The 68579-nt window shown below is 43.1% G+C and overlaps 3 protein-coding genes and 1 long non-coding RNA gene across 4 annotated transcripts; 1 reads left to right on the top strand and 3 right to left on the bottom strand.

Moving 5' to 3' along the window:
* Positions 1–8378: 8378 nt before the first annotated feature.
* Positions 8379–13106, bottom strand: LOC115150646 (Krueppel-like factor 15). The gene is made up of 3 exons (XM_029694138.1): positions 12991–13106; positions 10831–11959; positions 8379–9615 (listed from the first exon to the last, which is right to left on the bottom strand). Exons 1-3 carry the CDS (start codon positions 13001–13003, stop codon positions 9447–9449), a joined length of 1311 nt encoding a protein of 436 aa, XP_029549998.1. The 5' UTR covers positions 13004–13106; the 3' UTR covers positions 8379–9446.
* Positions 13107–29712: 16606 nt separating this feature from the next.
* LOC115150645 (solute carrier family 45 member 3-like) lies at positions 29713–36856 on the bottom strand. Its single transcript, XM_029694137.1, has 8 exons — positions 36686–36856; positions 33178–33898; positions 32787–33028; positions 32307–32419; positions 31646–32115; positions 31195–31460; positions 30773–31045; positions 29713–30658 (listed from the first exon to the last, which is right to left on the bottom strand). The coding sequence occupies exons 2-8, from the start codon at positions 33317–33319 to the stop codon at positions 30467–30469; spliced, it is 1698 nt and encodes a 565-aa protein (XP_029549997.1). The 5' UTR covers positions 33320–33898; positions 36686–36856; the 3' UTR covers positions 29713–30466.
* A 5303-nt stretch (positions 36857–42159) lies between these two features.
* LOC115150643 (nuclear ubiquitous casein and cyclin-dependent kinase substrate 1) lies at positions 42160–52175 on the bottom strand. Its single transcript, XM_029694135.1, has 8 exons — positions 51891–52175; positions 46295–46344; positions 46101–46197; positions 45849–45895; positions 45520–45669; positions 45288–45434; positions 44820–44978; positions 42160–44661 (listed from the first exon to the last, which is right to left on the bottom strand). The coding sequence occupies exons 1-8, from the start codon at positions 51905–51907 to the stop codon at positions 44372–44374; spliced, it is 957 nt and encodes a 318-aa protein (XP_029549995.1). The 5' UTR covers positions 51908–52175; the 3' UTR covers positions 42160–44371.
* Positions 52176–52300: 125 nt separating this feature from the next.
* On the top strand, positions 52301–53652 carry LOC115150644 (uncharacterized). Its single transcript, XR_003867135.1, has 2 exons — positions 52301–52586; positions 52993–53652. It is a non-coding gene; the product is annotated as an uncharacterized LOC115150644 (long non-coding RNA).
* Positions 53653–68579: the final 14927 nt, after the last annotated feature.

Genomic DNA, 68579 nt, shown 5'->3' with positions numbered 1-68579 from the left:
CCCCTCAAAGATCATAGGTATATTGACAAGATACTTGTCTCTCCACCCTAACAATGGGAGCCGTTGTCCACAAAGCAGCACGGTGGGCTGTCAAGCTCCTACCTATTTCTCTCTTTGGAATGGTGGATAGGCTACCTCTAATTATTGTAATACAATTTCAAATATTTGATGTGGTTGTTGACGTCAACCACCTGCGTTCGATGGAGAGAGATGCTTACTACTAGCCTCATGTCATAAATATGCATAGTCATCTCAAGACAACTCTGATATAAAGTGCTTTTTCACAAAGCTGCCATGTGCAGGGGCACAACTTTCACTGGGGACAAGGGGGACATGACCCCACCACATTCTGAAATTGTATTTTGTTCCACCACCCAGTTTTATAATTTCACTGTGATTAAAAAAAAAGCGGCATCTGTGTGCTTTATGACCATGTGCCACCTCAGAGCAGTCGGGTAGGCTGTTTGGTGGTATCAGCCGGCTGGATCTTGGACCACACGGACAGAGGCAGCTATTGTCTGTATGTGTTGTGCTTTTCTCTGATTTGTAAAAGCAAGCAGTGAAAAAACTGGCTACTCATTATTTGACTGATGTATCTGGCAAGATGACTGCTGTTTGATTTAACAGAAAAAAAAGTATTTATTCAAATCAAAATCAAATCAAATTTTATTGGTAACATACACATGGTTAGCAGATGTTATTGCGAGTGTAGTGAAATGCTTGTGCTTCTAGTTCCGACAGTGCAGCAATATCTAACAAGTAATATCTAACAATTCCACAACAAATACCTAATGGAATAAGGAATGGAATGGAATAAGAATATATAAATATAAATATATGGATGAGCAATGACAGAGCGGCATAAGCTAAGATGCAATAGATAGTATAGAATACAGTATATACGTATGAGATGAGTAATGCAAGACATGTAAACATTATTAAAGTGTCATTATTAAAGTGACTAGTGTTCCATTTATTCTGCCCTACCAAGCAAAAAGGCAGTAACTGCTCATAGTGTGGAACTGAGAAAAATGTATTTTATTTACCTTAGTTTCACACTAACTTTATGCAGTTACTGCTAACATGACCCCCTTTTTCTCCAAAACACAATACAATAGAGGCAGGATACTTGTCCACATGATCAAGCATGTATTAATTTTTGACCAAAGTGGCCAATGATTTCAAGTTTGTATGTAGACAGCAGCCTCTCTGTGCTAGTGTAACAGTGTAGGTTCCGTCCCTCTCTTCGCCCCAACCTGGGCTCGAACCAGGGACCCTTGCACACATCAACAACTGACACCCACGAAGCATCGTTACCCATCGCGCCACAAAAGCTGCGGCCCTTGCGACGCAAGGGGAAACCCTACTTCAAGCCTCAGAGCGAGTGACGTCACCGATTGAAATGCTACTAGCACGCACCACCGCTAACTAACTAGCCATTTCACATCGGTTACACTCACCCCCCCTTTGACCTCCTCCTTTTCCGCAGCAACCAATGATCCGGGTCAACAGCATCAATGTAAAAAAATATTTATTCCCAGTGCTGAGTTAGTAGTGTAACTGACATGTAGCATTAGCTAATGCGTTACATGTTTTACACCCTCTCGACTGAAGTTCTGTCTGAAGTGAATGAACTAGTTTGCTAGCTAGTAGCTACCACAGCCAGTTCAGCTCTAGCCTCTAGCTATATGTCAGGTAGCAGTATCTAACAACTGTGTGTATGGAAATGTTTTGTCCTGTTTCAACAGAAGTAAATGAACTTGACTAATTTTAGCCTGTTGATGTACCATTAGAGCTAGCCAAAAGTTGGATAACGTTAGCTAGTATAAATGTACACCAAGGAAATTATTTGTCATGCCTCATCTGAGCAGGATCAAATGGTGATAGAGATCACAGCAGGGCCAGGCAACCAGGAAAGACCAGTCTGTGATGACGCTGAGGTGAACTTTTGCAGGTGCACCACTTTATTCTCTCTGTGCAGAAAACACTGGACAAGCCAGAAGCTTCAAAGATTGTTTTAAGGCAGTCTGACAAAAGTTGATTTCCAAACTGTATCAAGGGTTGATAGAGGCTTTTCCCAATGACACAAAACATGTAAAACAAAAATGTGATGAAGACCTGGGAGATTATTGATGATAATGAATGGATACAGATATGTTTGAATGCCCAGTTATGTTCATATAATCTCAGACATAAATTACTGCAGTTTAAGACCATCCGTAGAAGATATGAATATTATGGACTCAGAAATGTAATTCCTCTGCTGGAGGTGTAAAACACAAAAGGGGACATATTTGCATATGTTATGCTCTTGTGAAGGCTGGCTGAATTCTGGTAGAGTATGTTACACATGTTATATGTTATTTTATCGCAGCATGTCTACAGATTCTCCCTTCTTCCTATTTGTGTTTGCTTGGAAATGTTGATGCTGGAGACTTATCAGAAAAAACTGTGTAACCTAGCATTTACAGGAGGTTGGTGGCACTTTATTTGGGGAGGATGGGCTCTTGGTAATGGCTGGAGTGAAATAGGTGGAACAGTATTAAATACATGGTTTCCATGTGCTTGATGCCATTCCATTTACTCCATTCCAGGCATTATTATGAGCCGTTCTCCCCTCAGCAGCCTCCACTGGTCTGGATGCCTTATATGGAATACTGTACAACAAAAGGAGTCTGTTTTGAAAACATGCCCACGTCAGGGGTGATACCTATTTAGGCAATCCCTAGCTGCTGGGCTACTCGGTCCTGGCCTTGGGGGTCTGCCATACTGTTTGTTGTCACTCTGGCCTTGGCCTAATACACCTGAATCCAGTAATGAATATTTCACTAAGATCCTAAAGCTGAGTGGAGTGTGCTGAGTTGGGGTGCTGCAGGGTGGTGGATCCCTAGGGGCAGGACAAGGCAATCCAGCTATAGTGTGCGCAAGTAAAAACAGCTCTACAGACCTATTAGGCCTATTTGAATTACAGTGCCCTCCATAATTATTGGGACACTGAAGGATTTTTAAAATTATTTTGGCTCGATAGTCCAAGTTTGGATTTGAAATCAAACAATGACAATGAAGTGTAAGTGTAGACTGTCAGCTTTAATTTGAGGGAGTATTTTTATCCATATTGGGTGAACTGTTTAGAAATTAGAGCACTTTTTGTAAATAGTCCCCCGCCCATTTTAGGGGATCAAAAGTATTGGGCCAAATTCACTTGTATGTGTATTAAAGGTAGTAAAAAATTAAGTATTTGGTCCCACATTCATAGCACACAATGACTACATCAAGGTTGCAACTCAACACATTTGTTGGATGCATTTGCTGTTTGTTTTTGGTTGTTTCAGATTATTTTGTGCCCAGTAGAAATGAATGCTAAATAATATATTGTCATTTTGGAGTCACATTTATTGTAAATAAGAATATCATATTTTTCTAAACACTTCTACATTAATGAATAAGGCTGTAACGTAACAAAATGTGGAAAAAGTAAAGTTGTCTGAATACTTTCCGAAGGCACTGTAATCATGGTAGCATCCACATTTATGTATAAATTACAACAAAAATGACCCAAAAAGGGTCATATTAGGTTGTGTAGAAATGCAGGAAATTAGCTTTAGATGCCCAAGGAAAGTCTGAGCGAGGACCCCCCAAACTCCCCGCCAGGTTATGCCCCCCCCTCCCCAACTTTTAAAACCAAAGTTTTGCCCCTGGCCACATGTTCTACTTATATCAGTACACTCCTAACAACCTAAGCATTACGAAACTTATATTCGAGCAAATAAGCCATTACATTTCTTGTTGACCAAATTCGACACTTATTGACCGCTATACAAAAACTCCTCGCTTGGTCAGCAAAAGAAAAGGTACCTGCTGGAAAATACAGACTTTTGGCAGAGTTGGGACTCTCGCTTCACCTCTTCCTCTCTGACCCAGTTTTCAATCAACTATTGTTCTCTCGAAGTAGAAAAACATGCTAACATTTAAAAATGATATGCTACTTATCCTAATATCAAAACAAAATTTCACAATTAGCTGCATTTGTTTTGATAACCATCAATTTGGGATTCCACCCTGTAAACATCATTTGGCTAATGACATGCGGTTGGAGGAGTCTCATTTCATTCAAGCGCATTTTCACATACTTTCCCTCTCCTTGACTTTTTGACCTTTTTCCAAAAAGAGGCCAGAGAGGATGGAGGAGAGAGGACGCATGAGTTAAGCAAAACCAATTGAGAAAAGCCCTAGGGTGAGTGATGGAGGCTTACAGCTACCCAGATATCTCAGGTTTGTAAAGGGGAATGAAAAAGGGCAGGGGATGCTATTTCAATTAAAAAAATGAAATGCAACCCAGACTTCTAGACATTCCCAGAACAACTCAGCTCCACACAGAGCCAGACATTCCAGTTTTACAGGCAGGCTGGCTTCTGAAGCGCCCAGGGAGAATTACTCTCTCTCTCTCTCTCTCTCGCATTGAACACATCACATTCCTTCACCCTGTAACAGCGGAATCAATGGTAGAAATATGCCATCATTCACAGTACTGGAGCCTACGGCATTCTCTTCCCAGGCAGAGTCTTGTAGGAACGGCCTACCGCTGTGGTTGCTGTGCCACCACCTACCCACTGCCACAATCCTTACCATTGTTTGGAGAAAAGAAAAAGAAACACTTTTACAATCTTTGGATCTTTCCAATGAAAGCATGGATCATTTTGTGTCTTGAAATCCACAAAACATAAGCCATGATGACTCAAATAACGACGAGGATGATGCTTCAATTTTCTTATCCTTTATTATCATACATAGGAAAATAGCTTTTCTGGTATTTGCAAAAATAGAACCTGTATTTCAGCAAACATACAGTACAGTTGAGTGTGTGTATACTTTGGATGATATAGTTATTGGGAGAGAGAAACCCATGGTTAAAGGTAAGGCAGGAAGGGGAACACACAACAGGACTGAATCAGAGGGACTAGACCAGCCATGGACACACAGTTGGGTCAGACTTCTGAGTGGGATTGTGTGGTTGTGATCTATTTGAACTAGTCATACTCAAAGAACAACAAACTGTTTAAGAGGCCATGTGATGGTGATGATTACCAGTGATGCTGTTGATGAAGGGCGGTGGTATGTCGGAGTGCTCAATTCTGAGTTGACCCATCCAAAGGCAACACAGGCAACACAACGTGCGTTTTAACCAGAAGTTCTGAACCACTGTGATGGGTGGCAAATGTGAGTACAGTTCACTCAAGGGATGTTGGCCAAGACTGCCACCCTGAAAAGTCCATAGTTCTCTATATGATTTCCTAAATGCAGTAGCCTGTTGAAAAAGCACCTTTTACAATTTTAAACTCAAACCCATAGATACAGCTTACATACCCATAACAGAGCCCTCCAGTCCTTGGCATAGCATTTCTCCACGCTAAACCCCCTCTTGCTGCACCTCCTGCTAACATACAGTAAGTGCACTTGAGAACAAAGGGCTCCTCTTGATGGGATGTGATAACGCATTAATGTTAGTGGGTCTCATAATTAATTATTGTCTGGCTGACCTGATAACCCCTCAATAACATTCTACAGGTTCACCAAGATACGCTACATGAGAGAATCAAGCACAGACACCCCTGGATAGCTTAATATACTGACTGGGGGGGGGGGGGGGGGGGGGGTTGTCTCAGGATAGGAGCTCCTACATGTTCTGTACATGTAAATGTGATATTTGACGGATACAGATTGGACAAAGATCAGCTGCTCTTTTCAGGTACAGTAGGCTACTATACTGTAAGTGATTAGCTTTGCTTGCTGGCCTAACATACTAACCTCTACTACTGTAAATGACTAAGCAGTTCCTTACAAAATTGGTTACTTTGCATTGTAAAGCCAATGTACAGATACAGTATACACAATTAGCTTTCGCCGAGTCACTTTTGTCATTTCAACATTGATTTTAAAGACATAGAAATAAAGTAAAATAGCTTATAGGTTCTACATCATACAATGTGTGAGCAGTTAGCACAAAAAGGTGACTGAAAAGTCAAATAGGACTTTTGGTTTGGCAATATATATATTTTTTAACTCATTCCAGTCGTTTAAGAGCATGGACCAGGAGGGCTGTGATTTCTGCTGGTTTTCACTCAGTCACTCTTACCCTTCAATCAGCATCTGATGCAAACCTGGGAAACCAGGTGGGTGTGAGTGGACTCTTAACAAACCAGTTATTACATAATGGAACAGTGAAGTACCATGGTGAAAACCAACAGACACCAGTCTGCAGCCCCGAGGTCTTTTGTGGAGTGGGAGGAGGCACGAGGTCATGGAAGCGGTGGTAAAAGTACTCTATTGGCCCTTGTAGGGTCAGGTAGTGATGTGATTGGGACAGAGGTTCAGCACCGTGGGGAGCAAGAGGGGATATGTAAGAGATTTAGACTCATCACCTGTTCTCTGGGAGAATCTCTAAACTCACATATCAACACAGTACTTTCATCTGGGCTAATAGCACAGATTACAGGCTAGAATGAGCTGGGTTATTTACGGTGCATTGTCCTCTAAAACTGTTTTGAAGAGAGAGTAAGCAGATTCACAGAACAATAAAATATGTAGAATAGAATGTGTGACAGAATAGGGTTTTAAACACAATTAAATTACATTTAAAACACAGTGTTATACAGTGAGCAACTGCCTGTCACAAATGTGTCATTTGCTCAGGGTAACGAGGTGTGTGTATATGTATGGCGGGGGGGCTGAGCAGGATGCGATTTAGCCTAAAGGCCTGAAATCCGCTTTAAAGGAGAAGTTCACTTTATTTTAACCAAATCTGTATGTACACTACCATTCAAAAGTTTGGGGTCACTTGTTTTAAAGAAAAACACATTTTTTTGTCCATTAAAATAACATCAAATTGATCAGAAATACAGCGTAGACATTGTTAATGTTGTAAATTACTATTGTAGCTGGAAACGGCAGATTTTTTATGGAATATCTACATAGGCATACAGAGGCCCATTATCAGCAACCATCACTCCTGTGTTCCAATGGCACATTGTGTTAGCTTATCCAAGTTTATTATTTTAAAATGCTAATTGATCATTAGAAAACCCTTTTGCAATTATGTTAGCACAGCTGAAAACTGTTGTTACGATTAAAGAAGCAATAAAACTGGCCTTCTTTAGACTAGTTGAGTATCTGGAGCATCAACATTTGTGGATTCGATTACAGGCTCAAAAAGGCCAGAAACAAGGCACTTTCTTCTGAAACGCGTCAGTCTATTCTTGCTCTGAGAAATGAAGGCTATTCCATGTGAGAAGTTGCCAAGAAACTGAAGAGCTCGTACAACGCTGTGTACTACTCCTTTCACAGAACAGCGCAAACTGGCTCTAACCAGAATAGAAAGAGTGGGAGGCCCCGGTGCACAACTGAGCAAGAGGATAAGTGCATTAGTGTCTAGTTTGAGAAACAGACGCCTCACAAGTCCTCAACTGGCAGCTTCATTAAATAGTACCCGCAAAACACCAGTCTCAACATCAACAGTGAAGAGGCGACTCCAGGATGCTGGCCTTGTAGGCAGAGTTCCTCTGTCCAGTGTCTGTGTTCTTTTTCCCCATCTTAATCTTTTATTTTTATTGGCAAGTCTGAGATATGGCTTTTTCTTTGCAACTCTGCCTAGAAGACCAGCATCCCAGAGTCGCCTCTTCACGGTTGATGCTGAGACTGGTGTTTTGCGGGTACTATTTAATGATGCTGACAGTTGAGGACTCCCACTCCTCTTTCTATTCTGGTTAGAGCCAGTTTGCGTTGTTCTGTGAGGGGAGTAGTACACAGCGTTGTACGAGATCTTCAGTTTCTTGGCAATTTCACACAGGGAATAGCCTTCCTTTCTTAGAACAAGAATAGACTGATGAGTTTCAGAAGAAAGTGCTTTGTTTCTAGCCTTTTGAGCAAGTAACCGAACCCACAAATGCTGATGCTCCAGATACTCAACTAGTCTAAAGGCCAGGTTTATTGCTTCTTTAAATCAGAACAACAGTTTTCAGCTGTGCTAACATAATTGCAAAATGATTTTCTAATGATCAATTAGCCTTTTAAAATGATAAACTTGGATTAGCTAACACAACGTGCCATTGGAACACAGGAGTGATGGTTGCTGATAATGGGCCTCTGTACACCTATGTAGATATTCCATTAAAAAAAAAAATCTGCCGTTTCCAGCTACAATAGTCGTTTACAACATTAACAATGTCTACACTGTATTTCGGGTCAATTTGATGTTATTTTAAAATGGACAAAAACTGTGCTTGTCTTTCTATAACAAGGAGATTTAAGTGACCCCAAACTTCTGAACTGTAGTGTAAATAGCATGTAATAGAAGTACCCAGACACTTTTTTACAATCAATTGTTTTTGAGAAACTTACACCACCAGCGATATACTTCCTCATGTTCGTTCTGCAGTTGCAGGGGCGCAAATGAAACATGAACAAAGGCTCCAAAAACATCCAAATACGTCATTTTAGAAACGGCAACGCTCTCAGTATAGTGATGCCGGTCTTTAGATGTTTCAGACATGAAATTGTGTCATTGAGAACTTTATCCGCACGTTGTATTCCATTTTGTGTGCGACTCGAGCGATAATTGTGTAGCCCATAATACTTTTCCACACAGAGAAGCAGCACATCTGCAGAGGGGAAACCGCTTCAGTCGCACAAAATTGAATATAACTTTGCGGATAAAGTTTAGAATGACACAGTATCATGTGTCTGGGCACTTTTACAACATACCATTTACATTCAAAATACAGATTTGGTTCAAATAAATTGAACTTCTTCTTGAAGCTGAACAATCACATCCCTGAGATGGCCGTTACCTGTTAGTTCACTGTGTAGCACCAGGACAAGCCCTCATCTGCTCCGGTTGCAGGAGGGAGGGGAGGTGGCAGAGGCCGGTTAGGGTCTGAATCAGATTCAGAGCCCTATTCCAGGGTCCTGGGGGCCCCTCTGGTTGAACATTTTAGTTATTGCCCTATTACTACACAGTTGATTAAACTAACCAACTCATCATCAAGCTTTGATTATTTTAATCAGCTGTGTAGTGCTTGGGCAAAAACCAAAACGGGCGACCTAGGAAGGGCCCTAGAACCAAGTTTGGGAAACCCTGCACTACGTTCTGGCCCAGGACTGCTTCTATAGCACCAGAGTCCTGATGAGGACCCAGACTCTCTGGCAAGGCCTCCCCGGGGAAGGGCTGGGTGGATGAGTCTCATGAGTCTGTCAGCCCGTGGTGGGGTTGAGATTGTACTGAGCTGGGTTGGGCTGGGCAGGCACAGCCAGGGTAAAGGTAGGGGACCAGGCTGCTCTGAATTCTGGATGCAGGTTCTTATAATTCTGCCATCCTGGTCAAGTGCTGTAACAGGGTTAAGGGTGAGTGAGGGTGGGTGGGTGGCATCAGGATCCAGACTGGGCTGGCTGGGTCAGACGGTAGTTCTGATGTTTTTGCCAGGCCGGGGGCTGCGGTGCACCTTGGTGTGTTTGGAGAGGTGGTCGCTGCGGGCAAACTTCTTCTCACACAGAGAGCACTCGTAAGGCTTGACCCCGGAGTGGGAGCGCCGGTGACGAGACAGCTCATCAGAACGAGAGAACCTACAGAGACAGAGGAGCACAGGTCAACACCCAAAGCCCTGCGATAAAACAAGTTGGTGTTTTGATCATTTCTCTGAATTGGAAATGTTTGAGTTAAACATTCAGTCGGTTACAGCTAAGTGTGTCAGGAGGCCGGTTATTCCCACTGTTTGATAGCCACCAGACTAGTGCTCAGGCTCAACTCTGAGGGAAATAGGAACACTAAATGGTGGGTCAAACAGTATTTACAATATACACTGAGTGTACAAAACATTAGGAACACCTTCCTAATATTGAGTTGCACCCCTTATGTCCTGAGAACAGCCTTAGTTCATTGGGGGCATGGACTCCACAAGGTGTTGAAAGCGTTCCATAGGGATGCTGGCCGATGTTGACTCCAATGCTTCCCACAGTTGTGTCAAGTTGGCTGGATGTACTTTGGGTGGTGGACCATTCTTGATACACACGGGAAACTGTTGAGTGTGAAAAATCCAGCAGTGTTGCAGTTCTTGACACACTCAAACTGGTGCGCCTGGCAGCTACTAAAATACCATGTTCAAAGGTACATAAATCTTTTGTATTGCCCATTCACCCCAAATGGCACACATACACAATCCATGTCTCAAGGCTTGAAAATCCTTCTTTAACCCGTCTCCTCCCCTTCATCTACACTGATTGAAGTGGATTTAACAATTGACATAAATAAGGGATCATAGCTTTCACCTAGATTAACCTGGTCAGTCTATGTCATGGTAAGATCAGGTGTCTCTAATGTTTTGTACACTCAGTGTAAAAACAACATTATAAGCATATCCTTTCACATCCTCTAACTACCTCAATAACCCTAACCCGTTCCTTAGGAAGCTCACTGCAGTTGCTTATAGGGATATTAGAAACTGTTCGTGTGTTGTAATATCTCATATTTGCAGAGCCTCTATATTGTCTTATAAAAGCTCTTCTCCCTACCTCCACAGACAGATATTATTTTTCTTTATGCTAAGCTTTGCAAAATAATTACAGCGGAATACTGTGTCAACATCCTAACAAGGGGTATAGAGCATTTTTTCTACTGTCATCATTATACACACTTCATTTTGAACCAGTCATTACAGGCTTTCTTCTCTCTGTTTTATTATCCTATCACATGTTAATAACTAGCCTATATGATAATGAGCTAAACAAACCTAAGCTTCCTGTTTCCTGCATGTTGACTAGCATTGTTATGATATAACCCACCTCCAGCCACAGTCAGGCCAGCTGCAGGTGTAGGGCTTCTCTCCGGTGTGTCTGCGGAAGTGGGCCTTCAGATGGCTGCTCTTGGTGTACATCTTCTCACAGCCTGGATGAGAACACTTGTGCACCCTCAGCGTCTCTGTAGGAGGGGGTCTGTTCACCTTATGTGGGGCCACGGCTTTCACCACGGCCCCTCCACTGTGACCCCCAACCACCGTTGCCCCAGCAAGCCCCCCGGCAATCCTCACAGTGATCGGTAGAGGGGCAATCTTCACGTACTTCTGGTCTGGAACTCCGGCGTCCATGCTGGCTACGTTGAGAAGGGTGGCTGGGGCAGAGGGCACCTGTGAGGCAAGCAAGGTAAAGTTCTGCCCTCCGTGGAGCCCCAAGACCAGGTGGGCCAATCTCAGCCCACTGGACGCCCCAGGAGGAGAGCCTGTCTGGGGGAGAGGCTGGGCCAGCGGCAGCGACTGGACCTGGAGTACCAAGGGTGCTCCCAGGAGCATTGAGGGGGTGGAAGGGGATGGGGAGGGGCACGGGGCTGCTGGGCTGTGGGTGTGAGGGATGTTGGGGGTTTGTGGGGTGGGGGGTGACAGGGCAGCGCTGGTCCCTGGGTCACTATGTCCCCCTGGGGAGGAGAGAGGTTGTTCCATGGAGCTGGAAGGGGAGGGAGCGGGCTCCTCCATGGGTTCACTAGAGAAGAGAACCCCCTCTCTCACCAGCTCCATCTTCTCCCTGAGGAACTCCTCGATGTCCTCAAGGGTGGGAGAGAAGGGCGAGGGCAGGCGGGGGCTGAAGTCAGGCAGCCTGGGGTCCTGCAGCATGCCTTCTTCTCGCTTCTCCCTATCCCGCTCTATGGGGGTAAAATCATCCTCCTCCTCTTCCTCCTCTCCAGGGCTGAAGCTGAGCCGAGCACCCATGTCCCCGGCATCTGGGCTGTAACCGGAGGCAAAGCTATCCCCCTCGCTCCTCCCCTCACTGCCCTCTCCCTCCTCAAGCTCCAGGGACACCAGACTAACACTTTCCCTAAAGAGGTCATTATCAGAGACCAGCGCTCTGCTGCTTAACGACACCATTGATACAGTCCAGATACACAGGAGAGATGAGCAGAGAACCACGCTTCTCACTACACCTGCACAGAAAATGTGAGGGATAGCGCAGTTAAAAATGTGAACGGTTAAATATGAATAAGAATGCAATATTTAATACTGATATGCTGTTTAGGAAAGTTGCACCTAGCTGTATTTGAAGGAACAGTGGACATGTGGAATGGTCCAATGGAAATGCGAGTGCAAGGTGAGAGCCAAGGTGGTGTGTGAAAACAGCATAAAAGTGTATCTTTTGGATTTGAAAGATTCTTTCTAGCTTATACTAACGTTAAATTCCAAAGGTTTCCAAAACCATACTGCAAGTGAAGCGTATATGAGTTTAGACAGTGTTGGAATTGTAGTTCACATGGAGCCAGCTGTGGTTCCAATTTGTAAGTCGCTCTGGATAAGAGCGTCTGCTAAATGACTTAAATGTAAATGTAAATGGTCCATACCATCAGCTGAGAACCCAAAAGTGGGGCCGGCTGTAAAATGTGTATACCCCCATTGGGTTCTCCAGAGCTAGGTAATAATAGGCTGAAAGCTAACAATCAACAAATGATTAGGCCAAACATCTAATCCGAATGGGATTAAGGCCTAAACACATGTGCTAAAACAGAGCAAATATACCTATCATCAAATTAAACATAATAAACCTAATGTGTCATTTGATTTCATTAATTCGACGATCATAACAATAAAGCTACACGCGGGATAATTAAATGGATACATTGTGCACAATGACGCATCCAGCGTAAACACTTCCCACATGACGCCCATATGTGTCTCGGGCGCTAAACAACATGGTGCAGGACTGTAATAAATGCGTAATTACACCAAAGTGAATCATGTTATACAATCGAGAAACGTTATTCGACGTCAGCAAACAGTATTATTTAAAACTTCAACTGTGTTTAAACTCAGCGCATGGGCAGGCGAGGCGCATGGCAAGCCACCTGACTGCAACAGCCAGACAGGAATTCACGAGTCTCAAGTTCGGAGGGTTCTATAAATACAAATCTAAGCATCCAGCGCAAACGAAAAGAACAACTAACATTAGTAATGGCGAACTTACCGTCTATAATCATGAAATATATTAAGAGCTTTCGAAATACACCGTCCTCGAAGTTTTTGTCTGTCGTGTTATTGTTGCAGAGAGGGATCCCGTCATTGCCAAGGCTCCATGTTGGCATTCTTTATGAGCCCATCACATGACTGCATTTCTGTACGCTCGGAGGCAAGGATCCAATTCCGGCTGTTTGGTTGGCTAAGGTTACGGAGGCTCGCCCTAAAACAAGAGATTTAATTGGTTTCCGCTTGATGGACGCTGTTTTTCCCCCAATATTTTGGAAACGTCATTGATCTAGGCCTACTGTCCCTATGCCACCGGGAAAATTAGAATTAACGCCACCACAGTTATGTATCCAGTGTTCTCAAAATGATATCGTACATACAACGTGGCTCATTCAGAAACCATGTGGAACTGACAAGATGGCAGAGTTTTGAACTGCAGCAGGTGGTACGATGGACATTTTGTTAAATTATAGCCTATGCATTGCTTAATTAGGATTAAGAATTATAGCCGTTTTCATGGTTAACCAAATGTTGGCGTGTCGGTCAGCCCTGTGGAGAGCACATGTATAAACACTAGACTCAGACTGGTCTCATAGACTAGACATAACATAGTTAATGTAAATCCGGGATACTCAAATTATTATATGTCACGTTTGGTATGGTTACATAAGTTAGAAGGTTACTTAAGTAAAAACGAAAGGAGCGTGGTTGGTCGGGGTGGGTGGGTGTATGAAGCAAACATCTAGCTACCCTTGGGGTGGGTGGGGGCGTATAAAGCAAATTACTAGCAAGCCAAAGGTTGTCTCTTGACAACAAGGTAGACGAAATTCGAGCAAGGGTTGCCTTCCAGAGAGACATCAGAGATTGTAACATTCTCTGTTTCACGGAAACATGGCTCACTCGACATCACTCTGGTAAGAAGAAGGGCGGGGATGTATGCCTTATGATTAACGAGACGTAGTGTGATAATAACAACATACAGGAACTCAAGTCCTTCTGTTCACCTGACCTAGAATTCCTTACAATCAAATGCCGACTGCATTATCTACCATGAGAATTTTCTTTGATTATAATCACAGCCGTGTATATCCCCCCCAAGCAGACACCTCGATGGCCCTGAAAGAACTTCATTGGACTCTATGTAAACTGGAAACCACATATCCTGAGGCTGCATTTATTGTAGCTGGGGATTTTAACCAGGCTAATCTGAAAACAAGGCTCCCTAAATTTTATCAGCATATCGAATGTGCGATCTGGATCATTGCTACTCTAACTTCCGCGACGCATACAAAGCCCTCTCTCGCCATCCTTTTGGCAAATCTGACCAAGACTCCATGTTGTTGCTCCCAGACTATAGACAGAAACTATAACAGGAAACCCTGTGCTCAGGTCTGTTCAACGCTGGTCCGACCAATATGATTCCACGCTTCAAGACTGCTTTGATCACGTGAACTGGGATATGTTCCGGATAGCCCCAGACAACAACATTGATGTATACGCTGATTCGGTGAGTGAGTTTATTAGCAAGTGCATTGGGGATATTGTACCCACGGTGACAATTAAAACTTTCCCCAACCAGAAACCGTGGATTGATGGCAGCATTTACGCAAAACTGAAAGCGCGAACCACTGCTTTTAATCAGGGCAAGGCGACTGGAAACATGACCGAATACAAACAGTGTAGCTATTCCCTCCGCAAGGCAATCAAACAAGCTAAGCGTCAGTATAGAGACAAAGTAGAGTTGCAATTCAACGGCTCAGACACGAGACATATGTGGCAGGGTCTACAGTCAATCATGGATTACAAAAAGAAAACCAGCCCTGTCGTGAACACCGACGTCTTGCTCCCAGACAACCTAAACAACTTCTTTGCTCGCTTTGAGGACAATACAGTGCCACTGACACGGCCCGCTACCAAAACCTGTGGGCTCTCCTTCACTGCAGCCAACGTGAGTAAAACATTTAAATGTGTTAACCCTCTCAAGGCTGCCAGCCCAGACGGCATCCATAGCCGCGTCCTCAGAGCATGCGCAGACCAGCTGGCTGGTGTGTTTACGGACATATTCAATCCATCCCTATCCCAGTCTGCTGTTCCCACATACTTCAAGAGGTCCACCATTGTTCCTGTTCCCAAGAAAGCTAAGGTAACTGAGCTAAATGACTATCGCCCCACTTTCGTCATCATGAAGTGCTTTGAGAGACTAGTCAAGTGTCATATCACCTCCACCCTACCTGACACCCTAGACCCACTCCAATTTGCTTACTGCCCCAATAGGTCCACATACGACGCAATCGCAATCACACTGTACACTGCCCTAACCCATCTGGACAAGAGGAATACCTATGTAAGAATGCTGTTCATCGATTACAGCTCAGCATTTAACACCATAGTACCCTCCAAACTCATCATTAAGCTCGAGACCCTGGGTCTGAACCCTGCCCTGTGCAACTGGGTCCTGGACTTTCTAGGACTGGGCCGCCCCTAGGTGGTGAGGGTAGGTAACAACATCTCCACCCGCGAATCCTCAACACTGAGACCCCACAAGGGTGCGTTCTCAGTCCTCTCCTGTACTCCCTGTTCACCCATGACTGCGTGGCCATGCACACCTCCAACTCAATCATCAAGTTTGCAGATGACACTACAGTGGTAGGCTTCATTACCAACAACGACGAGACGGCCTACAGGGAGGAGGTGAGGGCCCCTGGAGTGTGGTGTCAACAAAACAAAGGAGATGATCGTGGACTTCAGGAAACAGCAGAGGGAGCACCCCTCTATCCACATTGACGGGGCAGTAGTGGAGAATGTGGAACGTTTTAAGTTCCTCAGCATACACATCACAGACAAACTGAAATGGTCCACCCACACAGACAGCGTGGTGAAGAAGGCGCAACAGCGCCTCTTCAACCTCAGGAGGCTGAAGCAATTTGGCATGCCCCCGAAAACACTCACAACTTTTACAGATGCACAATCGAGAGCATCCTGTCGGGCTGTATCACCGCCTGGTACGGCAGCTGCTCCGCCCACAACCGTAAGGCTCTCCAGAGGGTAGTGAGGTCTACACAACGCATCACCGGGGGCAAAATACCTGCCCTCCAGGACACCTACACCACCCGATGTCACAGGAAGGCCAAAAAGATCATCAAAGACAACAACCACCCGAGCCACTGCCTGTTCACCCCGCTAACATCCAGAAGGCAAGGTCAGTGCAGGTGCTTCAAAGCTGGGACCGAGAGAGTGAAAAAGAGCTTCTATCTCAAGGCCATCAGACTGTTAAACAGCCATCACTAACATTGAGTGGCTGCTGCCAACATACTGACTCAAATCTCTAGCCACTTTAATGATTAAAAATTGGATGTAATAAATGTATCACTAGTCACTTTAAACAATGCCACTTTAATAATGTTTACATACCCTAGATTACTCATCTCATGTATATACTGTACTCTATACCATCTACTGCATCTTGCCTATGCCGCACAGCCATCGCTCATCCATATATTTATATGTACATATTCTTATTCATTCCTTTACACTTGTGTGTATAAGGTAGTTGTGAAATTGTTAGAGTACATGTTAGATATTACTGCACGGCCAGAACTAGAAGCACAAGCATTTCGCTACACTCGCATTAACATCTGCTAACCATGTATGTGACCAATAAATTTGATTTGATTAGATTAGCGCTAGCTAATGTTAGCGTTAGTCACCTAGCTAACGTTAGCCACAACAAATTGGAATTCATAACGTATCATAATTTTTTCCTATTCGTAACATAGTTTACTTTTTCAAATCCCTAACAAATTGTACGAATTACAATTCAAACATATACGAATTGTAATTCATAACATATCATACGAAATGGATGATGGACATCCACAAATTAATACATACCATACCAAACATAACAGATCATAGTAAATAGATCATACTAATGGCTTTACGTACAGAATAATATGAAATGACCTGAGACCACATTGCAAGACCAGAGAGCCTTCCTCCATTATCATGTTTGGGAGTGTTTTAGCGATACAACGGGGACCTCTGCTGGAGATTCAGGATATTGGCCACAATGATCCAGTCTGCTGTGTTTTTAATCCCTTCATTGTGTTGGTGTGGATTTGGGTGGTGTAATCTGATTCCAGCCCAGTCCTTATGAATAACTTCTGTATCAAACATAACGGACAGTCAAATTCAAATTATTTAGTTTACATATGAAAAAGAATGTTTGATGTTTAAAATATTTTATTCACAAGATAAAAGGAAGGAGAAAGAAGCTTGCAAATAAAAATGAAATTATGTAAGGCACTACTACCTGCTATTACCTTGTGTAACAACTTAACCTTTCCCTTGATACAATTACAAATGGTTTAAAACCATAAAAGTATATAAAACAATCCAATATATTATCAAAAGAGTTTGAGCATTAGGTAAAATTCAATTTATTGGACATGATTTGGAAAGGCACACACCTGTCTATATAAGGTCCCACAGTTGACAGTGCATGTCAGAGCAAAAACCAAGCCATGAGGTCAAAGGAATTGTCCGTAGAGCACTGAGACAGGATTGTGTCGAGGCACAGATCTGGGGAAGAGTACCAAAACATTTCTGCAACATTGAACTTCCCCAAGAACACAATGGCCTCCATCATTCTTAAATGGAAGAAGTTTGGAACCACCAAGACTCTTCCTAGAGTTGGCAGCCCGGCCAAACTGAGCAATCGGGGGAGAAGGGCCTTGGTCAGGGAGGTGACCAAGAACCCGATGGTCACTCTGACAGAGCTCTAGAGTTCCTCTGTGGAGATGGGAGAACCTTCCAGAAGGACAATCATCTCTGCAGCACTCCACCAATTGGGCCTTTATGGTAGAGTGGCCAGACTGAAGCCACGCCTCAGTAAAAGGCACATGACAGCCCACTTTTCCAAAAGGCACCAAAAGACTCTCAGACCATGAGAAACAAGATTATTTTTGGCCTGAATGCCAAGCACCATGTCTGGAGGAAACCTGGCACCATCCCTACAGTGAAGCATCATGGTAGCAGCGTCATGCAGTGGGGATGTTTTTCAGCTGCAGGGACTGTGAGACTAGTCAGGATTGAGGCAAAGATGAACGTAGCAAAGTACAGAGATATCCTTGATGAAAAACTGCTCCAGAGCACACAGGACCTCAGACTGAGGCAAAGGTTCACCTTCCAACAGGACAACGACCCTAAGCACACAGCCAAGAAAACGCAGGAGTGGCTTTGGGACAAGTCTCTGAAATCCTTGAATGGCCCAGCCAGAGCCCGGACTTGAACCCGATCGAACATCTCTGGAGAGACGTGAAAATAGCTGTGCAGCAACACTCCCCGTCCAACCTGACAGAGCTTGAGGGGATCTGCAGAGAAGAACGTGAGAACTCCCCAAATACAGGTGTGCCAAGCTTGTAGCGTCATACCCAAGAAGACTCAAGGCTGTAATTGCTGCCAAAGGTGCTTCAACAAAGTACTTAAAGGGTCTGAATCCTGTGATATTTCAGTGTTTTATTGATATCACTCGAATCAGTGTAGATGAAGGGGAGGAGATGGGTTAAAGAAGGATGTTTAAGCCTTGAGACATGGATTGTGTACGTGTGCCATTCAGAGGGTGAATGGGCAAGACAAAAAATGTAAGTGTCTTTGAACAGGGTATGGTAGTAGATGCTAGGTACACCGGTTTGTGTCAGGAACTGCAACGCTGGGTTTTTCCACGCTCAACAGTTTCCTGTTTGTATCAAGAATAGTCCCCCACCCAAAGGACATCGAGCCAATGTGATACAACTGTGGGAAAGAAGCATTGGAGTCAACATGGACCAGCATCCCTGTGGAAAGATGGACCAGAATCTATGTGGATAGCTTTCGACGCCTTGTAGAGTTCATGCCCTGATGGATTGAGGCTGTCCTGAGGGCAAAAGGGGTTGGGGGGGAGGGTTCAGCTTAATATTAGGGAGGTGTTCTTAATGTTTTGTACACTCAGTTTAGGTTAGTATTGAATCTACTGGTTATTAACCCGCCAATCACCAGGTCCTGTGAAAAAAAACGCTTCTCTCTCCTTTCTCTCAAGCTGTAGTGTTTGAGGACGTCATTGGTAGGAAATTTGTAGAGGACCTTGCCCACGATGGTGTTGAGGTCCCTTCCCACCAGGGAATGGAAGTAATGGATCTAAAATGACAGACAAAATTGAGAGGCAGTTATCCCATCATCCTGAATACTGTGATTTACAACAGATTGCTGTGGGAAGTTCTTGGAACATTTTCAAAGATTAAGATATATACCATCTCTTTATGTCTTGTGGTGGCCTCCTCCAGACTCTTGCAAGGTCCCTTAACTTCTCCTTGGTCCTACAAGGTCTATGCAGGACTCCATTTTGCAGGTCTTGCGCTCCAGCGGCTAGCAGCTGTCGCTGAATTGCCAGTAGTTCCACTTGGTTCTCGATTATTGTTTCCAGCTTCATCAGCATGGTTGTTTGAAGTACTGTAATAACTTTAAGTCGAGTACAAAGGGTATAGTTAATAGTAAAATTCATTTAAATGTTCTCTATTCTTAGTGAATAATAATCTCACCATAACATCACCAAAATACACTACGAAATTTGGCTGTGATCTGGGATTTTCCAAGTTAAATAGTGTCCATGATACTTTTATGCAGTAGGTCTTAACCTAAAAACATATCGGGTACTCATACGAATAAAGGTAGAATATTGGGCATCCCAAGTGGCGCAGCGGACTCAGGCACTGCATCGCAGTCTTGCGGTGTCACTAAAGCCTGGGGTTCAATCCCAGATTGTGTCACAACCGGCTGTGACCAGGAGTCTCATAGGGAGGCGCACAATTGGTTGTCCGAGTTAGGGGAGGGTTTGGCCGGGGGTGCTTTACTTGGCTCATCGCGCTCTAGCGACTCCTTGTGGCGGGCCGGGCGCCTGCAGTTTGACTTCGGTCTTCAGTTGAGCAGTGTTTCCTTTGACACATTGGTGCAGCTGGCTTCTGGGTTAAGCGAGAGGGTGTTAAGAAGTGTGGCTTGGCGGGTCATGTTTCGGAGGACGGATGACTTGATCTTTGCCTCTCCCGAGCCCGTTGGGGAGTTGCAGCGATGAGACAAGATCATGAAAAAGGGGGTAAAATTACACCATTTAAAAAAAAAACTCTCAATCCTCTGGAGAGAACTGCGGTTGCGGGTGGTGCAGTTGCTGTACCAGGTGGTGATACAGCCCGACAGGATGCTCTCAATTGTACATCTGTAAAAGTTCGTAAGGGTACCCAAGGCCCCAAACTTAATGATGAGCTTGGAGGGTTGAGCTTGGTGTTGAAGGCTGAGCTATAATCAATGAACAGCATTCTTACATAGGTATTCCTCTTGTCCAGATGGGATAGGGCAGTATGCAGTGCAATGGCGATTGCATCATCTGTGGATCTATTGGGGCGGTATGCAAATTGAAGTGGGTCTAGGGCAGGCCTGGGAAACTCCAGTCCTCGGGGGCCTGATTGGTGTCACACTTTTGCCCTAGCCCCAGCTAACACACCTGACTCCAATAATCAACTAATCATGATATTCAGTTTAGAATGCAATTAGTTTAAATCAGCTGGGTTTGCTAGTGATGGGGGGAAAGCATGACACCAATCAGGCCCCTGAGGACTGGAATTACCCAGGCCTGGTCTAGGCTGTCAGGTAAGGTGGAGGTGTTATGATCCTTAACTAGCCTCTCAAAGCACTTCATGATGACACAAGTGGGTGCTACAGAGCGATAGTCATTTAGTTCAGTTATCTTTTCCTTCTTGGATATAGGAACAATGGTGGACATCTTGAAGCAAGTGGGGACAGCAGACTGGGATAGGGAGAGATTGAATATGTCCGTAAACACTCCAGCCCGCTGGTCTGCGGATGCTCTGAGGACGTGGCTAAGGATGCCGTCTGGACCTGCAGCCTTGCGAGGGTTAACACGCTTAAATGTCTTACTCACATTGGCCATGGGAGCGGACCGTGTCAGTGGCACTGTGCTATCCTCAAAGCGGGCAAAGGTGTAATCCGTGATTGTCTGTAGACCCTGCCACATACGTCTCTTGTCTGAGCCGTTGAATTGCAACTCCACTTTGTCTCTGTACTAACGTTTTGCCTGTTTGATTGCCTTACAGAGGGAAAGATTACACTGTTTGTATCTGACCATATTTCCAATCACCTTGCCGTGGTTAAATGCAGTGGTTCGCGCTTTCAGTTTTGCACGAGAGCTGCCATCTATCCACTGTTTTTGGTTTGGGTAGGTTTTAATAGTCACAGTGGACACAACATCCCCTATACATTTCCTGATGAACTCAGTCACCGTGTCTGTGTATACGTCAATGTTATTCTCTGAGGCAACCCAGAACATACCCCAGTCCACGTGATTGAAACAATCTTGAAGCATGGATTCTAAATAGAGCTTAGCAAGGGTACTTCCTGTTTGAGTTTCTTCCTATAGGAAGGGAGGAGCAGAATGGAGTTGTGATCTGATTTGCTGAAGGGAGGGCGGTGGAGGGCCTTGTAGCTGTCCCGTAAGGGAGAGTAACGATATTTGAGAGTTTTTGTAGTGCGAGTACTACAGGCAATGTGTTGATAGAACTTCGGTAGTGTTTTCCTCAAATTTGCTTTGTTAAAATCCCCAGCTACAATAAATGCGGCCTCAGGATATGTGGTTTCCAGTTTGCACAAAGTCCAGTGTAGTTCCTTGAGGGCCGTCGTGGTATCGGCTTGAGGGGGAATACACACGGCTGTGACTATAACCGAAGAGAATTCTCTTGGTAGGTAATACGGTCGACATTTGATTGTGAGATATTCTAGGTCAGGTGAACAAAAGGACTTGAATTCCTATACATTATCACAATCACACCATGAGTAGTTGATCATGAAACATACACCATCACCTTTCTTCTTCCCAGAGAGTTCTTTATTCCTGTCTGCGCGATGTACTGAGAACCCAGCTGGCTGTATGCATGGGGACAGTATATCCAGAGAGAGCCATGACTCTGTGAAATAAAACATGTTCTGGGTTAAATACTTCAGAGTTGCTTTGGAGCTAGAAACAAAGCTACCATGTCTTTTGGCACCATCTTCAGTTTGAGTGCCCATCTTTAGTTGGAGTGCTGAATGAACACTTCAGGAGAAAGTACAGATTAATGGGACAAAGGCATTTTAGAGTCGAAACAGACTCCTGACTATCAAATTAATTGATTTTTTAAAGAAAATTTAAGTGCCAGGTTTAGAATACTGTAGCTGATGTACTTTGTGATTTTGGATGTGCTGCCATTAATTATTTCTCTCTCTTGTAACTATTACCTAAGGGACAGAGATGTGCTCGAGACCACCCGGTTTGTTTTTCATTCATCAATGCCCTCCCTTCCTTTGACCTGACTTCAACTTTATCCACACAGCATCTCCTGCCCTGTCGGCACCATTGAGAGCATCTTGAAAGGCTGCATCACTGCTTGGTATGGAAACTGCTCGCATCTGACAGCAAGGCACTACAGAGGATAGTGCATACGGCTCAGTACATCACTGGGGCACGAGCTCCCTGTCATCCAGGACCTTACAGTCTGTTCTCTCTGCTACTGCACGGTAAGCAATCAATCAATGAAATTGAGTTATAAAGCCCTTCTTACATCAGCTGATGTCACAAAGTGCTGTACAGAAACCCAGCCTAAAACCCCAAACAGCAAGCAATGCAGGTGTAGAAGCACGGTGGCTAGGAAAAACTCCCTAGAAAGGCCAGAACTTAGGAAGAAACCTAGAGAGGAACCAGGCTATGAGGGGTGGCCAGTCCTCTTCTGGCTGTGCCAGGTGGAGATTATAACAGAACATGGCCAAGATGTTCAAATGTTCATAGATGACCAGCAGGGTCAAATAATAACAATCACAGTGGTTGTCGAGGGTGCAACAGGTCAGCACCTCAGGAGTGCATGTCAGTTGGCTTTTCATAGCCGATCATTCAGAGTATCTCTACCGCTCCTGCTGTCTCTAGAGAGTTGAAAACAGCAGGTCTGGGACAGGTAGCACGTCCGGTGAACAGATCAGAGTTCCATAGCCGCAGGCAGAACAGTTGAAACTGGAGCAGCAGCACAGACAGGTGAACTGGGGACAGCAAGGAGTCATCAGGCCAGGTAGTCCTGAGGCATGGTCCTAGGACAGGTCCTCTGAGAGAGAGAAAGAAAGAAGGTCAGGAAGGTCACGTCAGTGACTCAACCTACTCAAGTGACGCACCCCTCCTAGGGACAACATGGAAGAGTACCAGTAAGCCAGTGACTCAGCCCCTGTATTAGGGTATGGCAGAGAGAGGCAGAGAATCCTAGTGGAGAGAGAGGCAGAGAATCCTAGTGGCGAGAGGGGAACTGGCCAGGCAGAGACAGCAAGGGCGGTTCGTTGCTCCAGTGCCTTTCCGTTCACCTTCACACTCCTGGGCCAGACTACACTCAATCAGCGGTATAAGCGGTACTGGTACCGGAGTACCAAATCTGGGACCTAAGTGCTTTTGAACAGATTCTACCCCAAAGCCATAAGACTGCCAAGCAGTTAATCAAACGGCTACCCAGACTTTCTGCTTTTTACCCATACCTCGATGTCCATAGTACTTCAATCACCTAACCAAACCTACATGTACATATTACCTCAATAAATCAACCCAAGTACCTCTTCAGTACACTAACTCATTACCGGTACTCCTTGTATATAGCCTGTATATAGCCTCGTTATTGTTATTTTATTGTGTAACTATTTTACTTAATATTTATTGTTAATTTTCTTACTTTTTAACTGCATTGCTGGGAATGGGCTCATAAGTAAGCATTTTACGGTACAATCTACACACTTGTTGTATTCGGCGCATGTGACAAATCCATTTGATTTGATTTGTAGTAACTTTTTAAAAGTTAAGTTGGCACTCTTCTGTAGAAAACATACATAAGGGTAGTCATAGAGACCAGATTGTAGGAACAAATTTCAGTTTTTTATTTTTTATAAATTGGCAAAAATGTATAAAACTTGTTTTTGCTTTGTCACTATGGGGTATTGTGTCTAGATTAGTAAGGGAAAAAACGATTTAATTAATTTTAGAATAAAACTGTAACGTTACTAAATGTGGAAAAAGTCAAGGGGTCTGAATACTTTCCAAATGCACTGTATTTACATGATGGGTCATGTGACTTGGTTAGCATCGTCAGGTACTAGCCAAGTAGCCTAGTCAATCAACAAATCAAATCTATCGCCATCCGTTTCAAAATACTCAAATTATAACCCAATTTATGACATAGCAAGAGGTTTATCAGACCTCAATTGTCACTCTCCATGGACATAAGTTTTTAAAATAGTTTTTATGGTCAGACTTAGCTAGCAGCCAATGCAGCTGGAGAACATGCTAGCTAAGCTAGCTAACTTATGCATAAAAAAAATCTACATACATATGATGGTTAATGGGTGTCGAATTCCCCTCCCCACCAAAACATCAATTGGCTTATTTGCTACATGAGGTTTATTTGATCGAATAGAAGTTTCATAATACTTAAGCTGTTACGAGTGTACTGATATAAGTAGGACATCCCAGCAACTTTGAGAAAAAACACTTTATATCGGAGTTGTCTCAAGATGGCTATGCATATTAATGGCATGAGGTTAGTAGCATCTCTCTCTACTGGCGGTTGACGTCAACAACCCTCATCGAATATTTAAAAAAGGATTACAATAATTAGATGCATGCACCAATCCAAAGAAAGGATAGACGGGAGCTAGACAGCCCGCCATGCCGCTTTGTGGACAATGACTTCCATTGTTAGGGTGGAGAGACATGTATCTTGTCAGTATATCCATAATCTTTGGTGACAGAGTGAGGGCATTGCATAGGCACTTTGTTGAGACTTTTGTGGGACTGGAAAAAAATGCCTGGGACTTAACAGAATATTGTTAACTAGTTCCCATGCATTTAAATTAACAGTTATGTTCCGGAACATTATAGATCACTTTCGTTTTTGGTTCGGGTTCTGTTCCTCAAATAATTTTGCTCTTTCCAGTTTATTTCCAACCCTTGCTTATGTAACCGATGTGAAATGGCTAGTTAGTTAGCGGTGGTGCGCGCTAATAGCGTTTCAATCAGTGACGTCACTCGCTCTGAGACTTGAAGTAGGGTTTCCCCTTGCGTTGCAAGGGCCGTGGCTTTTGTGGCGCCATGGGTAACGATGCTTCATGGGGTGTCAGTTGTTGATGTGTGCAAGGGTCCCTGGTTCGAGCCCAGGTTGGGGCGAAGAAAGGGACAGAACCTACACAGTTACACTTACCATATAATTACAATCAGCAAAATGGACATACAGTTGAAGTCAGAAGTTTACATACACTTAGGTTGGAGACATTAAAACTGTTTTTTCAACCACTCCACAAATGTCTTGTTAACAAACTATAGTTTTGGCAAGTCGGTTAGGACATCTACTTTGTGCATAAGACAAGTCATTTTTCCAACAATTGTTTACACAGATTATTTCACTTATAATTCACTGTATCACAATTCCAGTGGGTCAGAAGTTTACATAAACTAAGTTGACTGTGCCTTTAAACAGATTGGAAAATTCCAGAAAATGATGTCAAGGCTTTAGAAGTTTCTGATAGGCTAATTTATATAATTTGAGTTCATTGGAGGTGTACCTGTGGATGTATTTCAAGGCCTACCTTCAAACTCAGTGCCTCTTTGCTTGACATCATGGGAAAATCAAAAGAAATCAGCCAAGACCTCAGAAAAAAATTTGTAGACCTCCACAAGTCTGGTTCATCTTGGGAGCAATTTCCAAACGCCTGAAGGTACCACGTTCATCTCTACAAACAATAGTATGCAAGTATAAACACCATGGGACCATGCAGAAGTCATACCGCTTAGGAAGATGACACGTTCTCTCTCCTAGAGATGAACGTACTTTGGTGCGAAAAGTGCAAATCAATCCCAGAACAACAGCCAAGGATCTTGTGAAGATGCTGGAGGAAACAGGCACAAAGGTGTCTATATCCACAGTAAAACGAGTCCTATATCGACATTACCTGAAAGGCCACTCAGCAAGGAAGAAGCCACTGCTCCAAAACCGCCATAAAAAAAGCCAGACTACGGTTTGCAACTGCACATGGGGACAAAGATTGTACTTTTTAAAGAAATGTCCTCTGGTCTGATGAAACAAAAATAGACCTGTTTGGCCATAATAACCATTGTTACGTTTGGAGGAAAAAGTGGGAGGCTTGCAAGCCGAAGAACACCATCCCAACCGTTAAGCACGGGGGTGGCAGCATCATGTTGTGGGGGTGCTTTGCTGCAGGAGGGACTGGTGCACTTCACAAAATAGATTGCATCATGAGGCAGGAAAATTATGTGGATATATTGAAGCAACATCTCAAGACATCAGTCAGGAAGAGCTTGGTCGCAAATGGGTCTTCCAAATGGACAATGAACCCAAGCGTACTTCCAAAGTTGTGGCAAAATGGCTTAAGGACAACAATGTCAAGGTATTGGAGTGGCCATCACAAAGCCCTGACCTCAATCCTATAGAACATTTGTGTACAGAACTGAAAAAGTGTGTGTGTGCAAGGAAGCCTACAAACTTGACTCAGTTACACCAGCTCTGTCAGGAGGAATGGGCCAAAATTCACCCAACTTATTGTGGGAAGCTTGTGGAAGGCTACCCGAAATGTTTGACCCAAGTTAAACAATTTAAAGGCAATGCTACCAACTTTTAGTTGGGTGTATGTAAACTCCTGACCCACTGGGAATGTGATGAAAGAAATAAAAGCTGAAATAAACCATTCTCTCTGTTATTCTGACATTTCACATTCTTAAAATAAAGTGGTGATCCTAACTGACCTAAAACAGAGAATTTTTACTAGGATTAAATGTCAGGAATTGTGAAAAACTGAGTTTAAATGTATTTGGCTAAGGTGTATGTAAACTTCCGACTTCAACTGTACATGACAGACAAGTGAGAGTGAAGAGGAGTCTCTGTGAGTACTGTACCACAGAGGTTTTAAACCCAGAAGCGCAACATCAAGAGACTTCCGGGAACACTTGCAAAACAGACAAAACAGGCTTGGCAGGGGTTTGAAATGGTAGAGGTAATTTCTTAGTTGTTAATTTTTTTGAAATCTAAAGCCACAACATAGAGTCGAGCCAATGTCTTAAATAGTTACGCATGTTATTCCTCCAACCTCGTGAAAGTGACAAACTGACACGTTTTCACCCCCAAAAAAGGACTGCCTTTGATTTGAAGGTCTGCTCATACGCAGTTCGGTGCGAGACAAATGTTAGACCCGATGACGTGTTTCTACGCTTGCCAAAGTCACCTACAAGTGTGATTGGGGATTTCTATTAGAGAAGCAGTTTTAGCCTATCTTCATGTTGTACTGTATTTAACTGTACTATGTTACATATGGCACTCCTTATGAGAGTGGAGCCAGATAGCTTCCCTAGCAACAGAGCACAGCAGGATCGGATCAGACCAATGATGTTTTAAAACCCTGGTGCTGTATAGAAGCCATCATGGCACTCCTCAATTGACACATTTATCAATTGACACGTTTATTCTATTACAGACACCTGAATGCATACTTTTAAATTATATTGTGTGCGCTAAACAAAGTTATTTTTTTGTACTAATATTACTGTCCCCAGTACGACAACAAAATACTTAAATGTAATGTAATTTTGTCCTTGTAACATTTTAATTGAAATACTGTAGAATTCCATTCATTCCTATAGAGGACAGCTCCTACTGGGGAATGCCAATATGGCCTACCGTTGGCTTCAAAGCCTCTCAATGGCCAATACATAGCATCGTCAATCGAGGATTTATATACGTCATTGGATCAGACACACTGAGAGGAGTCCCCTGATCCCCCCCCCCCCCCCCCCAAAACACACACACAAGGAATTATCATTATCATGGAAACATGGGGGGAAAACACACAAAAACACATCACCTCTCCTCCTTACCCCTCAACCCCAATGCAAATAGCAGAGTGGGAGTCATACCCCAACTTTCCCTCTGGCCCTGGGGCTCACATAAATACATCCATCCATACAGTGGGGAGAACAAGTATTTGATACACTGCCGATTTTGCAGGTTTTCCTACTTACAAAGCATGTAGAGGTCTGTAATTTTTATCATAGGTACATTTCAACTGTGAGAGACGGAATCTAAAACAAAAATCCAGAAAATCACATTGTATGATTTTTAAGTAATTCATTTGCATTTTATTGCATGACATAAGTATTTGATACATCAGAAAAGCAGAACTTAATATTTGGTACAGAAACCTTTGTTTGCAATTACAGAGATCATACGTTTCCTGTAGTTCTTGACCAGGTTTGCACACACTGCAGCAGGGATTTTGGCCCACTCCTCCATACAGACCTTCTCCAGATCCTTCAGGTTTCGGGGCTGTCGCTGGGCAATATGGACTTTCAGCTCCCTCCAAAGATTTTCTATTGGGTTCAGGTCTGGAGACTGGCTAGGCCACTCCAGGACCTTGAGATGCTTCTTACGGAGCCACTCCTTAGTTTCCCTGGCTGTGTGTTTCGGGTCGTTGTCATGCTGGAAGACCCAGCCACGACCCATCTTCAATGCTCTTACTGAGAGAAGGAGGTGGTTGGCCAAGATCTCGCGATACATGGCCCCATCCATCCTCCCCTCAATACGGTGCAGTCGTCCTGTCCCCTTTGCAGAAAAGCATCCCCAAAGAATGATGTTTCCACCTCCATGCTTCACGGTTGGGATGGTGTTCTTGGGGTTGTACTCATCCTTCTTCTTCCTCCAAACACGGCGAGTGGAGTTTAGACCAAAAAGCTCTATTTTTGTCTCATCAGACCACATGACCTTCTCCCATTCCTCCTCTGGATCATCCAGATGGTCATTGGCATACTTCAGACGGGCCTGGACATGCGCTGGCTTGAGCAGGGGGACCTTGCGTGCACTGCACGATTTTAATCCATGACGGCGTAGTGTGTTACTAATGGTTTTCTTTGAGACTGTGGTCCCAGCTCTCTTCATGTCATTGACCAGGTCCTGCCGTGTAGTTCTGGGCTGATCCCTCACCTTCCTCATGATCATTGATGCCCCACGAGGTGAGATCTTGCATGGAGCCCCAGACCGAGGGTGATTGACCATCATCTTGAATTTCTTCCATTTTCTAATAATTGCGCCAACAGTTGTTGCCTTCTCACCAAGCTGCTTGCGTATTGTCCTGTAGCCCATCCCAGCCTTGTGCAGGTCTACAATTTTATCCCTGATGTCCTTACACAGCTCTCTGGTCTTGGCCATTGTGGAGAGGTTGGAGTCTGTTTGATTGAGTGTGTGGACAGGTAACTTTTATACAGGTAACGCGTTGAAACAAGGTGCAGTTAATACAGGTAATGAGTGGAGAACAGGAGGGCTCCTTAAAGAAAAACTAACAGGTCTGTGAGAGCCGGAATTCTTACTGGTTGGTAGGTGATCAAATACTTATGTCATGCAATAAAATGCAAATTAATTACTTATGTGATTTTCTGGATTTTTGTTTTAGATTCCGTCTCTCACAGTTGAAGTGTACCTATGATAAAAATTACAGACCTCTACATGCTTTGTAAGTAGGAAAACCTGCAAAATCGGCAGTGTATCAAATACTTGTTCTCCCCACTGTATATACATCTAGTAAATTTACTGTACACAAAGGCACAACAGACTTCAGAATACTCTCATGGCCTCAGATAGCAATCATGCTACATTTTAGTTATAACAGTAAACAAAGTGTACTTTGACACATGTTAGATTGCAGTAACCAATAGCAAACATAATACATGTCAGACATAGCAATAAGCAGTATCACTTTATCCCCCTTTATCGTGTCAGAGGAACAGTAGCCTGTCTCAGTATTCCCCCTGATATGTTGAAGCATCTGTGACCAGCATATATGGTGACCAATCTAGGAAGGAAAACTATTTTACTGTCCATTACAGTGTTTCCCAGGATTGACCTCCTCTCTTGGTTGTGCCAGCACACTAAACAAGAAGTACCTGTCCTTTCAGTCAGTCAGTCAGTCTGTCAGTCTGTCAGTCTGTCAGTCAGTCTCAGAGGTGCTGATGTCAGGACTGCAACCATCAATCCTTGGTTCTTTAACCCCTGATGCATTTGAGGAGTCAGATGGCATATTTTGCAATCTATAGGATTCCATACCGGATTCTGCAGGATTCCATACCGGATTCTACAGGATTCCATACCGGATTCTACAGGATTCCATACCGGATTCTGCAGGATTCCATACCGGATTCTACAGGATTCCATACCGGATTCTACAGGATTCCATACCGGATTCTACAGGATTACATACCGGATTCTACAGGATTTCATACCGGATTCTACAGGATTCCGGATTCCATTCGATGATAATGGACAGACAAAATCCAAAAGAAATCTGCAATTCCACAACACAGATACATCCACAATGGGTTAACTCTTTAGCCCCGTCAGTGTTGGAGCGCTGTCCTTTGACCCTGTGAGCTTGTGGAGGTCACTGCGTGTGAAGACGACACCGGTGGAGCAGATCATGGCCATGATGCTGAGGGAGCAGGCTGAGGCCATATAGGCACTGACACTGTGAGACTGCTGCACTATGGAGCCCAGACACAGAGCAGGCAGCACCTGGCCAGAGAAGAGAACACAATAGAATAACCATTATTGTTGAGGCAAATAACACACACTAGTCTGTTCACTGGTCAACTGGTCTAACCTGTAGAGCCTAGCTTTAGTGTTTACCTGTGAAAGCAGGTAGGCACTGTCTAGGATAGCCATGTCTAGACACATCCCTCTCTGAGGCAGGGGTATGGGCTCTCCTTCTCTCTCCAGGGGAAGGGACACGTGGGGGGAGGTGGAGGAGGAAAGAAGGGGGGCCCCGGGGAGATTGACCCCCTCTGGATACCTGTTGCCATGGATATGGACAGAGTCAGGGGGAAGGAGGGGCTTGGAGTGGATGTGGTCATCACTATCTCCTGGGTGAGAAGGTCTGGATTTGGAACTGGAGAAGAAGACCTGAGAGAGAGAGAGAGAGAGAGAGAGAGAGGGATGGGAGTAAAGACAGAGAGATGGAGAAGAGAGAGCGATAGAGAGAAGAGGGTGGGATTGGGTTTATCTACTGTGATCACTTCCCTGTCAGAACATGTAGTGGTAATCTGTCTCACCTGTCTGTCAGAGTGGTACAGACACAGCAGGGTGTAGGGCAGGACCTGCAGCACACAGAAGGTATATCCAGTAGCTGCGGCCATGACAGTGACCATCACTACACTCGTTGAGAAACTCATCACAGCTGTAGCTAACGCTAGCAGGACCACACTGCTAACATACACAGCCCGGGTGCCTAGCAACACTATCCAGCGCTCCATCAGGATGGAGCAGACCACTGAGGTCAGGCACTGCAGGAATAGACCCACACTCGCCATGCGCACACCTGGGGAGACACGGGGGAAAGTAGGTGTATGAGTGTATTGAAATGGATGTATTGACAATCTAATATGAAAATGTTACAAGGGTTTAAGATAAGGAGTGGAAAGGAAAAAAGGAGAAGACAAATTTGCTGCGAAACGTTGCGGTAAATGAAAAGATAAGAATCAAGTAAAAGTCTGTCCATCCTACCTTCATCGTATCGTAGTCTCTCCTGTGTTCCAGGAGTAGCGTTGGGTACTCCACGGTACAGCCCCACTCCCATAAAATCTGTGTAGAACAGCATGAAGCTCATCAGAGCCATCCAGCTGAACAGTTCGGCTACAAACAGCCTGCGTATGACTGCTGGCACGTGCATACACACACTGTACATGCGTGGCAGCGCCGACACACACAGCGACACACTCCGCCCCACCGCCAGCCGCACACACTGAGGCTGCGGCAGCAAGGAGTGTGCACAGTATCGGCTCAGGGTGGAGCTAACACTAACATCCTTCCTGGTTGTCTCTCCCCCTCTGGTGTATCTTTCCTCTGAGATGAAGACTGTGCTGAGGAGGCAGGTGAGGAAGATGAGGGTGAGCAGGGCATAGATGAAGGCCTCCTGACCGCCCAGGTAGGCTGCTGTCGGGGCATGGCTCCAGTCCAGGGCTGGCAGCAGGTACCTAGGATGAGACAGAGAGGGATACCACAATAGGACTCTGGTCTCTTTTATGATATGATCTCTGTCCAATTCACTATCTCAGTGAGATGGAGAGAGTTACCCTGCCCCAGGCAGCACATAAGGCTGATCTTTAGGGAATAGACAGAGAGAGAGAGTGTGAGAGAGATAGATAGAGACAGAGAGGTCCCTTACCCCAGGCATCCTCCTAGGCTGATCATCAGTGAGTAGACAGAGAAGGCCCTTCTGCTCTCCTCCTCTCCTGGGAACAAGTCTGAGATCAGAGCTTCCAGCGGCGTGAAACAGGCCTGTGGATCACAACAGTCATTTAGCTGCTATAAACACCACACACGCACGCACGCACGCACGCCACACACACACACACACACACACAAACACAGAGTAAGGAGCAAAAAAAGACAGTTTGAATTCAAATAAAGAATTCAAATATAGTCAGAAACATCTACATCACAATGTTATCTATGTTATCTGTAAACTACAGCAATTACAAGCCTATGAACTACTTCACCTCAACTCAATCAGATTTGTAATTTTATTTAACCTTTATTTAACTAGGCAAGTCAGTTAAGAACAAATGTGTATTTACAATGATGGCCTACCCCAGATACAGCACTAGTGTATTTATACTATTTAACAATATATTTTCTGCTCTACCTGCCCAGAGAACTCCAGCAGACAGGCTGACCCCGCCAGCAGGACCCTCTCCAGCCAGCGGGGGTGCTGCGGGTAGAGCAAGGCAGCTAGGTGAGAGGCCTGGGGCATCACCTGCAGGCCCAGCAGAATCCCCACGCAAAGGAGCCAGATGAATGGCCGCCGCCGACCAAAACGTCCACGCCACGAGTCACTATACAAACCGATCATGGGCACGAAGATCAAACCCAGAACTGGCCCCACTCCTGAGAGAGCGAGAGAGAGAGAACGGGAAGGGAGAGAAGGAGATCTACTTCAGAGCTGGAGAACAAATCATTTATTCAAACCATGGTCATACAGTGTTCACACTACAGTCATTCAAGAATGACAATATGGTCATAGAGTGTTGACTCACCCAGCACCATGGTCATGTAGCGTTCCTCCATGCCGGCCTGCAGCAGTAGAGGGGGGATATAGAAGGTCCCTGCAGCCATACACACCTCCAGACCACAGGTCAAAGCATTCACCAGCAACAGCTGACACACACGGCCCTGCATGACTCAAAGATGCTTCCTCTGTCTATACCTCTATATCTATCTATCTCGCTCTCTGGTCTATCCCCTACTTTCTGTCTCTCTCCCACACAGTTTCTGAGACAACACAGTTTCTGAGACAACTGGGATACAGGAGTTTATAGTGACTGTGTGGACAGGACAGAATGATCTTCTCTATCCATGTGATCTAAGGGTCTAGGCTTACAGGGGGTAGTCCTTGAGTGACCTGCGTATGTAAATGAGTACGTGGGGCAGGGTGAAAGGAGGCTGGTGTTTGTGTCCCATGCTGCTGCCCGGAGGTCCCAATGTCTCTTTACTCAAGATAGTGGATAACAGACAAGATAGCTGACTGGACGGCTTTCCCATGTATAGTGTTGTCTGTACTCACATTGCACTTCTGGCAGACAGAGATGGGAGAGTTGTATGTCTAGCTCCGTCTATTTCTCTCTGTCCTATGGAGGTAGTAGAGAAGGGTCAGTGAAGATAAAGGGTTCCAGTCTTGTGGTCATGCCTGGTGAGTGTAGGTGTAGTTAACTCAACCCTGCCCATCGACAGAGAAATCCACACACGGAAACATGGGCCCTGAGAGAAGTAAGGGAGAACAGGCTAACATGAATAGTCACAACATGATAAAGGATAAAATATCATAAGTCATACTGGACGCAACAAGCTTCCAAATTATTTCTACAGTCATTTATACATGTGTTTCCCTACTGGTGGGCCTGGACTCGGGACTCATTGGTGGGCTTTAGATGGGTCACAATGCTGAAACTTTAGTAACCACTGGAATAAACTGGTTCTAAACAGGTGTGGAGTTAAGCTACAGCTTAACACTTATGACAGAGAAGAGGGGGGAGAGCAGGGTTCCATGTATCTATCTGCCTCATCCTGTAACTCGCAGGGAAAACAGGATGGAAAACAGTTGATTAAGATGCCAAGATGTGATATATTCAAATAAGACACTTCAGGTGAGCTGGAAAATACTGTACCTTCCCAAGAAGGAATCAAATAAATCACTGTGTACATACACCCTGCCAGCTTTATGTACCTTCAGTCACCTGACATTTAACTTACAACACATTGTCCAGATAGAAATGTCTGCTTTAAAGAACTGAGGGACAGGATTTACAGTTGATCCAATGTGGGAGCGTCACGTGTGTGCGTGTGTGTGTGTGTGTGTGTGTGTGTGTGTGTGTGTGTGTGTGTGTGTGTGTGTGTGTGTGTGTGTGTGTGTGTGGTACTTCTGTGGATCAGCTCAGTCATTTCATCAGTAGATTAAATTTCACTTCCTTATGTTATAAAATACATTTTACCAAGACAAATAGGATTCTTCATGTTCTGAATCATTCAGTGTGGCCTTTCTCTAACATATCATTAACATTATATGCCAAAAGTCAGATTTTGACTTTTTCAACAATAAGCACTGAGCTCGAACCAGGGACTGCAGTGACGCCTCTTACACTGAGATGTAGTGCCTTAGACCGCTGCGCCACTCGGGAGCCCTCGGAAGCCCCGTTGACAGTGCGGTACTGCTTTTTCGAAGTAACATTTGAGGGTTTTACATGTTGTGGTGGTCATCTGCAAAGTTGTTTCTGAGGGTCTCAAAAAGCTAAATCAGCATGACACAAGCTGAATTAAATATAAAAGGCTTTGAAAAGAAAAAGCTCAATGCTCCGTTGACATTTCACAGAGATAAGATTGTTTGTGTGAGATATCCTACAGTGTGCACACTGAGGTGTGTCCTCTTTCAGCCTGGCTGCCAGCTCACCTCACACACAACGCAATCAAACCCTGACACAATACTTGGTGTCTGACTTATATCAGGAACAAGAAACTGACTTATAAAGACTTGGCATCACAATTGAGACAACGTGACAAATTAAATGAGGAATATACAGTCCTGTCATGTCAAACTCAAAGAATTTTCTGTATGTTTTTGTTTGTGACATTGAGGAAGTCAGGAACATTTTAGCAGATCTCAGAAAGCAGCTCTCTGCTTGAAATTAAGATTTCATATTCACCACCATTCAAAAGTTTGGGGTCACTTAGAAATGTCCTTGTTTTTGAAAGAAAAGCAAATTTTTTGTCCATTAAAATAACATCAAATTGATCAAAAATACATTGTTAATGTTGTAAATGACTATTGTAGCTAGAATTGGCAGATGTTTTATGGAATATCTACATAGGTGTACAGAGGCCCATTATCGGCAACCATCACTCCTGTGTTCCAATGGCACGTTGTGTTAGCTAATCCAAGTTTTTCATTTTAAAAGGCTAATTGATCATTAGAAAACCCTTTTGCACTTATGTTAGCACAGCTGAAAACTGTTGTTCTGATTAAAGAAGCAATAAAACCCTAACCCTTCTTTAGACTAGTTGAGTATCTGGAGCATAGAAGCATCCCGGAGTCAACTCTTCACTGTTGACATTGAGACTGGTGTTTTGCGGGTAATATTTAATGAAGCTGCCAGTTGAGGACTTCTGAGGCGTCTGTTTCTCAAACTAGACACTCTACTGTACTTGTCCTCTTGCTCAGTTGTGCACCGGGGCCTCCCACTCCTCTTCCTATTTAAGTCAGAGCCAGTTTGCACTGTTCTGTGAAGGGAGTAATACACAGCGTTGTACGAGATCTTCAGTTTCTTGACAATTTCTCGCATGGAGTAGCCTTCATTTCTCAGAGCAAGAATAGACTGACAAGTTTCAGAAGAAAGTCCTTTGTTTCTGGCCATTTTGAGACTGTAATCGAACCCAAAAATGCTGATGCTCCAAATACTCAACTACTCTAAAGAAGGACAGCTTTATTGCTTCTTTAATCAGAACAACAGTTTTCAGCTGTGCTAACATAATTGTAAAAGGATTTTCTAATGATCAATTAGCTAATCCAGGTTTATCATTTAAAAGGCTAACACAACGTGCCATTGGAACACAGGAGTGATGGTTGCTGATAATGGGCCTCTGTACGCCTATGTACATATTCCATAAAAAATCAGCCGTTTTCAGCTACAATAGTCATTTACAACATTAACAATGTCTACACTATATTTCGGATCAATTTGATGCTATTTTAATGGACAAAATGTTTTGCTTTTCTCTCAAAAACATTTTCTACGTTTTCTAAGTGACACCAAACTTTTGAATGGTAGTGTATATATAATAAGATTTCACAGTAAGCTCTCTGTGTCTATCATTTCATTATTATATACAGGTAAATCAATTATTTATTAAAAACATCTTGACATTTCTAATTCCCACACTTAAATGATTAAATGAATAAAGACATTTTATAGTTTACACTTCTTCAATTCTGTTTGGCCTGATCCATCACTTAGAATATTTACACTGTAATGTCAATACAAATACAAAACTCACAGTCTTACGTTCCTCTGGGTCACTCGTAGAGCTGTTTCTGTCCACTCCTCATGTGCCTATGTCTGTCAACTCTCAGAAGGAAGTAAGTCCTGTGTGTGTGTGTGTGTGTGTCATTTCCGATAAGCCACGCAATGCTAGGCGTAATCAGAAATTGACCTAGGTAACACACCTGTTGTGATGTGTGTCGCACCTGTGGTGAGGTAACACACCTGTCTTCAGCTGACGTGGGAGCTGTCAGGAGTGCCAGGCTCAGGCTCAGGTTGGGAACTGGAATATCAGCATTCCCATTACATGTCCTGGAGAATTGACTTGTAGGGGCGGGGCTAACCACCACAAGACAGTGTCAGCCAAAAGCAGAACAGCAGCTGTCACTAATAGTGGAAAACACACTTCTCAGGACACATACTCCTAGAAACACATCGCTTAGGACAATGGTTTCTAACCCTAGTCCTGGAGAGCTTTAGGGTGTGCAGACTTCTGTTCCAGCCCAACACAACTTCTGTTCCAGCCCAACACAACTTCTGTTCCAGCCCAACACAACTTCTGTTCCAGCCCAACAAAACTTCTGTTCCAGCCCAACACAACTTCTGTTCCAGCCCAACACAATTTCTGTTCCAGCCCAACACAACTTCTGTTCCAGCCCAACAAAACTTCTGTTCCAGCCCAACACAACTTCTGTTCCAGCCCAACACAACTTCTGTTCCAGCCCAACAAAACTTCTGTTCCAGCCCAACACAACTTCTGTTCCAGCCCAACACAACTTCTGTTCCAGCCCAACACAACTTCTGTTCCAGCCCAACAAAACTTCTGTTCCAGCCCAACACAACTTCTGTTCCAGCCCAACACAATTTCTGTTCCAGCCCAACACAATTGACTCAAAGAATCAAGGTCATAATGATTGTTTGACTAGTGCTAGGCTGTAACAAAGGCCTACACACCCTGTAGCTCTCCAGGACCAGGTTTGGTGACCACTGCTGTAAAAGCAGACAGACTCTATGTATCTGACTCTCAGTTTAAAGACCTGATTATATCCCAGCAGAGAGGTAAAGCAGTTGTCAGTCAGTCACTACACAGCATGCCCGGAGTGGCTGTTTACTGAGGCTGCCATAAAGCTGAGAATCACATCCCGGTCCCACACCTGCCAGCGAAGCGTATCAGTGACAACAACAGGTAAGTAACCTAAACCACCAGGACAGTCAGTCGGAGGTCACTGCTTCAATAAATCCAAAATGAGAGGGATTTAATAGTTATTATGTTACAAAAGAAACAGCTCTGAGCCGTAACTACCTTTGACTGGCACAGAAATTCCAGATGGACATGAATAATGTTCAAGTCAGGATAATCAAGAAATGCTTAACATGAGCAGAGAAATTAGTCATGTAGTAGGGCGAATCATGACAGTGCTCAAGCTGAAACAAGCACTTTGAAGGAGAAAAACACATCAAAGTGTTCATGCGCCAGCAATTAAAAGTGCTGAATTAGGCATTTCCAGTGTTAAAGAGGAGAAGGGGAAACAGCACATGAGATCAGTCACACACACACACAAACAAAGTCAGTTAAATGGAACCATGGGTGTAGCAACGCAGGCTTCTTCATGTCTGCGTGTGTGTGTTTACCCCCTCCACACAAAAAGGAGAGGGATAACTCTTGCTCACAGCACCCTGAGGTTTCATCAGTGTGAACGTAGGCCAGTATATCAGCCCCCAATGTGCAGTGAAGTGTTTAGATACACCACTGTAGTCCAAAGTGCATCTTCTGAGTTGTGACATTCTGGCTATGTGAGAAAGGACAGAGGTCTGGCACTCTCTAGCTACAAATGCCATTAAATCAAGACAGACTGAAAATGCAGAGAGTTCGGTAAAGCAGAGATGATGGATGGCCGAGCCACTGTCTGAGCAAAACATTTCACTCATCTCAGTATATTTGCCAACATTCATATGGAAGAATTGTACAGCCTATAATAGTCCACATGACTGTAGTTATAGCCTACTTTCTGTAGCCTATATGTGAAATGAGCACAACTCATTGTGAATACTAACCCACCTTGTCTGCTCACAAAGTTGTTATAAAACACCTGTTTTTAGTTCCTCATTCACACAGACAAGAGCTTATTCTGGAAATTGTGATGTCAAGACATTATACACTGAGTGTACTGCTCTTCGCATGACAGACTGACCAGGTGAATCCAGGTGGAAGCTATGATCCCTTATTGATGTCATTTCTTAAATCCACTTCAATCAGTGTAGATGAAGGGGAGGGCAACTTTGATGGGGGTGGGGGCAACAAAAACACAACTCATCCTGAGGGGCCACAGTGGCTCGTGGGTCTGCGTACCCACATCCAGTAAAAAAAATGTTACCAATCTAAAAATGTTTTGCTGACATGGACTAATTGAGTGACTGCTGATGCACAACCACATTTTTGAAATTGCACCTTGTGTATTCTACTATTCTAACTCTCAACAGTAAGTTGAGAACACAACTGAGTCCCCTCCCCTAAAAAAATAAGGTCCACAGGCCTACAAAAGTGGGATGTGCTTAATGTTTTCTACAGTGTATAGTCTAAAGCATTATAAAAACGTGCCTAATAAACCAAGATCACAAACAATACATCAAAACTAATGAAGAACAAAATCGCTGCCAGTAAAATGATAATAGACTGTTTGAGCTCTAGGTTAACTGACTGACTGAAGTGCAGTATATCCACACCGCATCAAACTCTACAACATTAGAGATGCGTTTAAAGTTACTGTACCTTTTAAACCCCAGTAGTTGAACCTGCAGCTTCATTCTGCAGAGGTCGTGGAGACAGTGCACGTACTTGGAGATGCTTCCAAGTTCTGTAGAGTAACAGTCTGCCTGACTGTCTAATGCAATTGCATTGGGGGGAAAAAGTAAGTTAGATAACAAAATACTTTACATATCAATATGCACAAAACATTTGATATTGATAGGCCATGATAACAGAATGATTGACATACCGGTACATTGTCTGCAAAAGCAGAGGTTCTGTATAGTGGAATGCCCTCTTTATGTCCAGTCCTATTGATGTGAAATGTCCACCAATGTATTTGCAGCTGCCAATCAGATGTTTGTGTTTCATGGTTGTTCAATCAAGTTTAATGATTCAGATTGGCAGGGCATAGAGGATTCTAGTCTATTGATAAGGTGCATCTCAATAGTCTACTCAACAGTGGTTTGCTCTTCTTGTCTCCTCTCCTTCCCTTCATCTGTACTGATGACTAGACAGGTGATATTTCCAGTGGGAATCTACCATATTGTTTTCACCTATTCTGTGACTACAAATTAGTGTTAAAGAAGGGGATGAGGCCACTAGACTAGATTACTGTGATGCACCCGTAGACTGCATGGAAACAGTGCCACTTTGTGGCTAACACTGTGTAGTGCCGAGGTTGGGCCCTTGGAGAAAAAGTCCCCTGGAATAGAGCCCCACAGTGAAAGTTCATAATACCCATAAAACCTAGCAGTCAAACAGGGAAATGGTTCCAATTGTTATTCCACCATTCATTTATCCTATAGGGAATTGAGAAAACATTTAAATAAGGGCAGTGTTTCCTGTAGGCTTACCCTGGCGTGATGTTTTGATAACCGTGTAAATCTCTCTCGGACAAGGTGACTTTTATCAAAATATTCGGCAAAATTTACTCACAGATTCAAACATTCTAATTAGCATAAAAGTAAGCATGCAAGACTACAAATCCCTGCAAGTTCCTGCACATCATCTCTAGCTGACACCTTTGCTAAGAGGTATTGTTTCAATGTAAAACTTGCATAAGGCATTTCACAGAATTGTCCATTTAAAGAAATGTAGCAAAATGTATTCATTACTAAATTTAGCTAAAATAAAATTGTTAATCCAGAGAATCTTACCTTTGGCTCGATTTGGCAGTCTCGTCCAGATCATCATGACATTTGTAGTTCTTTATGATAGCCACATTAGCATTTAATTTTTGTCGGGTAAATACAGGCAAATATATTAATAAAAGTCACCTTGTCCGTGAGACATTTACATGGTTATCAGAATGTCACACCAGGGTAAGCCTACACAAAACACAGGCCTTATTTTAAGTGTTTCTAAAATCCCCTATGGGAAAAATGAATGGTGGAAAAATGATTAGAACCATTTCCTTGTTTGACCGCTAGGTTTTGTGGGTATTATGACTCTATGAGCCCCACATCACTCACACATAAAACAGAGGTCGACATCAGAAAACAACTAGTTAAATCCATATAAAAAGTAGGTTGCCTTTATTAGAAGCCGGGAAACCAAAATGTCTTCAACATCATTGTTGTCAATATTTTGTAAGACCACAATATTGTTTTCTTCATCATCATCACTGCTCACTTTTCCACAACATGCAAAAGATTCAAGAGTTCAACGTTCCCTTTCCACACCACTGACAAAAGCTTCTCGGCGCCATCACCTGTAAGAATCACAATTTTGCTTAAATTGTACTAGCAATGTAAATGTAAGCTACATAGAAAATACTAATGAAAAGCAATATAAATGCAGGGATACTGAAGAAAGCATGGGAAAGAGCAAATCCATGATTTATCATGGTTATGTCTTCATGTTAAACAGGGGGATTCAAATCTGGCCCCAGCACTGCTTGTTTTCATCCTTCCCCTCTAATAAGGGCCTGATTCAGACCTGGGACACCAGTGACAATCATTCGGTTATCGAGCATAAAAAAAGCCCAGTAGTATGGATCTCATACTCCTGTGTGGGAGCCCCTGCTGCCTGAACACAGAAACCCCATACAGTACAAGCATTCAGTGACATTCAGGAATATGATAGAAGCCCTATACTAAGATGACCAATCTAAATGAACTCCTAACCCCAAGGCCTTTGTGTAGAAAAGGATTGAATTAGGTATAATCAATATGGTCAAAGGGCTAGGGGTCGGTTTGGAATTAGGCAAATAAACTTATCCACTGCAGTCAGGAGGGTAACAGTGAAAGTGCACCAAAACCAAGGTTCAGTTTGGGTCTGCTCAAACAGCTTCTAGGGCATGTGTTTACAGTCTTGGGGTCTTGGTATTGGTCAGAACACATCATTGGGCATGAAGGATAGGCCAACAAAATATATACATACAGTCATCCCCTGGTATAACGACAGCTTCCATCTTGGTCAGCTAGGTCTTTTATTTGATTACATGTCAGACACCCCCTCCTCATCCTCTTGTTCTATGGCTTCAGTTGGTCATCAGAGGCAGAGCAGTCATTTGCTGAAGTCCAAAGCGACCCATAATGCCCTAGGCAGTACTGTAGACTGGGTGAAAACATTTCAGATCTACAGGATTGTCTGAGGATTAGGGGGCTAGGGATAGGTTTAGTATTCACCCTAAACACAATAACATCCCCTCCAATCCACATGTATCACACCATACACAGTGCCTCCTCCAGTTCAGCAGGACCAAGGGAAAATAAGGCAATAAGAAACAGATTCAATCTTTAAGCATCCAAACTCATTTTAATAACTGGTAGAGTTCATTCTCAGCTAAAACAATAATGAATCCATATAGACCAAGAACACTTTTTGATACCATAGGTTTGGCTCAAAAGTTTTTCAACCCAGGGAGGAGTTGAAAAACAGCACTCATTTCATGCCGTCTCTCACCTCTGCACTATTTGCAGATCAGAAACAACCAGGAAGGCATAAGCAGTGGTTTGACCTATATTCCTTCATATTGCTGTCACCTATCCAGTCATATCAGATCTCTGCAGGGCAGAGTAGGGGAAATACAGCTAGTGTTTCTTGGGTGAGGAGGAGAGCAGAGGTGTAGAGCAAAACATTAGCTGGCATCAAGCTTCTGTGAGAGGGAGTGAGTATGAATGAAGGAGATGAGAGTAATAAAATGAGAGAAAGGAAGTGAGTGGAACAGAAAGGAGGGATTGCTGGGTCTGCTCTCCCAGACAGTTATAACACAGCAGAAAAACAGATGGATAGGGTCAACTTTTCTTTAAAATCAAGATAAATTTTATTTATTTTCTTAAAAAACAAACATTACAAAAAAATCTGAATAGAGAAGTAAAGCAAACCAACAAAAAAAACATTCCATTTGGGGACTCAAAAAAAAAAAACCGCTCTCGATTCAATTTAAAAAAGCTTGGGGATGCCTGGCACAAAGGGTTGAACAAGAGAGGATGCTCTGTGTGTATGTGTCATGCCCAGCACAGAGGCATCCAAAGCTTCTAACATCTCTGAACCACAAACCAAAGGTAGAGGGCATAGGGTGAGGAAACACCAAATCCCTTGAGCGCCATCACACCCTCGCACTGTAGTAATACTAGCACACAGTAAAGACACATAAAGAAGAGGTTCTCGGAGGGCTGATCTAGGACCTGCTTCCATGACCCCCTCAAATCACCACATCATTAACTGTTTACAGCTCATAGCAGAAGCTCAGAGCACTCACTCTGTCTAAAGCACAATAACACACTGCTACTCCAAAGCAGTGATCTTCAACTCTGTTCCTTCTAGCACATTACTGAACCGTTACATATTCAATAACAAAACAAGCTTTGTGTATGTGTTAAACTGAAAGTCCTTGACACAGGGCCAGGGCATAACCTCAAGAGTAGGGGGAAATATAACAGAGCATTAATTCAACTAAGTTAACTTTAAAATAACAACCATAAAACCTTCCTGTTAAAACATGTGTTTGAGAGAGTTTCAAAAGCACAGTGTCTGTCTGCACAGTGCTATGGGGTTAGTTGGCCTAGGACCTCAGTGAGGGCAATCTAGATACAGGGAAATAGACAGGAAACACAGACATCATATCCTCCCTCAAGAGTCTCCAGTGTGGCCCTCGCTGATTCGTCAGCGGTGGGTTCCGACTGAACCAATGGGTAGTGTTGCACAGTGAATAAAGTGCTTTGATTGAACACCAGCAGTCCACTGACAAACCAGGATGGAGAGGGAGACCCTAACCTAGACTGGCTGAACAAACCCAGGGATCAGTTAGTAATCCCTGATCTAACACTACTGGATAGGCAAAAGCAAGAGTTACACTACATTGCTTTCACCTATCCAGTCATGTCAGACCAGAGATTACTTGAGGAGGAGAGGGGAGACGGAGAACAGGAGTAGAAAGAAAATGGCTGTAGAAAGTGTATTTTTTATAGAAGGCTCACTTGCACACACACACACCTGCAGAGTGAAAACTAACGACTCTACACACCAAGCGACTGTTGAGGACGGATCCCTACTAGCACTGAGCTCTCAGAAAGGCAAACTAACAAAGCCGAAAAAAACTGTTTTCTGATATTCACACAGACTTGTGTAGGAAAGACTAATGCAGTCACTGCAGAGAAGGAGATGAGAAATGAGAGGAAAAGTGAGCCAGTGGAGGTGTAGCTGAACAGAGCGGACAGTGATCGGGGGATGGGACAGAGAGAGTCAAATCTCACGTTCTTTCCTTCCATCCCTCACAGCCATATGGTGGTATACATGTTCTCATGCACAGACACTGTCCTCAGTCAGTCATTCATTAGGGGAAGATAAAAACTAAACACTAAACAACAAAACCACGAGGTTCAAACCATTGAGCCAGGCCACCACGGAAACCGAAATAAAACCCTCTAAACCAAGAGAAACAAAACAAAAAACGTAAGGTTAAGAGAGAAAGATGTGGAAGGGGAGAGAGGTGGAACTTCTGTGGGGCTAGTCTTCCCCAGAGGGCGCGTCCTCTTCCGAACCGTCCTCCTCCTCTTCCTCCTCCTCCTCGGCGTCTTCCTTTTCCTTCTTCTCCTTCCCAGGTGTCTCCTTTGTTTTCTTGGGAGCGGGGGAGGAGTCTTTCTTCACCACCTCCTCCTCCTCCTCTTCTTCTTCTTCTTCCTCCTCCAGAGGGCTCTCTGGCTCCTCCTCTTCCTCCTCTTTGGGCGAGCTCTTCTCTGGGGCCTTGGCGGCGCTTGGGCGACCTTTACCCTTTCCTTTCATTGGGCTGGGGGTCACTGGGAGAGGAGGCACACACAGTTAGGGATACACATTCATTCAATTATGTTTTGAGGCTAGGAGGATACAAAAACTTCATCGAAAACCAGCCTGTACAACAACCTATGCCTTTAGTTCCGAAGGATATGGGTGATTGATTCATAGTGAGCAGTCCTACCGGTGGCCTTTAGTCTTGGTTTGGGGGATTTCTTCTCCTTCCTCTCCGGCCTGCTCCGTCTGATCACCTTCTTGCTGCTCCTCTTGCTCTTGGAGCGGCCGTAGTCACTATCATCATCATCCTCAACCATGAAGTCTTCATCACTGCCCGACTCATCAGCTAGAGAGGAGAGGGGGACGAGTTAGTGATTATTGGTAATTTCACCTGACAAATGTCACTTTCCATATTGGTTTAATTTACGCTCCATGAAAGCCATTCATGTGGTTTATTTATAGTTTATAAAGCACTGTGGTTGATATACGCTCAATGTAATACTGAGTGGTTGACTTATGATCCATGTAGGCCTGCTCAGTGCTGTGTAGATAACTTAAAGTTTCAGTGTACATTTTTGTGGTTGTGTCAGTAGGACTATAGTGTAGAGTGGTTGACTTATGGTCCAGGTAGGTCCGTTTTGAGTGGTTGACTTACGGTCTGGGAAGGCCTCCTCTTGGTCTTCGCGTTCCTCGTCCTCGCTGCCCCCGTCTCCCAGCAGGATTTCTCTCTGTTTGGACACGGCCTTGGTGGCAGCCTGGCGCACCGTACGCACCTTACGACTCACCTCCTCATCACTGTCATCTACACACAGAAAGATGTAGTCAGGTTATAACACAGTCGATATAACCGGCACACACACACACACACCTCAGTGTATGAGTCTTACCAGCAGGTCGTTTTCTCTTGGGTGTCCTCTTAGCGGGCTTTGCCACCTTGGCCGTTTTTCCCTTTTTCCCTCGTTTAGCTTCAAAGTCACTCCCTCCATCCTCGTCATCCTCCTCTCCAAAGTCGTTGCCTTCATCACTACCAAAGTCATCTGCACCCAAACAGAAATATTCACCACTAGCACGGTCCCAAAACATCTCCTATCCCTAATCCCCTTTCAATAGCCCATACACCTAGTTAGACCCAAACCCCTATAACCTTAGCATCATCAATTTATCAGAAATGAAGATTTAACAAACATAATATTGTTAATCAACCAGAATGGCTTACCTGCTGAATCATTTTTGGATTTTGAGAGCTTTTCATCAGAATCCTCACTGAAACCAAAAACAACAACTGAGCAACAAGCACAAAAGGAGGCAGATACAGTTCCTCTACACATCAAGACCGGATATTATAGAACCGCTTAATCTTGAGTTGAGCCCTCAACTCGTATTTCAAAATAATACTTGATGACAACGTGAGATGTTCACTGAAGTGCGAGTTAGGATTCAGCCTTGTGCTGCTGTTCTCTGGGCTCACCTGTCCTCCTGCGAGTTCTTTGAACGCTTGCGCTTCACCTCACGAGGAGCCGCACGAGGCTTCTTAGGCTTGTCTGAGTTCCTCCCATATTCCTCATCTACAAGGGAAGGAAAAAGGGGTTACACACTCACAGTTTAGCTACAGGGGAGAGGGGTTGCAGTTGTACACACACACTCTCTCTCCTGCCCTCTCACCTGCATCATCAGACTCTTGGAATTGTGAGTAATTCACCACCTTCTTGTTCCTGTGAAGTAAACAAACAGCCAATCAGAAATTCCCTTTACTGTTTCTAGTCAGTTAGGAGGACTGTTGTTGTAGAACAAAACATGCAGAAATAATAATCGTCACAGCCATTCACTACTGTACGGGTTACATGCTGTCAGGGGAACCCAGTCATCTTACTCAGCCCTCTCCTCACAGAGGATACAATAAGGCTAAAGGGTACAAATTAATCGTCTAATGTGGCTATTCATCTGCACCAATCTCAACACACAGGGTTGATTAAAGATAAATGGAGGATCATGTCTTTTGAATGTCCAATGCTTTATGTGAGTCCAGATGGGCTCAATTATATAATGTTAGCTATGTAGACCTACCTTGTTCACAAATACACTTTTCAAAATCATGCTGCTCTGAACAATACCGTGCTGGCTGGAATATTGGCCTGATAATATCTTGTGGTGGTGACTCAAGACCATGCTAGCCCACTGATTTTATGATCGGCATTGGCCCTAGGAACTAAGAGAAGTCTTCAGATTAGAGATTAGACAAATTTAACACTATGAACCACATCTGGATCATATAAAATGCCCAACTCTATATGGTTCTTATCTCTAGTAAGAGGATAATGTGTGTCAAAATGCAGCCAAAGATTTCAGACGCAACAGGGTTATCAAATCTCAGCTCCCTCTATTCTACCACACTCAGCAGTATGTGTTGCATGCGTTTTAATAATCAAGCTCCCTCACACAGACAGGGAGTTTTAGTAAACTGGTGTCCCACTTCTCCAGTTTCAAGGGCTCATTTGGGAATGTGGATGAGTGGAATGGTTGAACGCACTTACACACACACACCCCACATTCTGAATTAAATGTTTGCCCCCCCAGTTCTATCATTGCACTGTGATACAAAAAGTGGCATCTGTGCCTTAAGAGTGGTAGGATAGGCTGTTTGGCAGTATGAGCTGCCTGGATTTAAGATGGACACCCCAGAATGTGCGAATGGCAGCTGTTGTCTGTGTGTGTTGTGCTTTTTCTCTGACGTGTAAAAGCAAGCACAACAAAAACTGGCTACTTTTATTTGACTGACGTAGCTGGCAAGGTAACTGCTGTTTGACATAACAGAAGAAAAAATAATATTTCCAGTGCTGAGTTAGTAGTGTAACTGACATGTAACATTAGCTAATGCGTTACATGTTTCAACCCCTCTCGACTGAAGTTCTATCTGCTAGTAGCTAGTAGCTACTAGCCTCTAGCTATATGTCAGGTAGCAGTATCTAACAGCTGTTGTGTGCATGGAAATGTTTTGTAGCCTTCGTTTTGTCCTGTTTCAACAAAAGTAATTAGCCAAGTTAATTTTTCACCAGCTGATGTACCATTAGAGCTAGCTCACTAACTTTAGCTATTATTTTTGCCTCAATCACACTAGACCTGAATCAAACTATGAAACCTGCAGCCAAATGATTGAAGACCAATATTCTGACATTTGACAGAGCAGTGTGAGTTTTTATTAGAAACAGCAGGGTCAGGCAACCACGGAAGACCAGTCTGACTGCGCTGAGGCAAACTTTTGCAGGTTACATTTCTATTTAACTAGGCAAGTCAGTTAAGATCAAATTCTTAATTACAATGATGGCCTAACCCGGCTAAACCCAGACCACGCTGGGCAAATTGTGCGCCACCCTATGGGACTCCCAATCATGGTTGGTTGTGATACAGCCTGGATTCGAGCCAGGGTGTCTGTAGTGACGTTTCTAGCACTGAGATGCAGTGCCTTAGACCGCTGCGCCACTCTCTTTGCATCTAACACTGGACAAGCCAAAAGATTGAAACTATTTTAAGGCAGTCTGACAAAAGTTGATAGGCTTTTTCCAACGACACAAAACAAAAATCTGAGGAAGACACTATTAATGATAATGAATGGATACAGATATGTTGGAATGCCCAGTCATGTTCATATAATCTCAGACATAAATGACTGCAGTTTAAGACCATCCATTACCTCAAATAACCGCTACCCCCTGTATATAGCCTGGGCATTGTTATTTTACTGCTGCTCTTTAATCATTTTGTACTTTTATTTATTTTTTCTTGTTTGTATTTTTCTTAAAACTGCATTGTTGGTTAAGGGCTTGTAAGTAAACATTTCACTGTAAGGTCTACACCTGTTGTATTCGGGCGCATGACCAAAATTGACTTGATTCATATATGCCAATGAAAATGAATATCATGGACTCAAATGTAATTCCTCTGCTGGAGGTGTAAAACACAAAAAGGGACATATTTGCATATGTTATGCTCTTGTGAAGGCTGGCTGAATTCTGGTAAAGGGTATGTTCTTTTATCGAAGCATGTTTACAGATTCTCCCCCCCCCCATTTTTGTTTGCTTGGAAATGTTGATACTGGAGACATCAGAAGTGTAATCTAGGATTTATAGTGGCTAAGAAATGCATTACCATTAAATTGGAAGGTTGGTTATCCTCCCACAATGGATGGCAGAAATGTAATGCATCACTAGATTTGATTCATTACAACATTAAAAGGTATACTGTGCAACTTTCATAAGGTCTGGATTCCTTATATGGAATACTGTACAACAAAAGGAGTCAGTTTTGAAAACATGCCCACTTAAGGAGAGATACCTATTCAGGCAATCCCTAACTGCTGGGCTGCCCAGTCATGGCCCTGGGGGTTTGCAGTACTGTTAGTTAATGAATGTTTCACTAAGATCCTAAAGCTGAGTTGGGGCGCTGCAGGGTGGTGGATCCCTAGGGGTAGGACAGGGCAATCCAGCTATAGTGTTCACAAGTAAAAACAGCACGACAGTACTATTAGGCCTATATGAATTACAGTACCCTCCATAATTATTGGGACAGCTAATAATTTTTTCTTCTTTTGGCTCTATGCTCCAAGTTCGGATTTGAAATCAAACAATGATGTTTAAGTGCAGACTGTCAGCTTTAATTTGAGGGGGTATTTTCATCTGTATTGGGTGAACCGTTTAGAAATTAGAGCACTTGTTGTACATAGTCCCTCCCCATTTTAGGGATCAAAAGTATTGGGCCAAATTCACTTGTATGTATATTAAAAAGTAGTAAAAAGTATTTGGTCCCACATTCATAGCACACAATGACTACATCAAGCTTGTGACTCCACACATTTGTTGGATGCATTTGCTGTTTGTTTCAGATCATTTTGTGCCCAATTGAAATGAATGGTAAATAATGTATTGTCATTTTGGAGTCATGTTTATTGTAAATAAGAATAGAATGTTCCTAAACACTTCTACATTAATGTGGATGCTACCATGATTACCGATAATCCTGAATGAATCGTGAATGATGATTACGGTAGTGAGAAAGTTAGATGCACAAATATCATACCCCTTCAAATGCTAACCTCACCCGTTGTTGTAAAGGTGAGAAAAAGAGCTCTACAGGGGGTATTTAAAAAAAACATAACCTTTATTTAACTAAGTAAGTCAGTTAAGAACAAATTCTTATTTACAATGACGGCCTACCCCGGCCAAACCCAGACAACGCTGGGCCAATTGTGCGCCACCCTATGGGAATCCCAATCATGGCCAGATGTGATAGCCTGGATTTGAACCAAGGACTGTAGTGACACCTCTTGCACTGAGATGCAGTGCCTTAGACCGCTGCACCACTCAGGAGCCCGCATCTATACTTTCTCACTCATCATTCAAGATTATCCATAATCATGGTAGAATCCACATTCATGTTGAAGTGTTTAGAAACATATGTGTAGAAATGCTAAATTATCTTTGGATGCCCAAGAAAATTCTGAGGGAGGACCCCTGTCAGGTTATGCCCCCCACTTCTAAAACCAAAGTTTTGCCTCTGCACACACACACTACAGGTGACAGACACACTGCTGACCACAGGCCATGCTCAATGTAATACACACCTTCAGAGCTGTGCTGTAATATACACACAGGCATACAGAACCTACATACAGTTGTCTTGCTCTGGTAAACGTGCACACATGGATCAGAACCATAAACCTTGGATTTTGTATTATATTTTGCCACCTCCCTGACCTCCCAACACACAAGTGACTGGAAGCACCCTTATTGTAATATTATTGGCTAACAGTACCATACAAGGTTAAATTAGCTAACGGGAGCGAGGAAGAGTCGTCAGGGCAATAAGTCATTTTACAAGCGGTTAGATTGCAAGGGCAGGGCCTGTCGCCACCTACCACAGACAGACAGGCCGAAAGCTGACCACCACTAGAACAGTGACCGTAATGAGCCAACATATCGAGGGACTGGGTCCCGCGAATTACCTGGAAGGAATAGAGCCTGGGTTACCTGCGACACCACATCGCCACTTTTTTTGTTGTTGCATATCAGTTGGCGCAATATCGGTTTCATTGTTTGTGGAAGCCAACTAAACTCCACGATTTACGACGGAATTGAGCGGCGACTAGTGTGGGCAGACTGGACCGATGTCACAAATGTACAAACACGATGGATTTCAGCACCCAAAAATAGCCCGCAGTTACACACGACATTGTTCAGTGTAATTGGGGCCTGAAATCTGTGTTATATATATCAAAACGTAATTTTATGCGACCTCTGCCGTCCACACTAGTCGCCGCTCTAATCATCAAACCGTGGAGTTGAGTTTAATCGTCTCTTTGCGGTTACAGTGTTGCAACATTCAGCTAGCGCGTGCTTCGCTTCCGATAGCATGCTACATTGTATCAACAAGTATCGTCCATTTGTTAGTGGTTATCATGAGATACAAAGACGATTTTATTCTTCGCTCAAACGCGACCCTTTCGGTCTTTTCAGGCAGTGAAGAGCTAGGCATGGGGGGTGTGGTGACTTCTAAAGCCACTCCGCCCCCTCTGACACACTTCCAGTGTTCATTTACTGCCATCAGTGAAAATGTAGTTCCTCCGCTCTCCCCTTCTCCTACCGCGTTTTCACTGAAAACCAACAAGGCTGCCTTCGGCCTTTTTAAAATGTCATTGTTCCCTAGTAATAACACCATTAAAATATAAGACAATTGCATTTTAAATGTAGATATTTGGAGTTAGTGTAGACGTCGCAAGGCTGCGCGCTAACAATAGCACATCCCATGAGCCGATGTCTACCTCCAGCCCTGGTTTTTATTAGCTTTTCGGTCTCCCGTCGATGAATGGGTAGCCATATTCCCCAGTCTGTCTCCTTACCCTTTCACGCAAAATACCAGGCCATGCCACAGTCCAGGGAACATATAAAACAATGGTAAATCTGACAAACATAAGGTTAGTGCACCAAATGATGCTCGCGTTGGATCGTTTTTTAGGCATGATTTGCACCAGATGCACGCACACTCGCAATACAGACATTTCAACCCAACCATGGCAAACAGTCCACATAGTAAGGAATCATGATATCAAGTGCGTGCACGACAAGAAAAAAAACATTTACATAAATGTTTAATCAAATAAACGCAACGGTGACCAAAATGCACAACATGGTAGCGACGTGCGTGTTGCCTGCGAAAGGCAACGTGCACACCGTGCAGCCTCAGCGGAGGACATATTAGAAAAACCTACCTCACTGGTCTTGACATTTTGCAGAAATACTGTAGAGGTTAAGAATGTAAGAAAGGGGAAAGGAAATCCAGAAAAATAAAAACAAAATCGTCCCACTCTGCAACTCCAAAGGGCGCAACGAGACCTTGCAACTCCGACGCCCCGACTACTGCGTAAAACTAAATCTACGGCAACGATTTGTCTTCCAAACGCGATTTTAGTTAAAATTTTTACCTTCAGCTACTCAAAATGGTGAATAAAACAAACTGAAACTGCAGCCTATGCGCAACCTAACAGGTGGCCCTTGGCATAAAGGACCGCCCATCGTCGCCGCTGAGAGGAGAGCATCAAGACTCCAAAGCTTCCATTGGGCAGTTTGAATGATAATTTACTTTTTGTTTGGATGTTTTAGTTGCTCATCAAACCCAGTGGTTCAACCCATTTACCCTCCCCCCTTTCAATGATAGGTTGAGAAGGCACTGCTAAGAAAACAAAAAGAGGCCCTCAGTGTGGATGTAAGTTGCCCGAATTTGTGTTCGAAATGACCACAATGTAACTTTCTACTGGGAAATATGCCTGCCAGCGTGTAGTTACATGAGTGTCTATAGAAGGCTATGCATTTGCAATGGTTTTATTTTCCACTGAGGAGGGCTTGGGGTATGGACACTGTATCCCCAGGCACTAAATTGTAAGCTTACTTGCACAGAAGACAGACAGGTATAAATGTGGTTCTACTGTTTGAAAAATAGTGCAGAGTAATAGCCTCTTCACCAGTATCAGAATGTCCAAACAACTATCTGATGTTAAATGCAAAGAATTTGAAACCGAAAAATATACATCAGGTTTTAGGCTACATCTACAGTATAGCTTTTCCCTGTCAATATTTGAAGGTGAGGGACATGGGCTGTGCCTACAATAAATCCCTTAATTTTATACTGATGACACAATACAGCTTGGAGGGGGGTATTCTGATACTGTCTTTAGTCATAGTTTTTCTTTGTTGACAAATATCCTTGACATTTGAAGAGATTGTCTCGTGATGAATGAGAGGATTGTGCTGAGACTGTTTGATTGTTAGAATATGTGTATTATCTATTTCACGTGTGTTTTTCTCTGTCCATAGCAAAGTGAGGAGCTGGAATTATTGTGGATCTCCAAGGACATGAATCCATTAATCGCTTGAAGGCCTCCATTACCTGCATTTAGCCTCCACTACACAGCCACAGAGCACTAGTAATGATAATGTAATTCATTTCAATAGAGAACATTTAGAATTAGAATAAAGAGAACTCCATGGAGGATGCACAAGTAGGATGGACTGAGAGTTGTTTTCTGGGAAAAGGGGATTTTAAATAACCGATGTCCATCACTAACAACCCAATGGGCACACCACGTAATTTCAATGTAGAGAATTGGGTAATATTTGGTGGATAGGTTGATCAATGAGATTCCAACCTATTTTTACCCACTCAAAAAAACTGCCTAAAGTTTGTTGAATTCCCAATGTGTTATCGCTATGCTTTCAACCATCTAACAGCACAACCAAATTGGAATGGAAAATCTATGTCGGATTTCTGGTTTAGTTGTCACCAAAATGTGTTACCATAGTGCTTTCAACCATTTAAAAGCACACCAAAGTTCAAATGGGAGTACAATGTCAGATATTTTGTTAATTTATACAACAACTTAATGTGTTATCACTGTGCTTCAAATTATAACACAACCAAATGGCCTGGATCGCAATTGAGATTATTAAAGTACATGGTGCAAGTTCTCAAAGCCATTTGAGATTCTGTGCAGATTATTATAGCAATTGTGAAGATTTCCACACCCCTGCGACCCTGAACATGCACACTTTCTATGATTACATAAGAAGACATTTATTTTTCCAAATTTTCAAAATGTGGCCAATGATGTGCTACTCATTTTAAGGTTAAATAAATACTGTTACATTAGTTTATAAGACAGCCTTAAAGGGATACTTCAGGATTTTGGCAATGAGGCCCTTTATCTACTTCCCCAGAGTCAGATGAACTATGAGATACAGTCTTTATGTCTCTGCGTGCAGTTTGAAGGAAGTTGCTAACTAGCGCTAGTGCAATTGCTAAATTGTAGACTACCAGTCATTGCGCTAATGCTAGTTAGCATTGGACACAGTGACATAAAAATGGTATCCACAAGTTCATCTGACTCTGGGAAAGTAGATAAAGGGCCTCATTGCCAAAATACTGAAGTATCCCTATAAGATTAGGCTATTTACTGTCTTACAAAAGTAAAATTGAATTGTGTTTGGTTGACAATACAACTAAATAACAACATTTAAAAGAGATGTATCTACTGCTTGAATAGTTACATCTGAGCCACTGGCTTAAACCTATTTTCTTACTTTTACTTTTGGTTGAGATGGAGACGTGAAACCATCATATCATTTGTTAACTTGTTGACACGTTAATAGGCTGTTTACCATATTGCAAAAGTGACATTGAATCGTGTTTGTTGTCAACGCAACAAAATATATATACACTTTAGAAAGAGATGTATTTTCTGCTTGGATAGCTCCATATGTGCCACTTAGTGTGGTTTTATTTCCAGTTTGTTTACAAATTAATAATTGATCTGTTGGATTCAAGTCTCCATTTCAACCAAAAATCTAAGTTAAAGAATAGGATTAAATCAAATCAAACTTTAAATGCACTTATATAGTTTGATTTGATTCAAAACTATTCTTTAACTTGTATTTTTGGTTAAGATGGAGATGTGAATCCAACATATGTATTATTAACTTGTAGATTCCATTTGAAATCAACCAAACCTTGAAACCCTAGGCCTATATGTATTGTTTATTTTTAGTTGAATCCTGGCCTGAATTTAAACAATAGTTGTTGATGACTTCCCAAATGCTGTATAGGCTTAAATAGCATCATTGACAATATAGGATTGATAAAGTTTGGTTACATTTCATTTGCTCTGTTGAACCTACTGTTTAGAATGACTTCGATATCAACAGTTAATCTATTAAGTGTAGATTGCTCAACAATCATTCTCATAATAGCACATTGGTAATAGTCAGTGACAAATATCAAAGCTAAGCAGGAATGGGAGACTGATGGGGTAGCTGTAGATTTATCAACTCTCTAGTCGGAGGTGCTGCCCAGACAATTTTTTATTTTTATAGTGGGTATTACATTGAAGATCTGATGTTGTTTCAAAGGTACAAATTCAGCATATTTTATACAAGGTTTGTCTATGCTGAAAATTGGTTACCATGATGACGTAATCCTATGGTTGAAATTTTACCCTCAAAACAACAGTTGAGGACTTTTTTCAAATCCAATGTATTTTCCATGTAGATTCCACATCACAATACGTTGACATTTAGCAATTGCGTAGAAACAACGTTGATTAAATCATTTTGTGCCCAGTGGGTAATGTCCCAAAGGGCTATGTAGTAGAGGTTTCAATAACTCAGGGTCAAGGGCCTGTTCAGGGGGATGTAATGTTGCACAATGTCATTCAGATGTAGAACAAATATGGGTATTTTTCATAGAATAGGGAATCATGTCAGCTCCATTCATTCTATTTCTATCTGCATCTTTTACGTTCCACATCACTAAACACAGACCTAGTTGTTCTATTTGATTTGTGCCATGCCAGATTTGGTTGGATTTTGCTTGTGTGTAAAATGAATAAGCTCAATTGTTGAGCACAAACGTTCCCAATAACAGCCCCAGGAATCAGTGGAAGAATAGAGGGCCAGCCATTTTACTTTACCGTTAGGAGCTAGTAACACAAGCATTTTGCAGCACCCACTACAACATCTGCTAAACTTTATACTTGACCAATACACTTTGATTTGATTTGTTGTAAAGTCATACCATTATAAGGGCAAATGGACCTCTGCTCTCTCACCTTTCATTTCTCTAAACTCTGGTGTCAATCATTGTTGTGCACCAGTCATGGATGAATCTGAGATATGCTATGAATTATGTCAAATACCGATTAATTACCCACAGCTAGATGTAACATAGGACCTGGAAAAATAATATGAATAAAGTACATTTCCAAAAAGGGAAGTGAACCCTTCCAAGCTGGTCCCAAGGGTCAAACATCTTTATTTGAGCTTTTGATACAACTACTATAATTCACCAAATAAGAAACTGTACGTAGTTCTTGTGTGGTTCCAACAGCACATTCCCTCTGTGTGATGACATTTTGAAGCTGGTCTAATTTAAGTGTAGTACACGTGTAGTAACGAAGAGTAGGGCTTTGCTCAAATTGTAGACTATGTGTTGGTTTGGAAAGGGAAGTGTTGTCAACGAGAAGTCTGTGTGTGTGTGAAATGTTTTCAGTAAGAGTTTGAAGTTGTGTAGAGCTGAGAACTGGGTGACACTGGTGCAGGGGTGACCGATATTATTATAACTATTGTATGTAGTGCACTGAGTAACAGCGAAGAATAGATCCATGATCAAGATACAGTTGTAGAAAATAATGTTGTAACACAGGGATTTAAACATAGTATTGAATAAACAATTAATTTACTTATACATGACAATCATTGAGGGGTGTTTCAGAGTAGTCAGAAGCATTGTGTGGTGTGTATGGAAGGTGTGTGCATGATACCTGTGGGTTGTAAATGTATCAGGTGAAGCAGCTTTAAAAATGCATGCTGTCTGTCTTCTGTGTGAGATCAGACGGACCTCTGTCTCTCTGGGCTTAGGGATGATACTGGAATAAGGAGAAGACACGTTTCCATGGTAACCAGGTGAGAGAGTTTCTCCCCTCGACATCATCCCTTATTATGCTTTTTGTCCATTCCGCAATGCTCCAGCATCTGAGATTAAGCTTACCTAAAATGGAAGGAATTAGATGCCAATTTTTCCAAATCTTCAGATTTCTCAGGGAAAAAAATAAACATTGATTTTGCGGTGTAAGGTTGCTAAAGGTTGTGTCCAAGGTTGCTAAAAAATAAACAGTTTGTCACTTACCCAACATGCCAAAGCAGAGATATTTCATTGTTTCAGCTTTCTGTAAACCTCAGGTACATAGAAAATGAAATTGATCCTCTCTGCCACCATGCCTTGCATCCAGAGCCATTTCATACTTCAGCCTCTATGGATTCTTGAACTACAGGGAACAGCTACTCCATTTCACAATGCACTAATACTCTCACAATCCTTCTGCCTCAAATCAGCTACAAATTTAGGCCAGGGAACTGTGGCAATTTGTGACATTAATGGATGAAAGCCAGTTCCCAACGGCAGGAATTTCCTACCCCTGGACTAAGAGCTATGTAAAGTGGCTAGAGACAGGAATAGAACCAGGCCAGCCACAGTAGAGTTGCTGGATCAGTAATACATCTGCCGGTGTTGTACTGCTATCTACTGGTTAGAGAATGATATTACAAACCATCCACAGAAACTGTCCGATCTTGTACGTGAATGCTCTTTTTTCAAGTTGAACGCACATAACAATGAAATCACACTGTGCAGTGCCAGAAAGCCATTGGCAATGTGCATAATCAAGTTTCTTCCTACATCCCATAGCCTACTGTGAAGCCTGACTCACATGATAGCTGACCTGAGAAGGTTCTGGGTTATCTGTGCCCATTAGTGTTTGCAACATGTTTTGTGCTGCTACCATGTTGCGCTGCTGCTATGTTGTAATGCTACCATGTTGTTGTCATGTTGTGTTGCTATCATGCTGTGTTTTCATGTGTTGCTGCCATGTTGTCGTCCTAGGTCTCTCTTTATGTAGTGTTATGGTGTCTCTCTTGTCGTGATGTGTCTTTTGTCTTATATTTTATTTATTTGTCATTTTTAATCCCAGCCCCGTCCCAGCAGGAGGCCTTTTGCTTTCTGGTAGGCCGTCATTGTTAATAAGAATTTGTTCTTAACTGACTTGCCTATTTAAATAAAGGTTAAATAAATAAATAAAATCAGGGTTATCTGTTGATAAGCTTCAACTTGCCTTTCAACACCTTATGTCTGTGTCCTCCTGGTGGAGAGAGTGAGAGAGAGAGAGAGAGAGAGAGAGAGTGAGAGAGAATGAAAGAAAGAAAGAAAGAAAATGCTCAGGGCTAAATTAATTTCTATGAATGAATTTCCTATTTAAAGACTTACAGTTGAAGTTGGAAGTTTACATACACTTAGGTTGGAGTCATTAAAATGTGTTTTTCAACCACTCCACAAATTTGTTGTTAACAATCTATAGTTTTGGCAAGTAGGTAAGAACATATACTTTGTGCATGACACTATTAATTTTTCGAACAGTTGTTTACAGACAGATTATTTCACTGTATCACAATTCCAGTGGGTCAGAAGTTTACATACACTAAATTGACTGTTCCTTTAAACAGCTTGGAAAATTCCAGAAAAAGATGTCATGGCTTTAGAAGCTTCTGATAGGCTAATTGACCTCATTTGAGTCAATTGGAGGTGTACCTGTGGATGTATTTCAAAGCCTACCTTCAAACTCAGTGCTTCTTTGCTTGACATCATGGGAAAATCAAAAGAAATAAGCCAAAAAATGATAGACCTCCACAAGTCTGGTTCATCCTTGGGAGCAATTTCCAAACGCCTGAAGGTACCACGTTCATTTATACAAACAAAAGTATGCAAGTATAAACACCATGGGACCACTCAGCCGTCATACCGCTCAGGAAGGAGACGCGTTCTGTCTCCTAGAGATGAACGTACTTTGGTGCGAAAAGTGCAAATCAATCCCAGAACAACAGCAAAGAACCTTGTGAAGATGCTGGAGGAAACAGGTACAAAAGTATCGATATCCACAGTAAAACGAGTCCTATATCGACATAACCTGAAAGGCCGCTCAGCAAGGAAGAAGCCACTGCTCCAAAACCGCCATTAAAAAAGCCAGACTACGGTTTGCAACTTCACATGGGGACAAAGATCGTACTTTTTGGAGAAATGTCCTCTGGTCTGATGAAACAAAAGTAGAACTGTTTGGCCATAACGGCCATCATTATGTTTGGAAGAAAAAGGGGGAGGCCTGCAAGCCGAAGAATACCATTCCAAACGTGAAGCACGGGGGGGGCAGCATCATGTTGTGGGGGTGCTTTGCTGCAGGAGGGACTGGTGCACTTCACAAAATAGATGGCATCACGAGGCAGTAAAATTATGTGGATATATTGAAGCAACATCTCAACACCTCAGTTAGGAAGTTAAAGCTTGGTTGCAAATGGGTCTTCCAAATGGACAATGACCCCAAGCATACTTCCAAAGTTGTGGCAAAATGGCTTAAGGACAACAAAGTCAAGGTATTGGAGTGGCCATCACAAAGCCCTGACCTCAATCCTATAGAAAATGTGTGTGCAGAACTGAAAAAGTGTTTGTGAGCAAGGAGGCCTACAACCTGACTCAGTTACACCAGCTCTGTCAGGAGGAATGGGCCAAAATTCACCCAACTTATTGTGGGAAGCTTGTGGAATACTACCTGAAACGTTTGACCCAAGTTAAACAATTTAAAGGGAATGCTACCAAATACTAATTGAGTGCATGTAAACTTCTGACCCACTGGGAATGTGATGAAATAAATAAAATCTGAAATTATTCTCTACTATTTTTCTGACATTTCACATTCTTAAAATAAAGTGGTGATCCTAACTGACTTAAGAGAGGGAATTTGTACTAGGATAAAATGTCAGAAATTGTGAAAAACTGAGTTTAAATGTATTTGGCTAAGGTGTATGTAAACTTCCTACTTAAACTGTATGTAATTTCTTCTGGCAGAGAAGTTGTTTTTTTATCCCTTGCTTTTTCTGTTCCATCCCTTACTTTCTCAGTTCTTCCTCTAAATGAGTTGCTCTGGGGGGGGGTTATTGGACTAGTGGACCCTACTTCAGAAGAGAGAGTGGGGGAGCGAGGGACATGAAGAGAGTGAGACAGAGACAGAGTTCTGTGTGTTTGTTTCTGTCACAAGGAGAACTCAGTTTTATGAATTCAGCTAACCAGTGTTATGACAGGGATTGCATCCCCTGCCGAGAATTGCTATTCTCATCATGTCACCAGCTCTCCATTTAACCCTTCCATTCTTATTCTAGTACCAATAATAAATATTCTGGACAAAAATATAAACACAACATGTAAAGTGTTGGTCCCTTGTTTCATGAGCTTAAATTAAAGATCTCAGAAATGTTCCATATTCACAAAAAGCTTATTTCTCTACAACTTTGTGCACAAATTTGTTTATATCCCTGTTAGTGAGCATTTCTCCTCTGCCAAGATAATCCATCCACCTGACAAGTGGGGTATATCAAGAAGCTGATTAAACAGCATGATCATTACACAGGTGCACCTTTTGCTGGGGACAATAAAAGGCCACTCTAAAATGTGCAGTTTTGTCACACAATGCCACAGATGTCTCAAGTTTTGAGGGAGTGTGCAATTGGCATGCTGACTCCAGGAATGTCCACCAGAGCTGTTGCCAGAGAATGTAATGTTACTAATGTTGTTTTAGAGAATTTGTCAGTATGTCCAACCAGCTTCACAACCGCAGACCATGTGTACTGAAGTCCAGCGTCGTAACCGACTTCAGTGGGGTTATGCTCACCTTCGATGGCCACAAGCAAGCTGGAGAAGTGTGCCCTTCATGGATGAATCCTGGTTTCAACTGTACCGGGCAGATGGCAGACAGCATGTATGGCGTTGTGTGGGCGAGCGGTTTGCTGATGTCAATGTTGTGAACAGAGTGTCCCACGGTGGTGGTGGGGTTATGGTATGGGCAGGCATAAGCTACAGACAATGAACACAATTGCATTTTATCGATGGCAATTTGAATTTACAGATATACCGTTACGAGATGAGGCCCATTGTCGTGCCATTCATCCGCCGCCATGACCTCATGCTTCAACATGATAATGCACGGCCCCATGTCACAAGGATCTCGGAAGCTGAAAATGTCCCTGTTCTTCCATGGCCTGCATACTCACCAAACATGTCACCCATGGAGCATGTTTGGGATGCTCTGGATCGATGTGTACGACAGTGTGTTCCTGTTCCCGGCAATATCCAGCAACTTCGCACAGCCATTGAAGAGTAGTGGGACAACATTCCACAGGCCACAATCAACAGCCTGATAAACTCTATGCGAAGGAGATGCATCAGGCAAATGGTGGTCACACCAGATACTGACTGGTTTTCTGATCCACACCCTACCTTTTTTTAAGGTATCTGTGACCAACATATGCATATCTGTATTCTCAGTCATGTGAAATCCATAGATTAGGGCGAAATTGATTTATTTAAATTAACTGATTTACTTATAGGAACTGTAACTCAGTAAAATCTTTGAAATTGATGCATGTTGCATTTATATTTTTGTTCAGTATAGCATGTGATGTCCTTTGTTAAACTTTCAAATAACTTCTGTTCTAATGAATCACTGTGTGAGTTTGACTCCAGTATGAGGATGAGGCCCATTCACTTTCTGTAGAGAAGGGATGTGCATACTCCTTTCAGTATTTATTTGGAGTGAAGCCACATTTTTTAAATTTGGCTCTATAGTCCAGCATTTTATATTTGATATAAAATGTTTCATATGATGCAACAGTACAAAAGGTCAGTTGAGGGTATTTTCATACATATATCATGACACAAAGCGAGACCCAAATGCAAACATAGGAGGCAGATGGTTGGAGTCTTACAATATTTGGTCAGGACGTGGCAGGGGGTATTTGTTTTATGTGGTTCAGGGTGGTTTTGTGTATGTGTCCAGGTAGAGGGGTATTTGATTTATTAGTCCAGGGTTTTGGTTTTTGTTCTATGTTAGTTTATTTCTATGTTCAGTCTAGTCGTTTGTATTTCTATGTTTAGCTAATTGGTGTTGGGGCCTTCAGTTGGAGGCAGCTGTCTATCGTTGCCTCTGATTGAAGGTCCTATAATTAGGGGTGTGTTGTATTGTGGATTGTGGGTAGTTGTATTTTGTTTTGTGCTTGTCATGTGACAGAACTGTTAGTGTCGTTTCTGTTAATTGTATATGTGTTTATTTTGTTTCTCCTTCTTATATATTAAAAAGAGAAGATGAGTATACACTTCCCTGTTGCGTCTTGGTTCTCCACACACAATCGTTACAGGTGTAGTCAGAGATTCATCCTCATCATCTTATCAACAACATGATAATATATACAGTCGTGACCAAAAGTTTTGAGAATGACACAAAAATTAATTTTCACAAAGTTTGCTGCTTCAGTGTCTTTAGATATTTTTGTCAGATGTTACTATGGAATACTGAAGTATAATTACAAGCATTTCATAAGTGTCAAAGGCTTTTATTGACAATTACATGAAGTTGATGCAAGAGTCAATATTTGCAGTGTTGACCCTTCTTTTTCAAGACCTCTGCAATCCACACTGGCATGCTGTCAATTAACTTCTGGGCCACATCCTGACTGATGGCAGCCCATTCTTGCATAATCAATGTTTGGAGTTTGTCAGCAGTTGTGGGTTTTTGTTTGTCCACCCGCCTCTTGAGGATTGACCACAAGTTCTCAATGGGATTAAGGTCTGGGGAGTTTCCTGGCCATGGACCCAAAATATTGATGTTTTTTTCCCCGAGCCACTAGTTATCACTTTTGCCTTATGGCAAGGTGCTCCATCATGCTTGAAAAGGCATTGTTCGTCACGTAACAGTTCCTGGATTATTGGGACAAGTTGCTCTCAGAGGATGTGTTGGTACCATTCTTTATTCATGGCTGTGTTCTTAGGCAAAATTGTGAGTGAGCCCACTGCCTTGGGTGAGAGCAACCCCACACATGAATTGCCTCAGGATGCTTTACTGTTGGCATGACACAGGACTGATGGTAGCACTCACCTTGTCTTTTCCGGACAAGCTTTTTTCCAGATACCCCAAACAATCGGAAAGGGGATTCATCAGAGAAAATGACTTTACCCCAGTCCTCAGCAGTCCAATCGCTGTACCTTTTGCAGAATATCAGTCTGTCCCTGATGTTTTTCCTGGAGAGAAGTGGCTTCTTTACTGCCCTTCTTGACATCAGGCCATCCTCTAAAAGTCTTTGCCTCACTGTGCGTGCAGATGCACACACCTGCCTGCTGCCATTCCGGAGCAAACTCTGTACTGGTGGTGCCCCGATCCCGCAGCTGAATCAACTTTAGGAGACGGTCCTGGCGCTTTCTAGACTTTCTTGGGCACCCTGAAGCCTTCTTCACAACAATTGAACCACTCTCCTTGAAGTTCTTGATGATCAGCTAAATTTAGGTGCAATCATACTGGCAGCAATATCCTTGCCTGTGAAGCCCTTTTTGTGCAAAGCAATGATGATGGCACGTGTTTCCTTGCAGGTAACCATGGTTGACTGAGGAACAACAATGATTCCAAGCACCACCCTCCTTTTGAAGCTTCCAGTCTGTTATTCGAACTCAATCAGCATGACAGAGTGATCTCCAGCCTTGTCCCCGTCAACACTCACACCTGTGTTAACGAGAGAATCACTGACATGATGTCAGCTGGTCCTTTTGTGGCAGGGCTGAAATGCAGTGGAAATATTTTGGGGGGATTCAGTTCATTTGCATGGCAAAGAGGGACTTTGCAATTAATTGCAATTCATCTGATCACTCTTCATAACATTCTGGAGTATATGCAAATTGCCATCATACAAACTGAGGCAGCAGACTGTTAAATTAATATTTGTGTTATTCTCAAAACTTTTGGCCACGACTGTACAGTATATTTCAAATGTTTAACTTTGGTGGTTTAGATACTCCCCACTGGGCAAAGCTGGTTGAATCAACGTTGATCGATGTTGTTGCCACGTAATTTCAACCCAAAAATTATATATGAGGATGTTGAATTAACGTGGAAAAGTGATTGGATTTGCAAAAAGTAATCAACATAAGGGATTTTGTATTTTTTTCACCCAACTTTTAACCTAAAGCCAATGACATGGTGCATTTTTTTGTAGATTTTTCATTGAATTCACATTTATTTGACAACTCAACCAAATGTAAGTCAAAACTATACATTGCACTGACGTCTGTGCCCAGTGGGTCAGTTGTTGTGTGCAGCTTTGATCAACTACTGACCTTATGGTGTAAATCCCTGTTTAACTGCAGTAGTTTGATCTCTATTTGATCTTCATTAATGCTTGATACATGAGTTACTGCCGTTCCTGCAATACTAAAAGGAATTTAACTTACAGATTTTTTTATCGCTTTGGTGCATTTTCACAAGTATGTGGTACATTTTCTCAACTCTTAGTACAAAACTAAAAACAGATCATCAAAAAGACAGATGTAACAAAACTGTAAGCACATTTTCAATTGACTAAGCGCAACACACAAAATCATAAGGTCACCTTTTCACCAAACGTGATCAGTGTTTCGTCTAGAAATACATATTTCACATAGCAAGACATGTTAATATAAATGAATTGCCTTGCTCACATTACTTTTGATATGAAAGGGAAAGGGGGATACCTAGTCAACTGAATGCATTCAACTGAAATGTTTCTTCTGCATTTAACCCAATCAGAGAGGTGCGGGGGTCTGCCTTAATCGACATCCATGTCATCGGCGACCGGGGAACAGTGGATTAACTGTCTTGCTCAGGGGCAAGATTCTCTTCTCTTTTGCTAAAATACATTTTCCTATCACTTAATCTGACTTCTCTCAATTGATGATCACTTAAACGTTTGGTAAACCAAAGGGAACAACTTTGGTTTTAGAAGTGGGGGGGGGCATAATTATTTTAGAATTTGTATTTTTATCCAATTGGCTAAACACTCCAAACAGCCTACCCGACCGCTCGAAGGAGTCCGCATGGTATCACATTCCAATGATAAACCTGGGGGGGGGGGGACAAAAATGCATGTTAACTGGTAGAAAAATAAAAACGTATGATATACACTACTGGTCAAAAGTTTTAGAACACCTACTCATTCAAGGGTTTTCCTTAATTTTTACTATTTTCTACATTGTAAAATAATAGTGAAGAAATCAAAACTATGAAATAACCCATATAGAATCATGTAGTAACCAAAAAAGTTTAAAATCAAAATATATTTTATATTTGAGATTCTTCAAATAGCCACCCTTTGCCTTGATGACAGCTTTGCACACTCTTGCCATTCTCTCAACCAGCTTCACCTGGAATGCTTTTCCAACAATCTTGAAGGAGTTCCCTCATTTCCTTCACTCTGCGGTCCGACTCATCCCAAACCATCTCACTTTGGTTGAGGTTGGGGATTGTGGAGGCCAGGTCATCTGATGCAGCACTCCATCACTCTCCTTCTTGGTAAAATAGCCCTTACACAGCCTGGAGGCGTGTTGGGTCATTGTCCTGTTGAAAACCACTGAGCCCAAGCCAGATGGGATGGCGTATCGCTGCATAATGCTGTGGTAGCCATGCTGGTTAAGTGTGCCTTGAATTCTAAATAAATCACAGGCAGTGTCACTAGCAAAGCACCCCCACACCATAACACCTCCTCCTCCATGCTTTAAGGTGGAAAATACACATGCGGAGATCATCCTTTCACCCACACCGCGTCTCACAAAGACACGGCGGTTGGAACCAAAAATCTCCAATTTGGACTCCAGACCAAAGGACAAATTTCCACCAGTCTAATGTCCATAGTCTGTTTTTTTTCCCAAGCAAGTCTCTTTTTCTTATTGATGTCCTTTAGTAGTGGTTTCTTTGCAGCAATTCGACCATGAAGGCCTGATTCACACAGTCTCATCTGAACAGTTGATGTTGAGATGGGTCTGTTACTTGAACTCTGTGAAGCATAATATGGACTTGGTATTTTACCAAATAGGGCTATCTTCTGTATACAACCCCTACCTTATCACAACAAAACTGATTGGCTCAAACACATTAATAAGGAAAGAAATTCCACAAATGAACTTTGAGCAAGGTATACCTGTTAATTGAAATGCATTCCAGGTGACTACCTCATGAAGCTGGTTGAGAGAATGCCAAGAGTGTGCAAAGCTGTCATCAAGGCAAAGGGTGGCTATTTGAAGAATCTCAAATATAAAATATATTTTGATTTGTTTAACACTTTTTTAGTTACTACATGATTCCATATGTGTTATTTTGTAGTTTTGACGTCTTCACTATTATTCTACAATGTAGAAAATAGTACAACTATAAAAAATCCCTTGAATGAGTAGGTCTTCTAAAGCTTTTGACCGGTAGTGTAAAACTCAAATGTACTACTATGATGATGACTATTATGTTTTTACTTTACAGTAAGTTTAAAAATACATCTGAAATTGACAAGATCATAGATGTACTGTATGTAATAAAATCAAATGTCACTGCTTTACAAAAATTGCATTGGCTAATACCTTAATATATGGCATTTATGTAGCAGACACTTTTTAAAGTGACAACAGTCCACACATTTTGGTATGTGACCCCAGTGGGAATCGAACCCACAACTCTGGTGTTGCTAATGCCATTCTCTTATGAACTGAGCCACTTACAGAACCACTGCAATACATAAGTATAATACAATATTGTAAAATACAATACATGATTACAATACAGCTGGAATATGTTTGATTGCCACCTCCATGAGTGTACCATCAGGCCATGGATGAGAAATGCAATGATTTCAATCCAAACCTACACTACTGTCAAAAGTTTGGGAGTCACTTAGAAATGTCCTTGTTTTTGAAAGAAAAACACATTTTTGTCCATTAAAATAACATCAAATTGATCAGAAATACAGTGTGGACATTGTTAATGTTGTAAATGACTATTGTAGCTGGAAACGGCTTATTTTTTATGGAATATCTACATAGGCGTACAGAGGCTCATTATCAGCAACCATCACTCCTGTGTTCCAATGGCACGTTGTGTTAGCTAATCCAAGTTTATCATTTCAAAAGACTAATTGATCATCAGAAAACCCTTTTGCAATTATGTTAGCACGGCTTCTTTAGACTAGTTGAGTATCTGAAGCGTAAACATTTGTGGGTTCGATTACAGGTGTCACGGTTGTCGTCGGTGAATGAGGACCAAAATGCAGCAGGTACGTATATGCTCATCTTGAATGATTATTTATTTTCAAAAACAACTGAATACAAAAATAACAAAACCACAAGAACTAACGAACGAACAACAAACAGTCTGGCAAAGCCTAGGGCTGAACACAGAACAATCACCCACAAATAACAACCACAAACACACCCTAATATATGGGACTCTCAATCAAAGGCAGATAGACAACACCTGCCTTCAACTGAGAGTCCCAACCCCAATCAACACAACATAGAAACACTCACCAGACTAGACATAGAAATACATAAACATAGACTATAAACCAAAACCCCGGAAATACTAAATCCAACACCCTTTAACCAAACAACCACCCTGAACCACATAAAACAAATACCCTCTGTCACGCCCTGACCAAACTACAAAACAATTAACCTTATATACTGGCCAGGACGTGACAGTACCCCCCCCTTAAAGGTGCTACCCCGGAAGCACCTTAACAAAAAAAAATAACCCCCAACAATACCCAAAAGAAAAATTCCCCCTTACTAAAGGGAGGGAAGGGAGGGTGGCTGCCGTCAACGACGGCACTGTGCTACACCCCCCCTCCCCAACCCACCTATTTTTTGCAGGTGGCTCCGGCTCAGGCCGTTCCAGGCTGTCTGGGCAGTCTGGCAGCTCGGGACAGTCTGGCAGCTCGGGACAGTCTGGGCAGTCTGGGCAGTCTGGCAGCTCGGGACAGTCTGGGCAGTCTGGCAGCTCGGGACAGTCTGGGCAGTCTGGCAACTCGGGACAGTCTGGGCAGTCTGGCCACTCGCGACAGTCTGGCCACTCGCGACAGTCTGGGCAGTCTGGCCACTCGGGACAGTCTGGGCAGTCTGGCCACTCGGGACAGTCTGGGCAGTCTGGCCACTCGGGACAGTCTGGCCACTCGGGACAGTCTGGGCAGTCTGGCCACTCCGGACAGTCTGGGCAGTCTGGCCACTCCGGACAGTCTGGGCAGTCTGGGCAGTCTGGCCACTCCGGCAGTTCAGGGCAGTCTGGCCACTCCGGCAGTTCAGGGCAGTCTGGCCACTCCGGCAGTTCAGGGCAGTCTGGCCACTCCGGCAGTTCAGGGCAGTCTGGCCACTCCGGCAGTTCAGGGCAGTCTGGCCACTCCGGCAGTTCAGCGCAGTCTGACCACTCCGGCAGTTCAGCGCAGTCTGACCACTCCGGCGACTGTTGACTGGCGGGCAGCTCCGACGACTGTTGACTGGCGGGCAGCTCCGACGACTGTTGACTGGCGGGCAGCTCCGACGACTGTTGACTGGCGGGCAGCTCCGACGACTGTTGACTGGCGGGCAGCTCCGACGACTGTTGACTGGCGGGCAGCTCCGACGACTGTTGACTGGCGGGCAGCTCCGACGACTGTTGACTGGCGGGCAGCTCTGACGACTGTTGACTGGCGAGGCTGGGTTTACGCACTTGCAGTTTAGTGCGGGGAGCGGGAACAGGACGAGTCGGACTGGGTGGACGCACTTCCGGGTCCGCACGAGAGACAGGAGCTGGAAACCCAGGGCTATGGAGGCGCACAGCCGGTCTAGATCTTACCTCCTGCACAACCCGCCTTGGCTGGATGGAACTAGTAGCCCTGTACGAGCGGGGTGCTCGTATAGGGCAGACTGGGCTGTGCAGGGGCCTGATGGTAGCCGTGCGTAGAGCGGGAGTTGGGTAGCCTGGTCCTCGGAGGCGTAC

This window comes from Salmo trutta, chromosome 16 (genome assembly GCF_901001165.1).
Source record: "Salmo trutta chromosome 16, fSalTru1.1, whole genome shotgun sequence".
NCBI lineage: Eukaryota > Metazoa > Chordata > Actinopteri > Salmoniformes > Salmonidae > Salmo > Salmo trutta.
The sequence above is the reverse complement of the archived record's forward strand: the minus strand, read 5'-3'. Positions and strand labels throughout refer to the sequence as shown.

Coding starts and splice junctions, on each gene's coding strand:
- LOC115150646 (XM_029694138.1), bottom strand. Junction 9,616..10,830: donor TGGCCTGACTGTGGCTGGAG/GTGGGTTATATC, acceptor CTGTCTCTGTAG/GTTCTCTCGTTCTGATGAGC.
- LOC115150645 (XM_029694137.1), bottom strand. CDS start 33,319: ATGCAGGGCCGTGTGTGTCAGCTGTTGCTGGTGAATGCTTTGACCTGT. Junction 33,029..33,177: donor CTACATGACCATGGTGCTGG/GTGAGTCAACAC, acceptor TCGCTCTCTCAG/GAGTGGGGCCAGTTCTGGGT. Junction 31,461..31,645: donor GAGACTACGATACGATGAAG/GTAGGATGGACA, acceptor GTGTCTCCCCAG/GTGTGCGCATGGCGAGTGTG.
- LOC115150643 (XM_029694135.1), bottom strand. Junction 45,670..45,848: donor ATCCAAAAATGATTCAGCAG/GTAAGCCATTCT, acceptor GTTTGGGTGCAG/ATGACTTTGGTAGTGATGAA. Junction 44,979..45,287: donor AGAGGAGGCCTTCCCAGACC/GTAAGTCAACCA, acceptor TCTCCTCTCTAG/CTGATGAGTCGGGCAGTGAT.